The sequence below is a fragment of the Artibeus jamaicensis genome, unplaced genomic scaffold, assembly GCF_021234435.1.
Source record: "Artibeus jamaicensis isolate MK-2021 breed Jamaican fruit bat unplaced genomic scaffold, CSHL_Jam_final contig_1282, whole genome shotgun sequence".
NCBI classification, from domain to species: Eukaryota; Metazoa; Chordata; class Mammalia; order Chiroptera; family Phyllostomidae; genus Artibeus; species Artibeus jamaicensis.
Genome location: NW_026521248.1, coordinates 13,393 through 75,329, shown reverse-complemented (window position 1 = coordinate 75,329; position 61,937 = coordinate 13,393). Strand labels below are relative to the sequence as shown.

General features: G+C 40.3%; 3 protein-coding genes across 3 annotated transcripts; 2 read left to right on the top strand and 1 right to left on the bottom strand.

Annotated features, from left to right (window-relative positions):
- Positions 1-7,606: 7,606 nt before the first annotated feature.
- Positions 7,607-11,669, top strand: PRRG1 (proline rich and Gla domain 1; the record flags this gene model as incomplete). The annotated part of the gene is made up of 1 exon (XM_053666732.1): positions 7,607-11,669. A coding segment is annotated over one exon (486 nt), but the record flags the coding sequence as incomplete, so codon positions are not given.
- Positions 11,670-38,507: 26,838 nt separating this feature from the next.
- LOC128627658 (ferritin heavy chain-like) lies at positions 38,508-39,053 on the top strand. The gene has a single exon (XM_053666720.1). It carries the CDS (start codon positions 38,508-38,510, stop codon positions 39,051-39,053), a length of 546 nt encoding a protein of 181 aa, XP_053522695.1.
- Positions 39,054-55,879: 16,826 nt separating this feature from the next.
- Positions 55,880-56,431, bottom strand: LOC119043839 (ferritin heavy chain-like). The gene has a single exon (XM_053666710.1). It carries the CDS (start codon positions 56,429-56,431, stop codon positions 55,880-55,882), a length of 552 nt encoding a protein of 183 aa, XP_053522685.1.
- Positions 56,432-61,937: the final 5,506 nt, after the last annotated feature.

Below are 61,937 nucleotides of genomic sequence, written 5' to 3'. Positions count from 1 at the left end.
ATTAGGTTATCAGCAGATTTCTCAGCAGAAACTCTATAGGGCAGTAGCAAAGGGGATGGCATATTCAAACTATTGAAAGTTTAAAACCACCAGCTAAGAATACCCATCAAAGTTATCCTTCAGATATGAAGGAGAAATAAAGGCTTTCTATGACAAACAATAGTTGAGAGAGTAGTACACTACTACTAGACCTCCCTCGCAAGAAATGTTGAAAGTACCTCTTGCACCTGAAATGGAAAGTAAAAGTATACAAAACTTTGATTAATGTGATAGGGAGAATCAGAGAACTGCAAAGCTCCTTCTGAATACAATGTTAATCACTGAAGTTTAACATAAAGTTTAAAGGAAAAAACACATTAAAATAATTACAGCTACTTCAGTTTGTTAAAGAACTCACAACAATGTGATAAGAAAAAACATAAAAGGGGTGGAAGAAAAGGACAGAACTGCATAAATGAATATAAGATGCTGTCAGCAGAAAAAGGACTATTTTATCTATTGGACATTTTATATATAACACATGGTAACCCCCAAATAAAGATCTAGAGCAGAGACAAAAAAAAAAAAAAACCATGAGGGGAACAGAAAAAAAAAAACCATAGAAAATCGCCACACTGAAATGGCAGGAAGAAACACAAGGAAAAAAAAAGGAGATATAGAGCAAATGAAACAAAAGATAAAATGGCAGAGTAAGCCCTCATATATCAATAATTACCCTCAAGGCAAGTTGAAAGAATTCACCAATCAAAGTCACAGAGTAGCTAGATGGATTAAAAAATAAGAGCCTACTACATGCTGCCTCAGGAAAATCATCTGAGCTCTAAAGTCAAGCATAGGCTCAAAACAAAGGGATGCGAGGTGATACTCCAGGCAAACAGTAGTCAACAGACTTCAGCCAAAAATGGTAACAAGAGCCAGTGGTGGGCAGTATATAATGATAAAGGGGACAATCCATCAATAGCACCTAATGTTTATCATTATGTATATACCTAACATAGGATCACCAAAATAGGTATTAACATACCTAAAGGAAGAAATTCATAGCAACACAATAATAGTAGGGGGACTTTAAAGCCCCACTTACATCAGTGGGTAGATCATCTTCAGTGGTGTCCAACCTGCAGCCCAACACAAAATCCATAAATCTACTTAAAACATTGAGATTTTTTGTGTGTGATTACATATTGCAATGTGTTTAATGTGTAGCCCAAGACGACTCTTCTTCTTCCAGTGTGGTGCAGAGACGCCAAAAGGTAGGACACCCCTGGTAGACACGAAGTCAACAAAGAAACGGTGGTCTTAAGTGGCAATTAGAACAGAGGTACCTAATAGATATATACAGAATATTCCCCCTAAAAGCAACAGAATACACAGTCTTCTCAAGTCCACACAGAACTTTTTAAAGGATAGACCAGATATCAGGACACAAAACAAGTCTCAACAAATTTAAGAAGATGAAATCATATCAAGCATGTTTTCTGACCATAATAGTGTGTAGCTAGAAATGAACTATGAGAAGAAAACTGGGAAAAAATATGTGGAGATTAAAGAACATGCTACTAAACAGCAGGTCAACAAAAAAATCAAAGAAGAAAATTTAAAAATATACAGAGACAAACAAAAATGAAATTATGAAATACCAATGTATGAGATGGAGGAAAAGCAGTACCAAGAGGGAAGCTAATAATGATACAGGCCTACCTCAAGAAAACAAGAAAAATCTCAAGTAAACAATCTGACCTTAACATCTGAAGAAACTAGAAAAAAGAATAAATGAAGCTCAGTCAGTAGAAGGAAAGAAATAATAAAAATCAGAGTGGAAATAAATGAAATAGATATCAAAAGACCATGGCAAATATAAACGATTCTGAAAAGATAAGGCTGATAAACTTTTAACTAGATTGACTTAAGAAAAAAGAAGGCTCAAGTAACTAAAATCAGGGGAAAAAAGAGAAGTTACAGTATCACAGAGATGGAAAGGATCATAAGAGACTATTACAAACAGATGTACACCAACAAATTATAAATCTAAAGTAAAAGGATAATTTTTTAGAACCCTACAACTTTCCAAAGTTGAAACAGTAATCAAACAACTCCCCAAAAACAACAGTCCAAGACCACATGGCTTCAATGGTGAACTCTATCAGGCATTCAAAGAAGATTTAATACCTATCCTTCTAAAACTCTTCCAAAAAACTGTAGAGGAGGGAATGCTTCCTAATTCATTTCAGGAGAACAACATTACTCTGACACTAAAACCAGACAAGGAAAACACACACACACATGAAATTACAGGCCAATACCCCTGATGAACACATATGTAAAAAATCTCAACAAAATATGATCTTGTGATACTTAGTCCAGGGATGCAAGGATGGTTTAACATCTGCAAATCAATTAATGTGACACTTTAACCTTTGTTAATGTTACCTTTGTAACCTTACCACTTGTAAAGTGGTTAACCTTTGTTAGGGTTACCACTTCAACAAAATGAAGTATAAAAATCATATAATCATCTTGGTAGATGCAGTAAAGGTATTTGAACAATTCAACATCAGTTTAATGATACAAATTCTCAGTAAATGTGTATACAGGAAAGTACCTAAACAAAATAAATGCCCTATATGACAAGCCCACAGCTAGTATCATACTTAACAGTGAAAAACAAAGTTTTTCATCTAATATCAGACACAAAACAAAGATACCCACTCTCACCATTATTACTCAACATAGTACTGGAAGTTCAAAATAGAGCAGTCAGGTAAGAAATAGAAATAAAAAGTATCTAAATTAGAAAGGAAGAAGTAAAGCTGTCACTATTTGCACATGACATCACTTTACTTATAGAAAACCCTAAAGACTCTGCCAAAAACTATTAGAAATAATAAACTAATATGGTAAATCAGTATACAAACATCTGATGTGTTTCTATACACTAAAGTGAATAATCATAAAGACAAATTAAAACAAACCCATTTACAATTGCATCAAAAAAAGTAAAATCCCTAGGAATAATTTTTTTTTAAGATTTTGTTTAGTTTTAGACAGAGGGGAGAGGAGGGAGAGAAACATCAATGTGTGGTTGCCTCTTGCCTGCCCCCTACTGGGGACCTGGCCTGCAACCCAGGCATGTGCCCTGACTGGGAATCAAACCAGCGACCCTTTTGGTTTGCAGGCTGGTGCTCAGTCCACTGAGGCACACCAGCCAGGGCCCTAGGAAGAAATTTAAGCAAGGAGGTGAAAGACCTGTATGTGGCTGATAACCTTTGCCTCCCTGTTCAGGCGCCAGATGGGGTGGACCCTGGCCAGCAGAGTCCGCCTGTTGTGGCTTACAGTGAGAATGAATGCACAAGGGACAACAATCCTGTGGAGAAAAAGGGAACAGGCACGACTACTCTCTCAAGGGGAGAGTTCCTGTAGGTGCCTCAGCCACTCCCTCAAGAGGGGAGCGCCCCGACCCCTTGCCTAGACAGGCTTTTATTGTTTTCCTGGGGTCTTACATCATAGAAACATTTATTATCTATCACATAGAACATTATTGTCTACATTCTAGGTACAATCAAGAAAATGAAAATAACATGCCGAGGGGAATGACGATGAGCTGATTAGCTCTGCCCTTGAGAGAACTCATACAGACTTTGGAAATTACCTTGAAGATAGACAATACATATTTGTTGTTTTAGACCAGGGTGATGGAGTTTTAGCAAGAGCAAGCCATAACAATCTGTATGCATTTTCTAGGCCTGATACCCACGGGAAAACTCGGTTTGAATGTCTGGCTCCTGCCCACCACTTCGCTTCTGTAGGTTTTCCATACGGAGCTGAGTCACATTTGCCAGGCCAAAACAAACCAGTCCCCTACACCTATACACTGAAAACTATAAGAGACTGTTGAAAGAAATTAAGAAAGACACAAAGAAATGGAAAGATGACCAGTGCTCATAGATCGGAAGAATTAATATTGTTAAAATGTCCATAATCCCTATAATCTACAAATTCAATGCAATCCCTATTAAAATCCCAATGGCTTTTTTCACAAAAATACAATTAAAAAATCCTAAAATATTACGGAACTGTAAGAGACCTTGAATACCCAAAGCAATTGACAAATAGAACAATGTCAGAGGTATCACACTCCCTAATTTCAAACTACACTACAAAGCTACAATAACCAAAATAGTATGGTGTTAACAGAAAAACAGACACAGTGATCACAATGGAACAGAATTGAGAGCCCAGAAATAAACCCACGCTTATATGGACAATTTACAATAAAGTAGTCAAGAACATACAATGGAGAAAGGAAAGTTTCTTTAATACAGCTTTTTTAAGTATTTTTTATTGATTATGCTATTAGTTTTCCCAATTTTCCCCTTTATCCTCCCTCTGCCCTGCAACCCCCAACCCTCCAGCATTCCCTCCCCTTAGTTCATGTCCATGGGTTGTACACATAAGTTCTTTGAGTTCTCTGTTTCCTATACCCCTTTTTATCTCTCCCCATCTATTTTATGCCTACTAATTAAGCTTCTTCTTCCCTGTACCTTTTCCCCCAATTCCTCCCCTCCCTGCTATTTTTCCCTTCCCTCTCCCTACTGAAATCCCTCTATGTGATGTCCATTTATTTGATTCTGTTCCTGTTCTAGTTGTTTGCTTAGGTTTTGTTTTCATTGTTTTTCTTTTAGGTTTATTTTTTGATAGTCGTGAGTTTATTGTCATTTTACTGTTCATAATTTTGATCTTCTTTTTCTTAGATAAGTCCCCTTAACATTTTGTATGATAAGGGCTGGGTGATGATGAACTCCTTGAACTTGACCTTATCTGGGAAGCACTTTATCTGCCTTTCCACTCTAAATGATAACTTTGCTGGATAGAGTCATCTTGGATGTAGGTCCTTACCTTTTATGACTTGGAATACCTCTTTCCAGCCCCTTCTTGCCTGCAAAGTTTCTTTTGAGAAATCAGGTGATAGTCTTATGGGAACTCCTTTGTACATAATTCTTTCCTTTCCTCTTGCTGCTTTTAAGATTGTCTCTTTGCCTTTAATCCTGGGTAACTTGATGATTTGCTTTGGTGTGTTCCTCTCTGGGTCCAACTTCCCTGGAACTCTCTGAGCTTCCTGGACTTCCTGGAAGTCTATTTCCCTTACCAGATTGGGGAAGTTTTCCTTCATTATTTGTTCAAATAAGTTTTCAATTTCTTGCTCTTGTTCTCCTTCTGGCACCCCTATAATTCAGGTATTGGAACATTTCAGGTTGTCCCAGAGGTTCGTAAGTCTCTCTTCACGTTTTTTAATTCTTGTTTCTTCATTCTGTTCTGGTTGAATGTTTATTTTTTTCCTTTTGTTCCAAATCATTGCTTTGAGTCCTGGTTTCCTTCCTGTGACTGTTGGTTCCCTGAGTATTTTGCTTTATTTTAGTTTGGGTATCTTTCATTTGTTTTTGTTTGTTTGCTTGTTTGTTTTTTTCATTTTGCAGCCACGCTCAATCAGATATGTGACCATTTTGATCACCAGGGCTTTAAATTCTCCATCTAATAGTTCAGCTATCTCCTCATCGTTTAGCTCTCTTTCTGAAGTTTTGCTCTGTTCTTTAACTTGGTCCCTATTTCTTTGTCTCAGCGCACCTGATAAGTTGTAAGGGGCCAGAGCCTTATGTACTCACCAGGGCAGGGCAACCCTCTTTGCTGTGCTGCAGTGCTGCCTGTGAGGGAGGAGCCAGAGAGGGAACAGTACGGCTCACTTGCTGGCCTCTAGCCCACATTTCAACGAACTCTCATGGGAGACTGGGAGTTTCTCCCACTGCAGCACCAGCTGTAGTCCACAGTCAGTCAGAGTCTCAGTTTTGCCTTCAGCCAGTCCCCCAACCCCCGTGTGGACCACCACCTCATCATGGGTTCTTACAGGCTTGGTTGTTCTGTTTGACTATTTCTTTAATTCCTTGGTTGTCAGAGTTCCATGCAGTTTGATTTTCTGGCACTTCTGGCTGTCTATTGATTTTAGATTGGTTGTTATCCTCCTTTTGGTTGTGCGAGGAAACAAAGGGTTTCTACCTATGCCTCCATCTTGGCTGGAACTTAATGCATAGTGTTGACTTGAACAGAAGACCCAAAACATAAAATACACAGAAGAAAGCATAGCCAATAAGCTTCTTGACATTGGTCTCAGCTATATTTTGGGGGTTTTACTCCTATAGCAAGGGAAACAAAAGCAAAAATAAATGTGACTACATACAACTAAAAAGCTTCTGCACAGCAAAGGAAACCATCAATAAAGTGAAAAGGCAATATAGCAAATCGGAAGAGATAATTTGCAAATCATACATCCATAAGGGGTTAATATTCAAAATAATATTTTAAAAACTCATGCGTTTCCACAACTAAAAAACGAGCAAGAGATCTGAATAGATATATTTACAAAGAAGAAGACATACATATGGCTAACAGGTAAAAAGAATCACTATCACCAGTTTCTAGGAAATGCAGATGAAAAGCACAGTGTGATATCATCACCTCACACCTGTTAGAATGGCTGCCATCAAAATGACAAGAAACAACAAGTGTTGGAGAGGATGTGGAGGAAAGGGAACCCTCATGACACTGACGGTGGGAATATAAATTATTATAGTCACTATGGAAAATAGTATGGGGGATCCTCAATAACTTAAGAATAGAACTACCGTATAGTGTAGCAAATCCACTTCTGGATATTTAGCTGAAGAAATCCAAAACACTAATTTAAAATGACATCTGCACACCTATGTTCATTGCACCATCATTTATAACAGCCAAGATGTGGAAGCATCATAAATATAAATGTCCATTGATGGATGAATGGATAAAGAAGAGCTGGTATACATATACAATGGACTGTTACTCAGCCATTGAAAAAAAGGAGAAAGAAATGTTGCCATTTATGATAGTATGGATGGACCTAGAGGATGTAATGCTAAGTGAAATAAGCCAGAGAAAGACAAATACCACATGATCTCCACTAATATGTGGAGTCTATAAAACAAAAGAAATGAACAAACAAAACAAATACACCCATGGATACAGAAATATTTGATGATTGACAGATGGGAGGGGGTTGGGGGGTAAAAAAGATGAAGAGATTAAAAAGTACAAACTGCCAGTTATTAAAATATTTACAGGTATGTAAAGTACAACATAGGGAGTATCACCAATAATATTATAATAACTATGTATGGTGTCAGATCAGTACTAGACTTATTGGGGTGATTATTTTGTAAGTCATATAATTGTCTAATCACTATGTTGTACACCTGAAACTAATAAAATATTATGTCAACTGTAATTGAAAGATTTTTTAAAATTCTGTAAATGAAAAAATAAAATTTCATAGCTGAAAATACAAATAACTCCAAGTCTTGGAAAAGACTCGTGCTATTTTAGGAAGGATCCAGAGTGAGCACCATGATTTATTTGTAACCTTTTGTCATGAAAAATGTAAGCTGTAGGTCATTTAAACCAATACGTCTGGTTTGGGGTTTCTGTTCGTTATGTTAACAGAACCAACAGATTTTTTCATTTGATATTTCCTATGTTTTTATCATACTGATTTTCAATGTATTTTGTCTTTTATTTTCAGAAAGAGTTTTGGAACACCTATACAAAAGCGCAACAAGGAGAGAGTAACAGAGGAAGTGACTGGTTTCAGTTTTATCTTACCTTTCCATTAATTTTTGGCCTCTTTATTATCCTCCTTGTCATTTTCCTAATCTGGAGATGCTTCCTAAGAAACAAAACTCGCAGGCAGACAGTGACTGAAAGTCACATCCCTTTCCCCCAGCATCTTAATATTATTACTCCATCTCCTCCACCAGATGAAGTGTTTGATAGCAGTGGAATGTCACCAGGCTTTCTGGAATATGTAGTTGGGCGTTCAGATTCTGTCTCTACTCGCCTGTCCAACTGTGATCCTCCACCAACCTATGAAGAAGCCACTGGCCAGGTGAACCTTCAGAGGAGTGGAACAGAACCTCATTTAGACCCACCCGCAGAGTATGAGGACATCATCAACTCCAACTCAGCCAATGCTATTGCTATGGTGCCTGTGGTCACCACTATCAAATGAAACTGCAACCTTCTTTTTACTATAATCATTTTTGGAATACTAATGAAAGAACTTTCTAGCACTTTACCACTACATAAATGTGTATTGAGTATTTTATTGGACTCTGACAGCATACCACTTCACGTTTTCTGATTTGATTTTCATTAGTTTTTGTTTCCAACTACAAAATCCTTATTTGTGCTCATTTTAGCTAGTGGAAATACATGAAGAGGGAAAAACAGTGGAGGTCTTCATGTGATGTGATGAGTTATACATATATATGTGTGTCATGTATATATACATATATACATATGTGTATGCCAGCCCAGTATATGTGCAACTGTTTTAAAAAGCTAATAACTTTTGTCTAAATCGCCTGTAAAAAGAATACTACTCACCAAAATTGGGGGGTCACCAATGTGTGTAATAGATAGCAATATGCTGTTAAATTTTGAAAGTAAGATGAACTCAGCATGTTTTCTAATTCTTACTGGCTTTTATTAACGTTTTTCTTCAACTACCTTAAAAGGAAAAAAAATGCATGTAGTCCATCTTGATTTTCAGAACATCTCAGAAAGACAGAGGGAAGGCACGGTAAGTAATAACTTGCTTATAGTGCATAGCAAGAAAATTATTGGTCATTAGTGGCATTTGGCTAGTTTTGTAGGAGAGATTTTTGTTGTTGACTGTCCCACCCCCAATTAAACAGTGTTTGCTTACTATCTTTGAATGTCTCATGCTATCTGTAATAACATCTTGGTGGAGAGGATTTCCTTCCAACAGCATAATTTCTAAAGTAAGTGTAGGTATAAACGATAGTGAATACATAAAGACTTCTCCTTTGCTCTTTGGTGACACTAATTATTTTCTTCTTGCTGTTTCATTGCATTTTACTCTACTGTCTACTTCCTCTCCTATCACCACAGAATCTTCAAGCACCTAAGAATTTAGTCGAAATTATTGAAATTATTTTCTTAATGTTTTTGTATAGACTGAAGTCTTTGCCTGAAGATGATTGAGGCAATTTCCCATTAAATTAAGAACTGTGATTTTTATATTGCTCTCCAGTTGGTGGAGGAAGATTGCTAAGTGTGTTGTGCCAGGTGCACAATAAATCTCATTCTAATAACTTCATAGAGCTCTCATTGTCTTTGCTATTTCATTTTGTATTTTCATCAGATTTTTTTTTAATCGCAGGATTTTTTACTTTTCCCTTGGAGCAGAGTGAACAGGCTGTGAATGAACTGCCAACACAAACTAGCTCAGAAAGAAAAAATTAAGTCAGTTGTTTTCATTTGAAATTCCACAGTGTATGTACTGGTGGAAAATTCATTATATCAGTCAGGGAGATGTGTCTGCTACTCCCAAAAGCCTCCTCAGTGTTGGGTAAAATGGTGGATGAGGCCACAGAATGCAGGTTTCAAAAGTGTCATATACTGCTGCCTCCATCTCCATCTCCACTGACCCCTCCCTCAGTCTTGCTGTGGAACCAAAGGAAGAGGGAATGCTAAGGAAAATCTTAAACTACCACTGAAATGACATGAATTCTAATCCCTTTTTGCAACATACTTGCCACGGTACTTTGGGAAACACCCATATCTGATCCTCAAATTCCTTAACTCTGAAAATGCAGTAAAATCGTGGGTCCTGCCTTTCTCCAGTGGCTTCAAAGGATCTAATGAAATGGTGTGCATGAAAGTTATTTGTGAGATGTGAAGAGTCATCTAAGTGTAAGACCATAGCATTGTTCTTATTGTGCTTGAGAGAGAATTGTCTCCCTCTCTTTCTCTAAAATTTATCAGAATGTTCACATAGTGAGAAAAAGAGCAGACTGCTGCTCTGTAAATTGCTAACACGTTCCTAATCTGAGTGTAAGGGCTGTTAGTTAAACTCTCATTCTCTAGTCTATACCAAGGCTGTCCCAACTTAAAGACCATAGCCAGCTCAGCACAAACAGGATTAAGCAAATGTTAGGAAGGTATCTAAAATGTGTGTACTTAGTTAATAGGTTTTTTAGCTTTCATGGACTGAAAATGAATTCATCTTGATGTGGTCTCAGCAGAAATGACAATATTGTTTTGAATTTGGTCATGAGTACATGGTGATCTTGGCTTCTAGTGAAAGCCGCAAGTGGAAGTGTTTGCTACAGTGACTTCTGTGTGTATGGATGGATATTTTGGTTTATTTTAAAATGAAAAGCAACGCTCCTTTTGTGTACACTTTTTTAGGTCATTCATATTAGGTCTTAGATTAAACCAGTGGTTTTCCAAAGTGTGGCCCATGAGCTCCTGGGAGTCCTTCAGAGGCTAATTTCAGGGTATCTGCGAGGTCACAACTATTTTCACAATAACACAAACATTATTCGTCTTAATCGCTCTAATGCTCTGTCTCAAAACTGTTGAAAATTAAAACAATGCCCTCTTCCCACAGATCTTTTTTCTACTTTGGAAAATATAGCTATTTTTTTTTTCTTTAAAACGTTACTTATGTTAACATGCAAAGGGCTTTTTAATTTTTTAATGTATAAAGACTTTATCAGTTTTTAGTTTCATTTTCTAATGTGGCAAATATGGATAGATGTCAACTCCATAAACAAAAGCTCTTTGGCATCCAGGTCCCCAATAAATTTTAAGAGTATAGGAGGTCTGGAGACCAAAAGTCTGAGAATTGCAAGATTAGACAAAGGAGCAGAATAGAACCTTACTACGTGTGTATTCTTGCAACTTTACTTTACATTTTCAACTCCTGATAATGGATTTGATTCTGTCTCTTAGAGATACCTGAATTGCAGTATAGCGATGAATGTTGATCCCTGAAGCAAAAACCAAATTCTTAAACTGATCAATGACCATCGCTTTTTAGATGGTTAGTCAAAGAAAGCACTCTACTCCATAGTGATGACTGGCATCAGCCCCAGGTCCCCTGGCAGCATTGGCATCATGATGACAGGATAAACAAAATACCACTTTCTTCAAGAAGCATTCTCTTAGCTTTGTTTGGTTTGGTTTGATTTTGCTTTGGGTTTTACATTTTTAAAAACTCTTTGCTACCCCATCTGGTTTTATAAACTGAATTTCTTAACATTTGTTATAATTAAAGGGGCTTGTCTGGAACAATATATATTTTTATGCTTTTGCCTTTCTTACCTGATTGATATTACATTCACCTTTGGTCATTTTCAATAAAGGTTTATTTTTGCAGATATATTTAGTATCTTTTTTAAGCAGTATCTAAATTGAATCAACCAGTTTGCATTTAAATAAAGAATGGGCTTAATGGTAGATCTTCCAGTGGAATGGTTTCTAAATCTCCACATGCAGTGGTGGTGTCTGGAATCATAGAACTGGCACTATCTTGTCTCCCCATTTTGAATGCCACAGTGAATTGTATCCATTTAAAATAAATCAAATGATTTCTTTTTTTCTACCGAATAGTACAAATACTGATATTGTGTTTGATTCATTGTTAATTATGACTTCAAGATTGATGATCTGGAGGTTGCTTTAACTTGGTTCTGTGTAAATAGCATGTATTTTATTATAATATTTCACATTTTGAAACGCCTGGTTTACATTAAATTATCGTATTTAACTATTTTTATGTTTATACTAGGTAAGGTTTTTCTTATGTTTCTATGTTTTTGGTATGCTAAATAAAGCTATTTTTAAACCCAAGAGATTTCTTCTACCATGTCTTAATTTTATTATGATTAGTTAATAAACATGCTACATAAACTCTTACTAATTATGGTCTTTTTAACAAGGTAAATTATGTTTCCTTTTTTCTTATGAATGTCGGGACTATTTATCAGTAAAGAAATCAGAAATTGTCTGGTGACAACCTCAGGGTGTTATCAATAAGAAGTTACTTTCTGCGCTGCTTTTGAATGATACTAGTATGACACAAAATGGGAACACTTGCTCCAAAGTGATAGACCAAACTCTTTGCAGTAGTGTAGTTTGTCAAGTACTGGGAATAGTTTGTCTGCAGATATCAAGGAGCTGGCTTTTTCCTCCTTAGCAGAACAGCTTGCACTTGACATTTAGAAGATGAGAAAGGAAATCACAAGATGGAAACATTTGTAACCACAGGGAAGCTTCTTAAGTATAGTTTCCTACAAAGCAAAAGCTAATGTGGTATGTCACTAACCAAGGAAATGTAAATATGAGTTGATTTTTATGCTATAAAATTTTTAATTATTATATTCAAGGAGGAATTTTAAGTATAAATTATAAGTCTAAGTATCCATTTTGTAAGCATCACGCCCCAGAGTGTTGTTCAAAATATCATAACAAGGTACTTTTAAAAATTATAGCAATTGCTAAAACTTATATAAATTACATATTTGTTAATACGGCCATGAAACCTAATACCTACATCAAGACATTCCCAGCACCCCAAGAAGGCTCCCTCATTCCCCCTCCTTAGGGATAACACTATTGTCACAAATATTATAATAACTCAGTTTTTACAATTTCACAATTGGCTGTAACCATATGGACTTGCCTCTTTCCCTTTTTGAAGTCTTCAGGTATTTCAGAAAAGTTCAAGATAGAAGATCCAGAGCTGCTCTTCTGTACCTTGGTCCTCCTTGAAATTACCTACTCATTCTCTCTAATGAAGCCCTTTGTACATACCTGAAACTCTTTGAGGGCAAGAATTGTATTTGATCCTTTTAATTCACTTCCCCAAATATATCCAAAACCTAAAAGTGATGGCTTTTTAAAGACCATGAATTGACCAAAACATCAGTAGCATCCTAGTAGCTGGTCTTAATGCTTGTCTTCTGCTATGATTCTTACCACCTGCTATTTCCCTAAGCTTTTTTTCTTTTTTGTACGATGACATTTTTTTAAATTTCATTTTATTTTAATTGTTCAAGTACAGTTTTCTGCCTTTTAGTCCCATCCCAGCTCACCCTCCCAGTGCTCCCCACCACCCTCCCATTTCTACCCCCCTTGTTATTGTTCCTGTGTCCTTTATATTTGTTCCTGTAAACCTTCCCCTTCTCCCCAGAAATTCCCTCCCCTGTCCCCTCTGGTCACTGCCAGCCTGTTCTCAATCTCAATGTCTTTGGTTATATTTTGCGTGCTTATTTTGTGACATTTTGTTCACAGTAATTTTAATCACTTTTAGACTTCAAAACTCATTATAATCTTGTTCCACAGACTTATCTGACCATATTTTCTTCCACAGCTGAGATGTTAGATATTTACAAAGGGCCTACCTTGAGTAAGACACTAAAAGGATTAGAAAGCAAGGGTGCCTACAGCCCTTGCCCCCTGGGATTTTGCAATCAGATTAAGTCTGGGATAACCTTCTAATCTAATTTAGTGTAACCCTTAATTCCATTCCATATCATAGTCATGCATATCAGTCTATGTTGTGATTTTATAAGTTTTTAGTGATGGAAATCAATTTGCAAAAACTTTTCATATATCCCTAATACATATATTAAACAGATGAGACTGCAGTGGTTGACTACAGACATGGGAAGCTTGGAACCTCACCATCCGTGACCTTTCCAGTCACTCCCTCTTAGTCCAAGTCACATCAAACATTAAAATTTGATTAACGTATTTGGAAAACCACTGTAATGTGACATTTATTGATGTCCAAGTTCATAGTCCCTCATCTTCCCACAAAAAAAAAATAAAATAAAATCTACAGAATCTCCTCCACTGATAGAATTCTTCAGGGTAAAAATGCTCTTTTTGGCCCAATTGTTCCTAACTCACAATTACACCATACTGGCCAACAACATACATTATTAAAATTATGTTTGAAGAGAGAACCATGCAATGTTAATGGTTCTGATTCTTTGTGTATATCATTTCCATCATCACCATACTTCTTGCTACATTTTCAATACTCAGCCCTTTTACATTTGTAGAACATGGTTTTAATATACTCATAAATCATATTTTAATACAAGCAGAGTGATGTCAATGAAAATAGTGTGACATAGGGAATTCCAAAAGCATGTTCTTCCACAAAAGCAACAAATAAACTGGCTGTGTTGCAGCTGATCAAGGCCTGACAGGTTCACAGTATTCAGACAGAAGGAAGAAATGCACAGAGCTATGGGGAGGTTTGACATGCCTTTATTTAAGGGTATGTCTGAACTGACATGCTGCAAGCTGCATGCCCCCCTGCATGTCTCTGTGTGGCACACTGCATGTTACCTGTCTCCTCTGCGTGGCACATGTTATGGCCCTTGCTCCCCAGTGTGATACCCAGCAGGGAGCCCCTGCTGCCTTAAGTACTAGAGGCAAACAAAGCCAGTTTCAAGCCAGAAAATTATATAACAGCATAATTCTACACATGCGAACCCACTTAATGTTATGGGAACGGCTTATCGGACCCAGTCTCAAGGCTACGAGAACACTACTTATCAGGCTCATTTAAGGCTATGGGAAACTGCTTCCCTTAGTTACCCAGACACCTGGGTGAGGAAGCCAGACTGACTCCACTACCCTACGATGGCCAAATGAACAAAAAAATATATCAGAATCAACTTAATCAGAACTCTAAAAACTGAAGTTAACAGCAACCAGACAAGAAAAAAAAAAAACAGAAAACTTACCCCGGCCTTATCCCATTTTCTTTTTAGTAACATCTTGGAAAACAGCCCACATTACAGGTATTGGTTTCTATTACTAGAGGGAGCAAAATGGACTTTATTCCAAGAATTGAGGTTGGTGGCTTAGTCCTATATTTTAGCTTTCTGAAGTATCAGCTCAAAGGGCTCGCCTTTATTAATTTGCCCTACTTGGAATTTTTCCAAGTTGGAGGCAACTGCTTGGGGAGTGCTTTCAAAAATACTTAAATCATTAATAACAATTGAGGTAAATAATAGACAAATTGAAAAGCTTACGAAGAAATGCTGGGGGATACAGAGAATAAGAACCTTGAAAAGCTCCCACATGGTCTTAGGAATTGAGAAGGCCAAGCACATATCCAGAGCTGGGTGCATGCTCTAAAAAAAAAAAATCGAAGAAGACTCTGAACATCCACATTTTGTCTGACTTTCATGTTCCCCATTGGGGTAGAGTTGCATATTTTCTGGTTAGAAGTTCAAAGTTTTCCCCAACACACAGAAACCATCTGCAAAAGCCAGGATGCCATTTGGGGGAGGGGGTGGTTTTCACTTTTAGGAACTCTGATCACTAGCTGATCACTACAATAATAGAAACACTTTAGTAGCCACACATAACAAAGAATATAAGCTACAAAATGAGTTTAAAAGTCACTAAAACAAACAATTAGAATAAGTAGCAAAAACAAAGCCTGAGAAGGGAGAGTCTGATTTCCAGAGTTGTAATTCTATAATATTAATAAATAATCCCACCTACTGTTTAGTACCCAGTCCTGACTATAATATAGGAAGGCTGACCGCAGAACCCAGGCAACCATGAAGCCCATCCTACAGCTTTCACATAGGCAGAGAACTGTGCCAACAGTCTTATTCAACTGTATTCAGTCAGTGGCACACACCTCCCAACCTCACAGCTCAGGCAGCGGACTCACCCCAAAACAGACCCTGACAGCAAGCCCAACTGCCCAAAGACATTACCAGCAGACGCATCCAGAAATCCAAACTGAGCTGCCTGGTGAAGAACTTTCTCTACCAAATCGAACCTGTAAAATCTGGAAGAGGATACCATTCACTCAAATGCACAGACATTAACATAAGGAGTAAAAGATCATGAAAAATCAGATAAATATGACACCACCAAAGGACACTCATAAAGCTGTGATAACTGACCCTAAAGAAATGGAGATCCACAAACTGTCAAAGAATTCAAAATAATCATTTTATTATTTTTTTATTGATTATAGAGAGAGGAAGGGGGGAGAGAGACAGAAACATCAATTTGTTATTCTACTTATTTATATATTCGTTGGTTGTTTCTTATATGTATCCTAACCAGTGTGTGAACGCCCAACCTTGGTGCATCAGGACAACACTCTAACCAACTGAGCTATCAACCCAGGGCCTAGAATAATCCTTTTAAAGATTAGTGAACTATACACACACACAACAAATTTAGGAAAATAATACATAGACAAATGAGAAGTTAAAGAAAATGGAAACAATTTTTAAAAACAGAAATCATAGAGCTAAAAAAAAAATACAGTAACTTAACTGAGTAATTCCATACACAGCTTCAAAAGGAGACTGAATATGCCAAAGAAAGAATCAGTGACTTAGAAGACAGGATATTTGAAATCACCCAGTCAGAAGGAAAAAGTGAATAAAGCCTACAGGACATATGGGACACAATCATAAGAAACAATATTTTCTACCATATGATCTCACCGTTAACAGGAAGCTAAATAACAAAACAAACAAGCGAGCAAAATAAAAACAACGACACTGAAATCGAGAACAGGGGGACAGCGACCGGAGGGTAGAGAGGAGGGAATTTCAGGGGGAAAAAAGGAAGGATTTACAGGAACTAGCATAAAGGACACATGGACAACAACTAAGGGGGGTGGAAAGGGGAGGTAGGTGGGGGGTACCGGGGGGTGGGCTGGGAAGGTTGTAAAAGAAAGAATACTATAGTTGAAAAATAATTTTAAAAATTAATTAATTAATTAAAGAAAAAAGAAACAATATTTTTGCCGTGGTAATTCCAGAAGGAGACAAGAACAACAAAGGGCCAGAAAGTATATTTCTAGCATTATGGCTGTAAAAGGCTCAAACTAGGGGAGAAAAATAGATAGCTATCCAGACCCATGAGTTCTCAAAAATCCCAAACAGGTTGAATCTGAATAGGGTTCAACCTGTTCGCTGAGACATGTTATAATTAAATTGTCAAATGTCAAAGAAAAAAGAATTTTGAAAGCACAAAGAGAAGAGAAAAGTTATATACAAGGGAATCTCCATAAGATCGTGGGCAGATGTCTGTGTTTCAAGCCAGGCATGAATGGGATGGTGTATTCAAAATGTTGAAAGAAAAATAACCTGGCCAAGAAATCTATACACAGCAGAGCTCTTCTTCAGAAATGAAGGAAGGATAAAAACTTTCCTGAACAAATACAAGATGACAGAGTTCATCAACACTAGATCTGTCTTATAAGAAATGCTAAAAAGTGTTCTTTGAGTGGAAGTAAAAGGATGCTAATATCATTTAAAAAGTAAGAGAGTACTGTAAAACTTAGTGGTAATGATAAACACAGGGTCTGACACAAATAACACCCCTCTTTATTATAAAAATATTTTATTACAAAATCATAAGCATGTCATTCTGTAACATAACAATATCACACTAAAGCACACCATAGGACATTTTAGGTGAAATGTTCAAATTAAAACTGCAAGTTAAGACACCTATATTATTACCCTACCAACCACACTCAACCCAGGTGCCATTTCTGCCGGATCCTGTATATAGTCAGAGTTAGATCCTATAATATAGTATGGTGGTATGTAATTCACTTACAACTCTAGTGTAAAATTTAATAAACAAATATAGTAATAATAACCAGAATTACAATAATCTGTTACTAGTTATCCAATATAAGAATATATAAACTGTAATTTCAATAACCTAAAAAGTGAGGGGGAGAAATAAAAGTATAAAATTTAGAAATCCTGTTGAATGTAAGTTGTTACTAGGTTAAAATAGGGTATTATCATTTTTTAAGATATTTTATTTTATTTTTAGAGAGAGGGGAAGGGAGGGAGAAAGAGAGGGAGAGAAACATGGATGTGTGAGAGAAAAACATCTCACACATTGGTTGCCTCTCACACACCCCCAAATGGGGACCTGGCCTGCAATCCAAGCATGTGCCCTGACCAGGAATCGAACCAGCAACCTCTCTGCTTACAAGCTGGTGGTCAGTCCCATCAGCCACACCAGCCAGGGAAGGGTGTTTCTATTTTAACTTATGTTACATAAGCCTCATGGTAACCACAAGGGGGAAAACCTGTAGTCATTACACAAAAGGACATAATTTTAAAAGGTCAAATCACACTGCTACCAAAAGACATAAAAACATACAAAAAAGACAGCAGGTTATAAATAAAGGAACAATGGATCTACACAACAGCCAGAAAACAATTAAGAACATGTGAATAGTGTGTCCTTGCCTATCAATAATTACTTTAAATGTATGTAAATTAAGTTGTACAATCAAAACACATAAAATGGCTGAGTGTATTAAAAAACAAGATTCAACAATAGGCTGCTTAAAAAAAACCTCACTTTATGTTGTGGACCGCTCTGCCTGGTTCTAGGAATTGTATCTCTAACCCCTGTGGCTAAGGATGAGTGAGTCAGTGACCTCTGGAATGCGAGCCACAGGAGACAAAGCTTGTCTCTGGTAGCAAACGCTGCCTCAGTTTCCTCTCCCTGCCCCCAAAGCTTGGTCGGAAGTCAATGACAGGTAAGATCCCTTGCAGCGGGGGGCAACCTAAGCCAGACATGAACACTTGGGAGGCCTTCATGGAAGGACTCTGGGGGCTGCAACAAAGAGCAATGGACTCTCGCCCCCAAGCTTTGAGATAGCCCGAGTCCCCATGTACTCTGGGAGAAGCGCTTTCTGGCTCTAATGCCCTTAAGCCTGAATGCTTGATGGGGAGAGGTGCAGCTCCTTGCCTTGCTAGAGAGTGTCCTGGGGAAAAATCTGGCATCACAAAGACTTCCTGATAAACCTGTGAAATCTGCTCTGCTAAGAGTGCTTTCATTCATATGATAAGGGTCTGAGAGGAAAGGAGTATGTCTCCCAAAGTTTCTGCAACTCTCTTCCTGACAGACACTGACTCAGACTCTGAAGCCCTCAGATGTCTTTGAAATGTTATGTACTGTTTGATCCTTGACGCCCTGTATTCCTGTGTATTACAACCCAATAAAAGTCCTTGGAGGAAGGGGCTCAATGCCTTTTTCCCCTGAGAAACTGGCCACTGCTCACGGCCTTTTTCCTCTGGGAAACTGGCCACCTCTCCTCCCCAAGCAGATCACATTATGTCTCAGTCATGTTTACTCTCATCTGTGGCACATGGGGGGACTTGTGAGGAAAGTCACCCCCACAACTTTAGCTTAAAGATACATATAGACTGAGAGTAAAGGGATGGAAAAAGATATTTCAAGCAAATGGTATACAAGAAAACAGGCAGAAGTATATATATATATATATATATATATATATATATATATGCATGCAAGTAAATAGACTTTAAAGTAAAAATGGTAAAAAGAGACAAAAAGTTCATTCTATAATGATAAAGGTGTCAATCCATCAAGAAGATACGACAACTAAATATGCACCCAACACTGGAGCACGCAACTATTTAAAGCAAAAACTAGTAGACCTAAAAGGAGAAATAAACAGCAATATAATAATAGCTGGGAACTTTAATACCCAACTCTCAACAACAATATATCATCCGGACAGAATTAATAAGGAAACAATAGGTTCGAACAGCCCTACAAACCAAATGAAGCTAACACATATCGAGAACATTCTATGCAAGAACAGCAGAGTGAACATTCTTCTCAAGTATGCATAAAACATTTTGTAGGATACACCATATGGTTGGCCACAAAACCTTAGCCAAAAAGTATTAGCAAATTTAAGAAGACTGAGATTGTACCAAGTATTTTCTCTGACCACAAACGGTATATAACTACAAATTAATAACATGAGGCAAACTGGAAAATTTGAATACATGGAAATAAACACTCTCCTCAATAACCAATGGACTGAAGACAAAATTACAAGGGAGATAGGTATTTTGAAACAGAAGAAAGTGGAAATACAACATACCAAAACTTAAGGAATGCAGGAAAACAGTCCTAAGAGGGAAGTTCTAGCAAAACAAAACAAAACAAAACAAAAACAAAAACAAAAAAACCTGCCTTAAGAAACCAGAAAGATCTCAAATAAACAACCTACTCTACATTAAAGAACTAGAAAAAGAAAAAAACTGAGCCTAAAGTTAGGAAGAGGAAGGAAATAAAAAAGATTGTAGCAGAAGTAAATGAAATTAAGCGACAAGAAAACAATAAAAAAAATTAACTAAACTAAGAGTTGTTTCTTTGAAAAGAAAAACAAAATTGACAAACCTTTAGCTAGACTGACCAAAGAAAAAAGAGAGAGGACCTAAATCAAGAATATTATAAACAAAAACAGAGATATTACAGCTGACACCTCAAAAATATAAAGGATCATAAGAGGCTACCATCAATAACTTTATGCCAACAAGCTGGATAACCTGAAAGAAATGGAAACATTCTTGAAAGCATACAGCCTATCATGACTGAATCAGGAAGAAAAGCAAATCTGAACAGACCAATTACTAGTAAAAATATTGAATCACTAATCAAAAATCTCCTGAAGAAGAAAAGCCCAGAACCATATGGCTTCACAGTTGAATTTTATCAAATATTTAAGGCAAAATTATCACCAATATTTCCCAAACTTCTCCAAACAATTGAAGAGCCGCAAACACTCCCAGACTCATTGTAACAAGGCCAACATTACCCTGATAGCAGCAAATCAGCAGCTCACTAGCAGAAAAGAAAATTACAGGCCAATATCAATGAAAAATTGTGAAATGCTCAATAAAATACTGGCAAATAGTATTCAGCAGCAAATCAAAAAGGTCATTCACCATGACCAAGTGGGATTAATTCATCCCTGGGGTGCAAGAATGGTTCAACACATACAAACCACTCAATATGCTACGTCATATTAATAGAATGAAAAAAAATCATGTCGACAGGCACAGAAATGCATTTGACAAAGTCACAATGTTCATGATAAAAACTCTTGACAAATTTGGTATAGAGAAATTGTACCTCAATATAATAAAGGCCATATATGACAAGCCCACAGCTAACATCATACTCAATGGTGAAAGGTCGAAATCTTTCCTCTAAGATCAGGAACAAGACCAGGGTGCCCACTCTCACCACTTCTATTCAACATAGTGCTGGAAGTCCTAGTAGTGTACTCAGACAAAAAATTATAATAAAAGTCATCAGAATTGGAAAAGAAGAAATAATATTGTCCCTGTTTGTAAATGAGATGATTCTGTATCTGGAAAAATCCTAAGGACTCCACCCCAAAACAGTTCTATCTAATAAAAAATTGTAGTAAAGTTGGAGGATGCAAAACTAACATACAAAAGTACAGTAGTATTTCTATACACTAACAATGAATTACCCGAAAATGAAATAAAGAAAATGATTCCATTTACAATCACATCAAAAAGAATAAAATAGAAATAAATTTAACCAAACAAGTAAAAGATTTCTAAACTGAAAATTATAAGGTATTGATGAAAGAAATTGAAGAAACAAACAAGTAAAAAGGTTTCCTGTGTTTATGGGCTGGAAAACCATTAAAATGTCCATACTACCCCAAGCCATCTACAGATTCAATGCAATCTCTAGCAGGATTCCAGTAGCAGTTTTTTACAGAACTGGAAAAAAACAATCCTAAAATATGGATGGAAAGACCCCAAATAGCCAAAACAATCCTGAGAAAGAACAAAGCAGGAGACATCACACTTTCTGATTTCAAGTTATAGTAATCCAAACAGTATGGTACTACCATAGAAACAGACTTATAGATCAATGGAACAGAATCAAGAAGTCCATAAATAAACTCAAATATATATGGTTAACTAATATTTGACAAGGAGTCAAGAATACTCAATGAAAAAAAGAGTTTCTTCAGTACTTGGTCCTGGAAAAATTAGATATTCACATGCAAAAGAATGAACTTAGAACCCTATTTTACATCACTCACAAAATTAATTAGAAATGGATTAAAGACTGAAATAAAAACCTGTAAACCATGAACCTACTACAATAACAACCTAAAAAATTACCCTGGCTGGTGCAGCTCAGTGATTGAGTGTGGGCCTGAGAACCAAAAGGTTGCTGGTTTGATTCCTAGTCGGCATCAGCACACAGGCCTGGGCTGCAGGCCAGGCCCCCAATAAGGAGAGTGCTAGAGGCAACCACACATTGATGTTTCTCTACCTCTTTCTCCTTCCCTTTCCCTCTCTAAAAACAAATAAATAACATATTTTTAAAATAAAAAAATAAAACAATTTTTTTCATAGTAAAAAAACTCCTTAATAAGGGCCTTGGCAATAATTTTTTTTCACTATGACACCTGAAGCACAGGTGACTAAATAAATAAATAAATAAATAAATGACTGGGATTATATCCAACTAAAAAGATTCTTAACATCCATAGAAACAATGAAAACAAACAGCCTATGGAATGGGGAATGATATTTGCAAATCACATGTCCTGATAAGGTGTTAACATTCAAAACATATACTGAACTCACACAACACAATCGCAAAAACCAAATGATTCAGGTTATATGAGGTCTATCCATAAAAAGTCAGGCCATTGTTAATATGGTGAGAATGGTTTGTGCAACATGGATGTAACCTGGCAGCCAAGGAGAGGGGACTGGAATCCACATGTGTGAACAATGATGACTTCACTGTACTAGTCAGTGGGAGCAGTAGACACCTTTGAGTGAGCATGTGGACTGTGTGGCCCTTACATTCAAAATGACTGAATGAGTAGAGCAACGAATCTGCATCAAATTTTGCATTAAGTTTGAACATTCCTCCACAGAAACTATTGGGATGATGCAGAAGGCAGAGCTATGAGCAACTGGTGATTGGCAACTTCATCGCAACAATGCATCCACTCATGCATCACGTCTCGTGGAGTTTTTTGTGAAACGTTAAATCACTCAGGTCACTCAGCCCTCCTACAGCCCAGATTTGGTGCCCCGTGACTTCCGGCTTTTCCCAAAATGAAAATCACCCTTTGAAAGGGAAGAGATTTCAGACCATCGGTGAGATTCAGGAAAATATAATGGGGCAGCTGATGGCAATTGAGAGAACTATGTGAGGTCCTGAGGTGCCTACTTTGAAGGGCAATGAGGCACCGTTGTCCTATGTACAATGTTTCTTGTACCTTGTACCTTCTTCGATAAATGTCTCTAGTTTTCATACGACATGGCTGGATACCTTCTGGCCAGACCTCGTAAATTAACAAAGAACCTGAATACACATCTTCAAAAAATTCTAAGAATGGCCAACAGGTACATGAAAAGATGCTCAACATCACTAATCATTAGGGAAATGCAAATAAAAACCACCATGACATACTCACCCCTGTTAGAATGGTTCTCATCAAAAAGACAGGAGATAACAAACACTGAGGATGTAGAGAAAGGGAGATCCTCATACATTGTTGGTGGAATTGTAAATTGGTACAGCCAGTATAGAAAATAGTATGGAAGTTCCTCAAAAATTTAAAAATAGAACTACCATATGACCCAGCAATTCTACTTCTGGGAATGTAATGGAAAGAAATGAAAATAATGTGCTGAAGAGATATCTGCACCCCTATGTTCACAGCAGCATTATTTCCAATAGTCAAAGCATGGAGACAACCTAAGTTTCCATCAACAGATGAATGGATAAATAAGTTATAGTGTATGTATACAATGGAACATTATTCAGTCATAAAAAGGAGGAAACCCTGTCATGCTTGTGACAACATGCATGGATCTGGAAAACGATGCTAACAGAAATAAGTCAGACACAGGAAGACACATACCATATGATCTTTCTTATATGTGGAATCTAAAAATCAAACCATTTGTATGGTCACAAGAGGTGGTTTGTAGGGGAAGCAGGAATTGGGTGGAGGTTGTTAAAAGGTACAAACTCCCAGGTATGAGATAAATAAGTAGCAGGGATGTAATGTACAAGTGATGGCTAGAGTTAACATTGTTGTATGGTATATATGAAAGTTGTTAAGGGAATAAACCCTAAGAGTTCTCATCACAAGGAAAAAATATTTTCTCTTTTTTTTGTATCTATAAGAAAGGTTGCATGTTAACTAAACTCATTGTGGTGATCATTTCACAATATAAGTAAGTCAAATGATGATACTGTATACCTTAAACTTACACACTGCCATAAGATAATTTTATCTCACTAAAACAGAAAAAAAAATCACACAGCACAGCTATGCATTCGAAGGACACCCTTTGTTTCCTCAACCATTTTTGTGACAATCTCTCTCTTAGAGGATATAGGGGCATTTTTATGTAGATGTAGTATAAGTACCCGACAATTGGTTTCCTATTGTAATGCGAGTGTCTGACATTTACCTCACATGGACACATTGCCAGCTGCCTGACTAGACACAGCACCAGGCTGCCTCATCCCCAGAGTTTCCTTTGTTTTAGAGACATGCAGTGGACTTAGATAACTGACTGTTTGCCCACTTGATTTTTCCCTTTCTGAGCTTTAAGTCCCACATTTATCTTTTAAATTCACCAATAAAGAGCGAATTATAGTCAATAATATTGTAATAACTATGTATGGTGCTGGGAGGGACCACTTTGTAAATTATATAAATGTCTGATTATGATGCTGTACACATGAAGCTAATAGAAAATAATATTGAACGTCAACTGTAATGTCAATGATTTTTACATTTGCAAAGCCCTAGGCACCCCACCTTAGACCCCAATAAACATAAGGCAGAAACACAGCCTCTGCTTCACCCTCTTCCCCCTTTCTCCATCTCCATCTGTGTGTGTGGTCCCAGCATACCACATATCCTTCAGGGTTTGTAAGTAATAAACCTTGTTTCTTTCCCCCAAAGGTCCCTGATGCACCTGCTGTTGAGGTGCATCTTGTAATCGTAAGAATCACAAGAGCTGATCCAGTCACATTGGCTCTGAAAGGGAAAATGTCTGTGGGTTTGCTCCAGGCCCAGGTGAGTGTCCCCAGGCATTTCTATCCAATAGCTTCCCTATCAGTAGGCTGAGCCTGGCATAGTTGGCAGGATCCAGTGATTGCCCTTGCAGTTAACTGAGGGGAATGCCTTTTAGCTGCCACTGGCTTACTAATAGATTAACCAGAAATGGGTAACCCACTTCTGGCCAAGATGGAGTCGTAGGTAGACATACTGTGCCTCCTCGCACAACCAAAAGAAGGTCAACAACACACTTAAAAACAAAAAACAATCAGAACTGCCAGAAAATCAAACTGTATGGAAGTCAAACAACCAAGGAGTTAAAGAAGAAACATTCATCCAGACTGGTAGGAGGGGTGGAGATGGGGAGCCAGGTGGAGAGGACTTGTGTCAAGGCAGTAGCTGATGGACCAGGCAAGGCTGCAGCTCGCAGACTGGGCAGTCCGAATTTGCATGCAGATAAACTGGGAGAAACAACTGGGGAGCAAGACAGACCGTGCAACCCAGGGTTACACGGTCTGTCTGGGAAACCCAGGGTTACACGGTCTGTCTGGGAACTAAAGCCTCAAACCTCTGACTGAAAGCACCTGTTGGGGTCGAGGCAGCAGTGGGAGAAACTCCCAGTCTCCCAATCTCTCATTGGAGAGATCCGCAGGGTCCTAGAACATACACAAACCCATCCACCCAGGAAAAAGCACCAGAAGGGCCCAATTTGATTGTGGGTGTGGGGGAAGTGACTGAAAACTGGCAGAGAGCAGAGCGAGTGGCACTTTTACCTCGCTGACACCTCCCCCACCTACAGCGCCACAACATAGGGACCTGGATTGCCCAGCCCTGGTGAGCACCTAAGGCTCCACCCCTTACTATGTACAGTCATGGCCAGACCCCCCCCCCCCCCAAAAAAAAAATGGCCCAAGTAAAAAAACAGATTAAAGCTCCAGAAAAAATACAACTAAATGATGAAAAGATAGCCAACCTATCAGATGCACAATTCAAAACACTAGTAATCAGGATGCTTACAGAATTGGTTGAATATGGTTGCAAAATAGAGGAAAAAGTGATGGCAATGAAAAGAGAAATGAAAACAAATGTACAAGGAACCAACAGTGATGGGAAGGAAACTGGGATTCAAATCAATGGAGTGGACCAGAAGGAAGAAAGAAACATTCAACCAGAACAGAATGAAGAAACGAGGATTAAAAAAACAAACAACAACAACAAAAAAAACGAGGAGAGACTTAGGAGCCTTTGGGACAATTTTTAACATTCCAACAATCTGAATTATTAACGGGTGCCAGAAGGAGAAGAGGAAGACCAAGAAATTGAAAACTTATTTGAACAAATAATGAAGGAAAACTCCCCCAATCTGGCAAAGGAAATAGACTCTCAGGAAGTCCAGGAAGCTCAGAGAGTCCCACAGAAGTTGGGCCCAAGGAGGAACACACCAAGGCACACCATAATTATATTACCCAAGATTAAAGATAAGGAGAGAATCTTAAAAGCAGCAAGAGATAAGAGGACAGTCGCCTACAAAGGAGTCCCCATCAGACAGTCAGCCGATTTCTCAGAGACTTTGCAGGCAAGAAGGGGCTGGAAAGAAGTATTCCAAGTCATGAAATCCAAAGACCTACATCCAAGATTGCTCTATCCTGCAAAGCTTTCATTTAGAATGGAAGGGCAGATAAAGTGCTTCTCAGATAGTTCAAGGAGTTCGTCATCACCAAGCCCTTATTATATGAAATGTTAAAGGGACTTATCTAAGAAAAAGGAGGTAAGAAATATGAGCAGTAAAATGACAACAAACTCACAGCTATTAACAACCGAACCTAAAAACAAAAACAAAACAAACAAACAAACAAAACCCTAAGCAAACAACTAGAACAGGAACAGGATCACAGAAATGGAGAACACATGGAGGGTTATCAGTGGGGGAGTGGGAAGGGGAGAGAAGGAGAAAAGGTACAGACAATAAGTAGCATAAATGATAGGTAGAAAATAGACAGGGGGAGGTTAAGTATAGTATAGGAAATGTAGAAGCCAAAGAACTTATATGTATGACCCATGGACGTGAACTAAAGTGTGTGGGGAATACAGATGGGAGGGGGTATGCCGGGCAGAGGGGAATAAAGGGGGGAAATGGGACAACTGTAATAGCATAAACAATAAAATACATTTTAAAAAAGAAATGGGTAACCCCATCTGGGAAGGGAACACCACTTGCCAGCGGTTTTTCATGCTACTGTGTGCTTTCACACATTGCCTCTGTTGTGTTTTGCCTGAGGTACCCAGCCCAAAATGTCACTGCTGTCACAATAATTCAATGATCTGCCCAGAGCAGCATGATCAAGACCATATGGTCTAACAAAATGTTTATACCACTGATTATATAAGCCTTATTTGACTCTTAATGTATGTGAGGGTCCTCACTACCTCAAGGCCAAGGAAAGCTAAGGACAGAAGACTGGATCTCAAGGCCGTTGTCACCGCTCAAAGAGAGGCTCTGGGTTAAAGGCAGAATGGAAGGATATTCCCATAGGTAAAGAGGACAAGAGACCTTTGCCTACAAGCGCTGAGACAGTGGGTCATGCCTGGACTACATGTCTTAACCCCGCTGAGGAAATAACCTTGCAAAAGAAAATCAAAGGTACCATGAAAGGGGAAATGCAGTAGAGGCCTATGGTCTCTCAACCACTTCACTCACTGCTGTCATTACTCATCCACGGACCCAGTGGAATACCATGGGTCCGATCTCTGATGGAAATGTTGCTAAAAGTACTAACAGACAAATATCATTAAAGTCCTGAACATCTGGTACCAGTGCCTCCTAAGAATCTGGAGGAGGTATACCAGTGCCCTGGTAGGTGCAATAGCCCATGGAAGCTTCCTGGGCATTTCTCAGTGCCACAGCATATCCATATGCCAATACTCCAGTATTATGCTCCTGAGGTATAGGAGCTTGCCCCAATGTCCTTGTGTGTATCACACCAGTAGAGGGAGACCCCAATCCCAAAGAGATTGATTGGGACAGCCCAGAAAGGTTAAGCAACCACCTAAGAAGAGGGCTCACAGTGACATCATCCACAAAATTTTCCAGTATAACAACACCTAAAAGATTAAGGTAATAGGAGTAAAATGAGAAAGTAGAAACAGATCAGAAACTATACCTTAACTGAAATTCAAACCTTTCTTAATAATTGAACAGGAAGGAGAAAGTAGAGCTAATTAGCTATTGTGGGTTTTTTAAGACAGGCTCTGAATTGTTACTCGCTCCTGTCAAAATGTTTTGACTGGCCAGTATCTCTATCTAAACACCCTAAAATCTATAACCTTCCTAAAGATCTATGAAAGCTATCTGCCCATTTGCTCTGAGATACCACAGATCCTGAGCCCCCTCAGCCTCCCTTTGAATGGGGCAGGACCCAAAAATGCACCTCACAAGGCATACCTGCCACCAAGGGAAAAGCTGACAGGGTTACTGAGGCCTCTACTGAGAAGGAAGAGGGAGAAGGGATAGCCAAGGTTCCTCAATACACCAATACTCATAATCAAGGCCCTCCTCCTCCTGTGGGTATTTATTGTCCAATGTTGTGCTCATCCTTCTATCACACTGATCCCTGCTAAGGCTCACGGTGATTGGAAAACACTAATACAAGGCCCATCTCTTGCTGTGCAAAATAGGCATGGTACAATAGGTCTGCTACTTCTATGCCCATAGTTCCAAATGACTCCATTTCATTGCCAACCCTGAAGATGCCCCATTTGGCCCTAAGTCCAGAGAATTCCTTTTATATAGCATTGCCCGTAATTTCAGGACTACATTTTATCGGGACTGCCAAAACCACCCAAAAGACACCAGAAGTCATCAACACGGTTGCTTGACATGGAGGAAATTCCTACCTAGACACCCAGTACTTTAGACTCATGCTCTTCCCACTTCTGCTGTGTCAGAAAGGTCTCCCTAAAATAAATTTTTCTCAACAGAAACAGTTTTTGACCCACTCCATACTAACCCACCCCCATCTAATTTTGCTCCTTATGGGAATATACAGACAAACTCTACAGAGAGTTATGAAATCTCAGGGTTCTTGATCACTTAATCTCTGGAAAGCCAGTCTCTAAAGTCCAGGCCCTGAAACTAGCATTCTCCCAGCTACAGCCTTCTTCTGCAGTGCATATTCTTTCCCAATAGCCATCTTGTAACCCCTCCTGCCGAAGCCAGTCCCCACTCCTCCCTCTGTCCCCTTCTCTAACTTCCTGGACTGGTGGCCGACTAAGCCCCTACCATAGGAAACTGGCAGTTACCCAGAGATTCTCCCACCTGCCAAGGACAATCATGCCTATACCAGTCTAGTGGTCCACTGGGACAACACAAATGCTCAGCCTTTCTGACTCCACTATACATCAGGTCCATACCATCATCATTCCAGTCAATCCTTCTAAATACCTGAAAGGGGAGTCCTTCTCCCTAAAGGGCATTGCCAGTAAAACAGTCAGAGGTGTGCAAACCCACGCAGATGTAACTGTTGGACCTTGCACCTCAAACATCGTTCTCTAGTTCTGGTGTCTCTGGCTCTTTCTTTCCCTGTTATAGTAATGGATGCAATGACACAATGCCATGCCACATGGAACAAGCCCAAATTCTTGGCCTTCTGGTGGAACACTCGTAACAAATGGATGCTCGTGACTTCTCCTCCCCTGGTCAAGAAAATAAACATTCCCTAATACAAACTTGAACAGGGCGCTGAAAGCATAGCCCCTGTCACTGAAGATATGCTTGAAACTAGAGTCATAAAGACCACAATCTCCCCTTTCAGTACCCCAGTTTGGCTGGTAAGTGAGCCAACCACCAATGAATGGTGCTTCACCACTGACTATTGAAACCTCAATGTTCAGGTTTCCCCAAATAGGGCTCCAATTACCAATATTAGGACTGACTGAGGAGATACAATGGGCCCAAGGATTGTCCTTCACAGTCATTGGCCTATTCTGTTACATCGTTCTGTTCCCATTGTGAAAGAACCCCAGGTCCAATTTGCTTTCCCTTTGGAAGGGGCTCAGTATACACACATTGGGATATTTAAACAGCCCTTCAGCTTCGCATAAACTCTGCCACGAGGATTTTAATAGCTTATAATTGGAAATGTGCTATTTGGGGCATTATATTGATATACTAAACTGCCCCTCTGAGGAAACAGTATGGGCATCTTTGCACACCCTGAAAAACTACTTATACCACTGCAGCTGGGCAACTGCCCTCCATAAGATCCAAGACCCTGACTCATCTGTCAAGTTTTGGGGCATCATGTGGTCTTCTGAGGGCCAAGAAATATCCCAACAGTCACATATCAATTAATCACCATTAAACCACTCAATACACTCAGACAGACAAAACACACAATATATCTGTTATGTTCTCAAGTCAACACATCACTCGTTTCTCACCGATTCTTTACCACATACATATAGCCATACCACATGTGCCATGCTTGAGAAGCTTCCCAGCAGGCAGTCTAACAAGCCTTACCTTTAGTCCCCACAGCTCCACATTCTCAGTCTAGTCCTTGGCCACACATGATTATGGTTCCTGGAGTCCCTGGATCAAACATAAGTATCTGACTCCCTAAGGCATTTTGGACTAAGTACCAACCCCCCAGAGAAGGTCCAATATCCTCCCCTCAAGCAAAAACTTTTTAAAAAGGCTTTATTTATTTATTTTAGAGAGATGGGGAAGGGAGGAAGAAAGAAAGGGAGTGAAACATCAATGTATAGTTGCCTCTAGCACAACCCATACTGGGGATATGGCCTGCAACCCAGGCACGTGCCCTGACTGGGAATCAAACCGGCAATGCTTTGGCTCACAGGCCTGCACTCAATCCACTGAGCTACACCAGCCAGGGCTCAAGCAAAAACTTTTGACATGCTATTCAGCTCTTTAGAAACTGAGGTCTTCACCAGCACCCACCCCGTACTATTCTGTACACAAGTTCCTATAGCGCCCTGGGTTAGATATGCCTTCCCAAAAGAAGTTTAGCATGGCTACTAATGCCTCCTTGATAAAATGGAAATGGTAGCTTCGAGAGAGAGCTAAACCTGACATCAACAGCCTTTCTATACTCAGTCCCTGGTCCAAGAGCCTTTTGGAATTGATAGTGGTGTCCCTACTTTCCTCTCCTCTGGCTACATGAAGAATCTCTTGGGACCAACTGTCTGAGATGGAGAGGGAGTTCATGTTCTTCACCAATGGCAGTGGATGCAGTGCTGCTCACTGGAAGGCCACAGTGTTCCACTCAGCACTGGCATATTTGTAGTCAAGGGAGGCACTCTTGGCGCAATCCAACTGGTAGAACTTGCAGCTGTTTACAGCCTAGCCCTTAAAGAGGCCACGAGACAGGGTCTATCACAGACCCACATTTTCACAGATTCCCGGGCTATTGCTAATGGCCCTGTGGTTTGGTCTGGTCAATGGCTAAGGGTCAATTTACTCATACAAGGCAAGCACAGCTGGGGCACTCAGATGTGGAAAGAATTAGCAGAACCCCCAATTCCTATCATCATTACATTTCCACTCGCACTAACCATTCTACACCAGAAGCCATTTTCTTTCTTTGGGGGCGGGGTAGTATACATAAATCTCTATTTATTTTCCTAAAATGCACATTAAATAGTCAACTTAGACAAATTAGGTTTGTGTGTGCATGGAACAGAGTGACAGTTGTCATAGGGAGGGAAGTTGGAGGCTGGATGAAAAATGGATGGGATTAAGAACAAAAAGTCATTTGCAGCAATATTGTACATTCCCTCACTAAGCCCTCCACACTCTACCCAGTACAGACCTTTCGAGATACCAAACTTTTCTACTAGCTCACAAAATGGGCCTCCACAACCTCAGGTCGCTGGGGAACTCATGCCTTCATAACTTGGGCTGAAGAGAGGAGACATTCCCTGGGAGACCCACTATACTCTCACTGGCAGACAGATTTTTACCAGCTCACTGATCCCTTCTGCTGGGGCTTCCAGACTGCTGTCACAATTATCGAATTTACACAGGACTCCTCTCGGTGATTCCCATCCAGAATTCCTGCTCAAAGCAGGTAATCACTTTCCTTACTAAGATTGCCAGACATTACTGACTCTGACTTACCTCTCAGGAGACTCAACAATGGGCGCTCAAACATAATACACTAGTCCCCCATATCCTCAGGTGGATACATTCCAAGATTCTCATGGATGCCTGAAACCACAGAAACTCTGTATATACTATGTTTTTTCCTATACCTAGATACCTGTGACCAAGTTTAATTTGTATGTTAGGCATAATAAGAGACTAACAAAAATAGCTAATCATAAAATAGAACAACTGTAACATATACTGTAAGAAAAGGTATGTGAATATGGCAGTATTAAGTAAAGTAAGGTTTACTTGAACACAAGCCCTGTGATATCACAACAGTCAATCTGACAAGGTCTGATAACCAAGAGAGCTCCTAAGTGACTAACAGGTGGGGAGTGTATATAGTGTAGATATGCAGGACAAATGGATGATTCATGTCCAAGGGGGCAGAGCTGGACAGTGCAAGATTTCATCACATTACTCAGAGTGGCATGCAATTTATAAGTTATTAGGCATTTATTTCTGGAATTTTCCATGTAATAGATTCAAGTCTCAGTTGACCATAGGTAACAAACCTCAGGAAGCAAAACTGCAGATAAGGGGAACTACTGTATTTTTGGGACCTTCCAGCTAGGCTACTGCCCCCAGGTGGCTGGCCTCACTGAGCATCGTAACAGCCTTCTTAAAGAGACACTATTTTCAATCCCCCAAGTGGGTATAACTCTTGCTCCAGTCCCTCATCTTGCTTAATTCTCGCTCCCCCATGGGCTTTCATAACAATCATGAGACACCACCCCAAAATTCCACTTTTGGTCATCTCTGGCAATCCTCAAGCTTTTATCCTTCAAGATCATATCCTTTTTATTTTGTCCTCTGCCTCCATGATTTTTCAACCATCTCACCATCTGCTTCAGACCGGTGACCTGATCAAGGGCAGAGAGTCCAATATGCTTCCCTCATCATTGAGTGGCCCTCAGGCCAAAGAGCTCACCAAGTTAGTGTAAGATCATTTCTTTGGAAAGCCTGGCAATGGTGAGGACTCTTCAAAAGGAGCAACCTTCATGCTGGCTGCCCTCCTTTAGTATAGTGGCTACAAGGGCTGACTAATAAAACTAAATTCCCCTCCTAATTTACAGGGAGTAGAAATTATCATCCCAAGACAAGCCAGTGGCGCAGTTTGGGTATCTGAAAGAGGGAAACAACTCTGCACTCATTAGACACAAAACATATTTGGAGATGCAAGTATGGTGAGAAACTACAATTCATGGCCTTACCCTAGGCTGGATGAAGTAACCTCTTCTCTACTACTTTGTTGAGGAGAGCAACCCCATTCGGCCATTAATCAATATACAAATAACTCATCCAGAAGCAACCTGACCTAAGCTCATTCAAATGGCAATGTTCTATATGGTTATGGCTATTCTTACTGCTTTGAACAGCCTGGGTTACTGGTAGACCCCTTGGGTGTAGCCATCACACAGATACAATGCTGGGACAATACTGCTCCAGCCTGCAATTGCACCACAGCATGGAAAAGTGGGGAATGTTGGAGAGCTCTGTAAGAAGTGCTTAGGTCAGCATGCCACCAAGTCTGGAGGGTAAAGGAATTAAATCCCTTTATAGTCAATGGGCACTCTGGAAGTGATGTCTGAGTGACACGTGACACCCAATTTCTGTACATGAAATATTACTACAATCTACCTGGACCTATGATTGCTCATACATAAAACTTGTATGTTACAGGGACTGTACTTCCACGATTTGCCCATTGTTCTCACCAGTCAGTCCCAGGAATGCCTAAGTAGCATCCATAAGTGCTCCCTTAGCCTGGGATACAAATGAGTCCAGAATCTTTATGTACTTGGATGAACTCCTTGGAGAATGAAAGGTAATTTCCCTGTTCTGTCGATAAATACGCCCCTTGATGACTCCAGAGAGCACTTAATAATTCCACTACCAGCAGTCATCCCATATGCAGCTCAGTCCTCAGGGAAGACTTCAAGCTATGTCAGGCTGGCCTTCAGCCAGCCAGTGAGCAACACCACAACTGAATAGCAACATGGGAGGGTAACCTTCCCCCTGGATATCCACCACTCCAGAGGACCTCATCCCTAAGTCACGTGGACCTATAGCTGAGGAAGATACCATCTCAGACAACATTTTCTCAGTGTAACATTTTGCCACTGGAGAGATGCCTACACCTCCTACACCAGAGATGATACCCCAGGGACATATCACCACGTCAAAGACCTTAGCACTCACTTATACAGCCTCACTCCCCACTTGACAGCAAACTTAGCAGAATGCCACAGTGGGAACTAATACTTTCTGGGAAAAGTGGACTAAATATACTACCCTGATGGAATATTATATTGCAGAATTTGCCAGATGCTTGCTGGCTAACCCTTATCCTATATTAAGAGGCCTGTCAGACTGTGACCCTGTCCCCTGCCAACTACAGGACGGCATTGTGTCACATTTCCCCATTGCAGCAGACCAAAATGTGTACCTGAGAACTCCACAGCTCCCCTGCCTACAAATACTACAGGCTGTTAATGTTCTCACCATTAGCATCACAGGGTTGATTGTACTGTAAGCATATGATTTTTTTTTTTTACTATAGTACAAGTGTCTGATATTAAGCTTTTGATTGCCAAGGAATCTACTTCAAAGAGAGCTATCTTGAATAAACATACTACCAGCTACAAAATTAGATCAAGAGCCAGGCTTCCCCACACCTGAAGTTTCCTTTGTTTTCAAGATCTCCAATTAACTTAGATAACTGACCATTTGACGACTTATGTTTCCCTTCCTGCATTTTAATTCCCATCCTTATGTTTTAAATTCACCAATAAAGAGCGAATCCATGAAATTCCAGGAACCCCACCCTAGACCCCACTAAGGGCAGAACCCCGGGCACATGTGCACACACTCTTGCTTGTTTTCTCTCTCCCCTCCCACCCACAATCTTGCTGTGTGTCCTTAAGCATGCCACACACCCTCCAGGAACTGAGAGTAATAAACTGTTTTTTTCTCAAAGTCCCATAATGGCCATTGCTGAGGTCCATCTTGCTATCATAACAAGAACCACAGGGGACAGTCCAGACACAACAATGGCCCTGAAAGGGACAGTGTCTCTGCGGGCTCACCACAAGTAGTAATAGCCCGGATGAGTGCCCCAAGAATTTCTAGGCAATAGCATCACTATCAATAGGCTGAAACCCACAGAAAACAGTAGAGCAGCCCACACCAAGAATTCTGCTGTTCGCCTGCCCCCTGTAACAGACCTCCCACACTCGTCCTTGGGTGAAACTGGTTATCTGATAAGCAGAAGTGGTCTCTGAAGCCACTGCTAGACTAGAAGTCTCCACAAGAGAGTCACAATCTCTGGCCACATGTGACAGAGGAATTGTTTGAACTCCTTCTAGAATAAAAAGTACACCTGAGGTACTGGAGTTTTAAACCCCACATCTTCAATCATAAAATAACCATCAGGAGAACATTGAAGACCAGTGGTGATCTGCATTTCTTTGTGTATGAGTACAACAAATAGGCGTGAGTCTATTGCTGACCACTCACTGCAGACCATGAACCCTGGAAGTTATCTGACATTCCACCCCACTCCTCACCCCCAAATCAAAAGTCTAGTGCAAAGAGTTAGGGTCCGCATTTGAGAACTGTTGTTTTAGTTAAGACAAAGAAGTCTATATAATAAGCAAGCACTTATTTAGGACTTCTGTGAACCAAAATGTTCACAGATAGAACGGGGAGCTAATCTTTACAAGACCTCACAGAATACAATTTGGTTGGAAATAAGCATAAAGAAATATCAGTAGTTATCTGGAGAACTGACCCAGCAACGATTGGGAGAGAGAGAAGTGCTGAATAACTTTCTGGAAAACTTATTTTAATCCTATGAAAAAAGGCAATCCAAGTACCTCTTCTATTGGTTACCCACATTGATAAAAAAACGAGAGACCACAACCTCATTGGGAAATGTCGCCCATAAAAAGACAGCAAAATGTAAATCAAAAACAACTCAAAGGAGGGAGGGGTGCAGTAGCCAGCCCATCTGAAGAGTGACGCAGCACCTACACTCCCTCATCTCAGTCACACTCAAAGAGGCTTGGCAGCCCACTCAGGAGAAGTTTTGTTCAATTTCAAATGGTGGCCCTTTGTGATTTTCAAAAATTTACTCAACTCATTTCTGAGTAGACACTGAGGAAGGACAGATTGTTGTGTGTCGTTGAGTAGGAGGAACTTAGCCTTGAAGTTGAGCACTGTGCCAGGAAAGCTGGGGAGGTGGGTACCGTGCTGCTGCAGAGTCCTCACAGCTATTTGCTGTTGTGTCTGCACCTCTGGTTCTCACAGAACTTAAAAGCTGGGAGAGGCCTCAAGGAATTATGTGACCCAGTGTCCTATTTGTACCCCATTTCATCAAAGAGGAGATTGAGGTCACTAGGGGTGTAGTTGAGAGTCAGACCTGACTTTAATCCACCTTCCCACCTTGGGCAAGTAATTTATTTTCTCCACTTCAGTTTCCTCAAATGACAGGTGATTAAAACAACAGCTATCTCGCAGAATTAGGAGGGTTAGTGACATACAGAAATCACCCAGTCTGGTAAGGACTCGTTAAGTCTTTCATTTATTATCTGGTAGCAGAACTAGGACTGGCTCCCTGGTCAACTTTACCACTTGTGGCTCACTGTGGCTGGGCTCCTGAGCCCTGGGCTTCACAGAGAGCTTTGCCAGACAACTCTGCCTAATGGTATTTGGCATCTTGTATTTGGGAACTGAAGCTGTTTCCCATTCCCCACAGATGTCACAAATAGGCCGTCCCTCTGCTTCTGGGGCTCACCTGTGTTGCTCCTTCCCACCTATACTCTTTCCCAAAGGTGAAGAACTGCTCAGAGAATTATGTGCTCAGTGTCTGGCATGCTGTATGATGAGGGAGACAGAAACAGATGTGGGATTCACTCTAAGTGTATGGACCTTACAGTCCAATATGGAAGACTAAATAGCACTATGCCCTGTACCATGTTCTTAACCCTGGTACTGATTCTGGAATAGCATCCTTATTTTGGGGGGAACTACCCCAAACAACGCATACTCCAATTTTGTGTGTCCAGTGGATGCCCCCCGGTTCTTACATGACCCACATCTCCTTCACAAATCTGGACTGGCTCAGGGGACAGCCAGTAATGCTTCCTGACCCTCATGCCTTCTGTTGTTGGTTTAAGCTCAGGCACTTCATGACCAGCCTGATTTTGTTCTCCAGGAGTGAGGAAAGCAGAAAAACTTATTCCTCACTCTCCATATGTCTTTCAGGGATTTTTTATTCCATTCTCCATGAAGGAAAAAAAAAGGGAGCAAAAGAAATACAGCATAATTATTTGGTTATAATTTTCTTCTTTGGTATCTGCATTTCTACCAAGAGAAAATAATAAGGGGTCGGGAAGGGGTTAACCTGTACTGGTCCAGAACTTCCTTTCACGGGGTAAATAGTCAGGGTAGGCTAACTACTGTAACAAACATGTGAGTCTTACTGATTTAACACATTAATTTTTTTCTTTTTGTTCTTACCGAGCTCTACTACACACTGGCGGTACAGGTAATGGTGGATTATTGTCCTTATACCATCGAAAGATTCCAGAAAGGAAACCATATTAGAAACAGAACACAACAGAAGGGAAGTGAAGCAGATGGAGACATCTTCCTGGAAGAGAGATACAAAGAAGTCTTTCAATATCAGAAAAATGCCAATTTTTTTGGAATTTGGGATGATGCAGACCTTATCTGCAAATTCCATGCCATGGGTATCAAAGACAAAATACTGCTCCCTAATTGATATGCTGTGCCCTCCCAGAAGATAAGTCTGTGAGTGAACTGGACATCACAATTGTAGCTCAGATACAAACTAATCACGTAGGCTAATCAAATGTGCCCCTTATTCCTAAATGGGAATGCGCAAAGTATTAAGTATTATGCGAAAGTTAAAGAGAAGATCATGATGAACAAACAAATAAAGATATATATCCCAATAATCCAAATTAATATTCTCCAATTTTAAGGAAGAAGCTAGGTTTATAAGATGAGAACATGGTGCTATTAAAGGAAGTAACTAGAAAACAATAAAAAGTACTCGAAAATAGAAATATTGCCAAATTAAAAACTTATAGGCGGTCAGCACAAAGTCACTAGGCCTCAGCAGGCTCTGATGGAACCTGGAACACCAGGCTTCCGCCCCTCCATCCTCATCCTCGCCCCTCCCCCCAGGAAACGGCCTCCATCCCTACCCCCCTCCCCGCACCGAGTAACAGATCCCATTTCCGGTGCCTTCTCAGATCCGGTCCAGCAGACGTCCCTCTCTCAGATTCCAGGAGGGGACTCTCGGACGTCTCATTGCGTCCGCCATAGATTGCGACTCCTGCCGCCCAGGTCACCCACCGCGGGGACACTCCGAGGGCCCACAGCCTCCACCATCGACCCCACTGCTGCTCCACTGCCGCTCCTGCTTCCGCGCCGCCTCAGTCTTGCTGCCCTGTGCCTGCACCTCCAGACATGGCGACCCCGCCTGCGGCCTCCTTTGTGCGTCAGAACTACCACCCTGAGTGTGAGGCCTACGTCAACACCCACATCACCCTGCAGCTCTACGCCTCCTACGTGTACACGTCCATGGCGTCCTATTTCGATGGCACGTCGTGCAAGCACTTGGTTGAGTTCCTCCTGCAGCAGTCAAGTAAGGAGAGGGCGCTTGCGGAGAGGCTGATGCAGCTGCAGAACCAGCGCGGGGGCCAAATCCACCTGCGGGACATCAGCAGGCCTGACCGCAACAACTGGGAGAGTGGCCTGAGGGCCCTGGAGTGTGCCTTGCACCTGTCCATCGTGGTAAACCAGAGCCTGCTTGATCTGCACCAGCTGGCCACCCAGAAGGGGGACGGCCACCTGGGCGATTTCCTGGAGAGTCACTACCTGCACCAACAGGTGATGTTCATCAAAGAGTTGGGGGACCATGTCACTCAGCTGCGCAAGATGGGAGCTCCGGAATCCGGCCTGGCAGAGTACCTCTTTGACAAGCTCACCCTGGGTGGCAGCAAGAAGAACTGACCCTGGACTGCCTTCCCGATTGCCTCGGGGTGACCTCCCCTGATCACCGTGCTGAGTGTGCCTATTGCCATATTGCCCTTCAAAACGTTCGTTTCAGCTTTTATGTTCCAGTTTTACCGTTTCTTCCAATAAAGTTATTGTTGCAAAACCTTCGCCTTTTAAGTATTTTTTAAAAGATTTTATTTATTTATTTTTAGAGGGGGAGGGGAAGGGAAGGAGAGAGGGAGAGAAACATTGATGTGTGGTTGCCTCTTACGCATCCCCTGCTGGGAACTGGCCTGCAACCCAGGCGTGTGCGTTGACTGGGAATCGAACTGCGGTTGTTTGGTTCTCAGGCTTGCACTCAATCCACTGAGCTACACCAGCCAGAATCGCCTTTTAAGTTTTAAAACAGGTATGCAGGATTCTCTCCAGCAGGATTCGCTCCGCCCCCCCCCCCACACACACACACTTCAATGCCTCAATCAAGTGCAACTCGGTATCTCCAAGGATGGAGGGAAGAGGTATTTTCTGGACCCTGGATGGAAGGAGGGGGTTTTCCATGGACCCTGGATAGAAGGAGGAGATATTCTGTGGACCCTGGATGGAGGGATGAGGTATTCTGTGGGACCCTGGAAAATGCAGAATTAATCTTCCTATTATAAACAATGTGGTATATGGGGGTAGGTGAGGCAGGGTCCTGGTGAAGGTGAGTACCTGTGCATGGTAAAAGTATAAAAGTCAACAGTAAAAATAAAATACATAAGTAAGTGGAGTGGAAAAATGGGAGGAAGTATGCATAGAATCACGGCCTGAAAATCAGGGTTGCAGTTGCCTCTGGAGAAGAATTGAAGGGAACTGAACTGGGCAGAGATTGACATGAAAGGGCTCTTTCCTTTGTTGCAATGTTGATGGTTCATTCCAGTAGCTAGTTGGGGGCCTTGGACAAGCTCACCCTGGGCCACTGTGATAATGCCTCTGAATGCTGGGCTGGCTTTCCTGTAGACATGGGGTGAGTTCCTATAGTCACCCATGCTGGGCAAGCAGGCTGCCCTTACAGTACAGGCAGGTGTGATTTCTCTTGCTTAAAGCAACATGGTACCCGGAAATTTCCCTCTGTGCGAGGCCTGAAAAGTATAAAATCATGACTGGAGGTCAATTTCTGATATTAAATATTCAACAGAATAGATGCCACCGAGTGTTAGGTCGGTGACTGCTTGTTTTTGAAGAGTGTACAGGGCAGGCAGGGGAGAGTTGAAGCTGGGAGGCCAGCTGGGACACACTGCAGCTTGTTCTGGTGAGAGACAAGTGGGCTTGGACTAAAGAGGAGGTTAAAGAAAGGAAGACACGGGCAAATTCTACTGGATTTGGATGAATCAAGATTTACTTATGGACCAGAAGCAAGTAATGACAAGTGACAACAATAATGTAGTCTCTAGTGTTTGAAGTCAATTGCCTGGGTTGAAGGTGTTGCTATCTATTAATCGGGGGCACACCTGCAGGGAGACACAAGGGGTGGGGAAGGCCTGTTACGCTGAATCTGAGATGCCCATCAGACGTCCCAATGGAAATGTCATGCAAGTAAATGAATAGAGCTCAGGTTGGAGGTCAGGGTTGGAAATACACACAGGGAGACATCAGTTGTAGATGCCTTTGAGGCCATGGGACTGGATAAGCTCAATACATAGTATAGAGAGAGAGTATGGCCCAGCCAGCCCCAAGTGCAGGACAGCTAACACTAGGGATTGGGTTGAAGTATTGGAACGGCCAGGCAGCTCCTGGTCCCACTGGGACCATGACGTCCTTCCAGACTGTGGCCACTTGTGTCTCCTCAGAGTCTATCTCAGAATCAGCCTGTTCCTAACCTCAACGTGGCCTCTGCTTTCTTCCTGCATGATGGAGAGAGGAGTTAGTCTGTTACCTTGACTTCACGGCTGTGGGTGGGTAGGAAGAAATTATTCCCCAGTTAAAAACAAAAGATTTTGCAAAGAAATGATAGATGTTTGTTTCTCATGTTCCCTTTTAAAAACTCCGCCTCCCTCTCAGTACACTGTCTGTGACCATATGAAATCTGTACCCACGTTAAACCCTAAGGTTGTCCCTGCCTGCAAAAAAATTAAAATAAAAAATAAATAAATAAATAAAAATAAAAAATAAAACACGTTTCTTCTGTGCCTGGTGTGGTTACAAAGATAAAAGTTTAAAATTGCAGATTTGCATACCTCATCAATATCACATGGCTAGCTTGAGTCTTTTTAAAGTTTGCTGATTGCTTTGAACAGTTACTAATCTATACACGAGCTCACCTACACAGTAATTGCCTTTCTTGACCTTTATTGCCTGGGTTCAAATCCCAGTTTGGCCACTTTCTAAATTGTTAAATATAACTATAAAATTTGGTTGCCGAGAGGTTAAATGAGTCAATGCTAGACAGTGCTTACCATAGTGCCTAGCACATAGAGCAGACAGATGATTCGTAAGCTTCCCTTTACCACCATCATCATGGTCATCATCATCATCTCCTCACTTTGAGTTCCTTTGTGCTGTTCATGCTTTGGGGAGAGTTCATGTCTACACTTTGCCACTGGAGGTCTCCCTTGCATTTCAACCCACCATCACCCTGCATCTGGGGAAGGAAAATTCCTTCGTACTTGTCAGGTGCTGCCAGGACTCAGGAGGGTGGATGGCTGGCTGTTTCTGCTACCCCAAACTCAGGCCCAAGTCTAGAGGTGAGTTCCCTGTAGCAACTGTCTGTGTAATCCCCCATTTGTCTCTACCAGCCTTCCCTTTAAATCACTCCCTGGAACACTTTTTGCTTGTTTTCTGCCCACACCCAGGTGCCCGAGCCTCATCTTTCCATCCTGAATGACATTCCACTCCTCAGAGGTGGGAAGGAGTGAAAAGACGAAATACTAATCCTGACCCCACCATCACCTGGATGTTTGGACCTGAAAAGGAGAGGAATGGGTGGACTGAAAGCAGAGAATGAGCAAAAGGGCTACTGATAACATACAAATTGATAAATTGCCATGCACTTTCCAACAGATGTTCTCAAGCTTTGCTGTACATTAGTGCACCCTAGAAAGCTTTTAGAAGTCTCGATTCCTAGGCCACAATATCCCCGGAATTGAAAAGCCATGCAAAGCAAGTGCCTTGCTACCCAAAATGTGTTCTGTGGAGCAGCACTGGCAGTGTTATCTGAGAACTTGTTAGCAATGCAAAATCTCAAGCCTTATCCCAGACCTACTCAATCAGTGTCTATGTTTAAGAAGACTGAAGGTGGCGAATATGATGAACTGAGAAGTACTCTTTATTGCTGGGTGTGTGCTATAATGATAGTTAGTAGGTGAGACAGAGTTCATATGCCCCCCAAAGCCTAAAATATCTATTATTTTATCTTTTTCTGAAATGTTTGCTGCCACTTGTCTATTGTAACATGCCCTTAAATTTACCTAAACTGCCAAATAGCTTTAACATTTCAATTGTTTTCACATGTTCAATATGCTTGTTGTAGTTTTACTGTCCACTTCCCTACCACCACAATGCTTTGACAGAAAGGAAGGCAATTCCTTTAATTAATTTAGGCTAAGATACTAATGGCTTAATTCATTTTCTCAGCAAAAATAAGTATGGCTGACTATCGAGCACTAATCCCACAGTCATCTTACCCCCCGTTACTTACTAAGAGAACACTACATTTCTTGGAGTGACAATCTGTTCAGTTCCTTGGCACAAAACAGAATTAGTCTGAATCAATCATGAAAGATTTTCTCAAACAATGTATTCAGGATGTTTGTTTTGGTAGTTTCTCCTGCTGATAGGGTTGATGATATGACTGGGTTTTGAGTTAAGTTGTAAATAAAAATACCCTGGATTTCTGATAAAATTTTACTTGCCTGACAAAGTAATGAGCTTTGTGAAGAGAAATCATTTTGTTCCTATTCTTGTCATTCTGGTTGCGATTTTGGTGTGAGGGCGTGATGCCAGGTACAAGGGCAGCCACTATATAACCGTGAGGACAGGGCCAAGAGAATTGAAGGACCCAGTGTAGAGACCTGTTGTAATTGCACCAGAAGCATGAACTATGAGGTTTCTTCCCCATCCCACTTCCAGCTTCTTGATAAATAAATATAGTGAAACTAATTGCTTAAGTGTCTTTGTGGACATTCAGTTGGTTATGGTTCTTATATGTAACAGATGTAAGAAGACTATAAGGAGATTTTTAAAACAATTTTATTTATTTATCTTTAGAGGGGAAGGGAAGGAGAGAGGGAGGGAAATATCAATGTGCAGTTGCCTCTTCTGTGTCCCCTGCTGTGAACTGGCCTTCAACCCAGGCATGTGCCCTGACTGGGAAATGAACCGCGGCTGTTTGGTTCACAGGCCCGCACTCAGTCCATTGAACTACACCCGCCAGGGATGGTAGGTAGAAAATAGATAGGGGGAGGGCAAGAATAATATGGGAAATACAGAATCTAAAGAACTTGAGACACGTGGTCATAAACTAAAGGGGAGAATGGTGGGGGAGGGGGGTGCAGGGTGGAGGGGAATGAAGGGGGGAGAGAACAACTGTAATGGCATAATCAATAAAATTAAAAAAAAAAGAAGACTATAAGGAGAAGGCATTTTTCAACACCATACTGGAAATATCAGTAGGAACACTTTGCAAAATATAGGATTGTCTAACCACCATGGTGTACACCTGAAACTAATATAAAATTCTATTGACTGTAAACTGTAATTGAAAAATGTTTAATTAAAAGCAGTAAATTTATCCATTCCCCCAGCTTTTTAAATACCCAGTATTTGCCAAATGCATGCATATGTGAGGAATGGTTTCTGGTGCTTTCCAGACATTTTGTGTGGGTCACTCTAACAACAATACACACATCCCCTGTGAAATACACACATCCCCTATTTTACTTCTAAGAAAACGGTTTCAGAGTAGTGTCACTGTCTGGAACTACACAGCCAGTAAGTGATGGAGTCAGAATCATTTGGTTTCAGAGGAAGTGATGTCTTTGTGTGGTTTCTACTCTTCTGTCATCTCATTCTGGGGGACTATATGATCCATACCACATAGGCGATTAGATTTAAGCAACAGACTGTGAGATGGGTCCCTTCATTTCAGTTTTACAAATAATTGGCAGTTAGGTTTGTAGGTGGTGTTTGCATGTTCCTTCCTGGTGTTCAGGCCCAGAGTGTGGGCTCTCCGTGTTGTGTTCAGTCCCACATGACCTATTTCCCCTTTGATGTTCACTAAGTACGCAGGTCCCTAAATCTCACCTCTATCTCACCTTTAGGCTCCTCCCTCTCTCTTTAATCCATAGTCTGGCTTCTGAAAGAATGAATTCATTGTTTTAAGTTTTGAAATTACAAATAACATCCACAAAGTTCAGAAAACAAAACCTATATAACAATTTACAATGAAGCTTTTTTCTAACATTGTTCCCCAGTTTTCCAGTTTTCTCCACTTTCTAAAAGGTAATGTTCTTAGAAGTTTTCTGCATATTCTCACAAACACCCACTTAGTGTATATAAAAGCATATACAGATATATAGCATCCTTACCTAAAATATAGCATAATGCATAGGACCTATATTTTTCTTTTTTCCTCCTTAGCAACATGAAATAACGAATTTTTAACAGTCGATTTTACATACTGGTCATGGGGGATACTTTGGGACTTGAGATTCTTCCTGATGCCTCTTATGCCACAACAGCTACCAACTCTTCCCTCCTTGGTTGGTTTCATTCAAATGTTCTGAATAGAACTCTTAACACTTTTCCAAAAAATTGCATGTCAATTAAAGAGGTTATACTTTATATAAGCTGTGTGCCACCTTGCAAAAAAAAAATAGTGTCTGAGGTAACAATATGTAACCCAACTTTGTCTGTTTCTTCTTCCTCTGGCTATAACATCTTGAAGTGGTAGGAAAATAAATTAAATTGGCACTGGTAATGCACAGCATAAATATTGTTGCTCAGCAAAGTGTCCACCCCCTAGTGACAGTTTTCAATGTAATGCCTTACTTCTCATATAGGTCTTTCCAGTTTGCATGTGTTCTATATTTTTATTTTCTCTAGAAGTCTGAGCCTCTTATTCCTACTTTATAGATGAATAAATGCTTTTATTTTTATTGAGTTTATTGGGGTGACATTAGTTAATGACATTACATAGATAAAGAAATTAAAGATGTTAAGTGACTTATATGTTAGTGCAGCCATTTTGCTTAGAATATCTAAGTGGATGATAAGAAATCTTATCAATTGCGAACAACTTCCAGATATACAACTACCTCTCTGTTGAGTGCCCCAACTTGCAGGTATGCTCTGAACAAGGCAGCTTTTGGAGTTTAGAATGTGGTTTTTATCTCTTGCCCAATAGCCTTTCCTTCCCTTTCCTGTGCTACTTGCTCAAGGAAAGGAGAAGCCATGTGAGCACTGGATAGAAATGCTGCTGGGCCCTCCTCAGCAACACAAGTGGGAACATTACCCACTTCCAAACTCCACAGGGTAGGTTCTGAGCTAGTTCATCAAAGACTGTAAAGCATTCTCAGCTCTGCTCTGCATTATCAGTATTCCTTTAAGCCTTGAAACACTCAACCTCTATTCGCAAATTGTGTCAAGAAGATCTGAAACAGAAAATCCAACATTTTATAAGAGGGCAATGAACATATGTTTTAAATTTTTTATTTGGTTATTTTCAAGTACAGTTTTCTGTTTATTTCTCCCATCCCAGCCCACCCCTCCCCCATGCACCCCACCTCCCTCCCATTTCCACCCTGTCCCTGCGTCCTTTATACTTGTTCCTCTAAATCCCTCCCATTTTTTCCCCTTAAATTCCCTCCCCCTAAGCCAGGGGTTGAAAGACAAATAACATATGATCTCACCTTTAACAGGAAGCTAAACAACAAAACAGACAAGCAAGCAAAATAAAAACAAACACACTGAAATAGAGAACGGGGGGACAGCAATGAATATTTTTGATAAATTCATGCACATACTGAATTTTGATCTAAAACTTGCCTACTATGTGAAACATGTGGCCCTCAGGACTCCCCTCTGAAATGGTTGTCAGACCTCTCTGGTAGCTTCAGGTTATGTTTAGCACTTGTGTAATTTTAGTGTGATGGAAAATGACTGAGACCTGTTTATGATTCTTTTTTCATTAAACAAAGCTTTTACATTGCATTATGCTTAAGATTCTTGTAAAATGTGATTTAATTCTTATAGAAATACCTGATCAGGCAGATAGAAATTTGTGCGAGTGCGAGCATGATTGTCAACCACTAATTTTCATCCCCTAAACACTGGTCTACCAAGCCTTGGAGTCATTGCTTTTTTTGGCTGCTTTTTCAGTAAGATAAAGGACTACTTACATGGCTTACAGTGGCATACACTGGGTTTACTCGTTTGAATGATAATTATAATGTTAGTCTGAATTTCAAGTGAATTTTCATTTGATCTGCTAACATCTAGGGGGAAAAGAAGTCTCTTTCCCAAAGAACTAAATCTGTCATTCTCTTATTATTCAGATCATTGTTACTTTAATTGAAAATATTTAATCTGTACAATGAGCTCAGCTCACTTTGGACTGCACCTTTAACATGATGGGAAAATTGAATGTTCTAGGGAAGTACCCAGACAGGTTCAAATGTCTTATACATTGAAGCAGATTGCTTCTTGACTTGCTCTGATGCCAGGCCTCTTGGGTTAAGTCCCAGCACCAACATTTACATGTTAAATGTCCTTGTGTTTATTGTCAGGTAACCTCTCTGGGCCTCCATTTCCTCATCTGCAAGTGGAGATAGTAATTAATATCTTCATTACTGGGTGTGAATTAATTGAGCTAGTTGTGAATTATTTGGGTTACTATACATAGAGTAAAAACTTGGCTTTGTGATTCCATTTTTTGGTCTCAGCTTTGTTTTTAAACCTTCAAAATAAAAGTCTGTTTAATATTTTTTGCAAAGAAAATACGGTGTTTGTCAGTAGCTTTTGATTTCCCAGCATGCCAAAACCTCCACTTATAACCAAAGACAATGCATTAGTAGAGTAAGAGTATAACTTTAAAATAAGTATATTCAGTATCCCCAGACAGTAAAAATGTATTGCATCCATAAAATAATAAATTAGAGATCATGGAAATTAAAACATCGATTGTTGATTATTGAAATAAAATATTCAATAACTGGACTGAATAACTGAGTGAGCATTGCTAAAGAGAAAATTAGTAAGGTGCAAAGTTAAGCAAAGTAATTCTCCCAAAATATAATAAAATAGGGCCAACAGATTACAGAAATTGCAACCTTCTAATAAGTTTTGAAAAAAAATAGAGGAGAGATGTCAGGGGAACACTCTGTAAAGTGCATGATTGTCTAACTATTATGCTGTACACCTGAAATTAATACAAAATACTGTTGAATGTAAACTGTAATTGAAAAAAATTAAAATTACTATATAGGAGACAAAATTATCAAAGAAATAACGTGTAAAAAATATATGAGAAGATAGAAATATTATACAATAAAGAATAAATAGATGGGGCAATTCTCAGAACTGATCAATACATGAGTCTTACCTTCCATCCTTAAAAAACAGTGCCTGAGGATCAGTTTAAATGTTGTTAAAGTGCTGATTTAGTTAGAAGGTCTGAGCCCAAAGCAATGATGGTGGCAAAAAGTAGACTATCAGGCAGGGAAAGATGTAAAGAAATGTGACTGCATGTGTTGTTGTGCTGGCTACTACTTCACAATGAACCACAAAGATTGGGCGGGCACAATGGACTTGTCCGTTGGAAGACAAAAGTATGCCTCAGATCAGCTGACGGTGTGAAAGAAGGTGGCAGTGGTATTTATCTTCCAGGTTCCCTCCTGCCTCGCATTTCTCATCGGTCAACATTCACTCCCTGGAAGCTTCTCCCACACTTCAGAGAAGCATCGTTTAGTCCCTTATCACCTCCTGAGGAAACTAGATACTACTCTCTATACTGCAACCATTTCACCTGAGTCAGGAAGTAGAGTTGAAAAGCAGCAGTGAAAGGCATGGAGTGAGGCTTTTCTGGGTTGTATCCCAGCAGTTGATTGTAGTGCATCCTCAATGCTGGTTACTCCACCAGGCAGAAAGAAGGAGATGGTCAAGGATGTCATGAAGTTACCCACTGTCCAGTGCAGTCCACAAATGGGAAAGACCTGCTGAGAACTAAGCAGGATAATTTTTAAAAAGTGTTTCACTCACAGAGTGTAATACGTATTCCAGATAACCAGGATTTAGCAAAAATAACCAAAAACCTTCAGCGAGAAAAAAACAACACTTATAAATGGTTAAGAATGTAACACCAAAATTTTTACTGGCATCATTAGGTAAAGGAGACATGGAGTAGTATCTTCTAAGTACTGACAGAAAATAACATTGCCCTCAGATTTCCAATACTCTATTCAGCTATCACTCAAGTGTGAGGGCAAAGGAAAGATAGTATCAGGCGGAAATGATTCAGAACATCTCAAGCATTAAAACCCTTCATCAAATACTCTCTGACATATTAATCAGAAGAAAATAAATCTAAGTGGAATTGAGATACAAGAAGCAATGGTGAGTCAAAAAGATGACTAAAAGTTAGATTTGAGACAAGTGAGTGTTGACTGTTAAAAGACAATGTCGGATAGCAACCTAGATCTGAATTTCCAGAAGATATTGACATCATAGCTGGAGTTGAACAGGGAAGAAAGTGGGGAAAAAATTAAAGGCTTGCTAAGTTTTTAGACTTGCTGAGAAGGAAGCCTACAAACTGCAACTAATCCTGGAGAGTTTAAGAAAATCTTAAGTGATGACTTGATTAAATTAGATGTGATTCTGATCAAAATCCCAGGTGGAATTTTCACAGAACTTGGTAAGCTCATTTTAAGCATCTACATTAAATAGTGTAGTGGCAGCTTTTGCTCTACCGGTCATCAAAATATATTACAAAGTCATTGGAAATAAAACAGTGTGATAAGGACACAAGCAGAGACAAATATAGTGGTGGAAAAATAGAGTCCAGAAAGGGCCTTATTATATATGGGAATTGAGTGTATGATAACAGTGAAATTGTAAATTAAGTAAGGATACATCACTCCATAAATGATTTTGAAACATATGACTATCCCTTTGGAGAAAAAAAAATAACATAATCTTACATCAAACTAAGAGATGGATTTAACTGTGAAGCAAATGAAGCTTAAACCTGAGGGTCACTGTTAATAACATGAAACATCTATACATCCAAAGACCTTGGAGGGCTCCTAGGAATGTACTTAGTATAGGAATGTGGATTTAGTCAGCAAAGTGTTTTATGTGGTTGACAGTAATTTCTGTGTATAATTAGGATATTGTGACTTATTCTAGTATGTAGGAATGGCTTCTAAGAATATCTCTGTTGCCTACAGAACAAATGCACCTGGAATATAATGTTACAGAATATTGGTAATAGCAAAATATTAATGTGTCCCATGACACCTGCACTGGAAGACCATGATAGTGGAGGAGAAACAAAGTGTCAGAAATGTAAGCTCTCTCCTGTCAGGAGAAAACTTGGTAATGCAGTTTATACAATTATAAACATATGCGTCTTTTTTTTTCTAGGAAGACTGTAAAATAGAATGTATTGGAATGCCTGAGTCCATTGGACATAAACCTGTTGCAGTACTACAAATAGGAAAAGCAGCTGAATGTGAGGTAGACCAATATTTTATGCACACCAACTATCAGGAGTAAGCAATTCCAATGCAGCATTCTCGAAGGAAGTGTAAGAATATTCAAAGCTCTTTTGGCAGAGTAAAACTCCCTCTTGATTAGAAAACAGGAACACCTGAAGTACTTTGCCACTACCTGCATTTCCTTCTGCTTTTGCTTTGACACAAGAAAGGACAAAATATAAGACAGATATCCAGAGTCCTACTTTCTGCTAGATGTCACAAGGCAGGCTGATGGTGCCATTCTTCTAATATTAATCTAGGTGCTAAGAAAATACAGTCATTACTGTATCTACCTCTTCCTAGATAAAAAACTAAATGGTGCTAGTGCTTTTGATGCAAAGTTGCCTAAGAGTCCAGGAGCCAAAGCCAGTCACCCAGAGAGTAAGCAGCCAATAAATATTGAGTTAATTTTACTCTACTTAAGCAAGGGGAGTGTGAGGAAGATATTAGATCAGGCCATGATTGAAAATAATCAAAAATTAATGAGAGAAACATCTATCTCATTTCTCTCAGTGTTAGCGACTATATCCCTTCCTCTATAGTATATATCCTTTTTCCATACCACATATACTTTATTGTTATGTTAGTTCTTTAAATAAAGAGCTCAGGGGTTATAGAAGAAGCATAATTGAAAGTGAAATTCAGCTACATTCTTTTCAATTTAGGACATTCCTTTGGTGGGAACATGATGACATAAACCAGGCACCAACACCAACTAGTGGCACCAACATATACTCCATAACCCTGGTACCAGGTGGCAGCACTCCTGTGGATTTCTCAGCACACCACTTCTTTCAGTCAGGGTACTTAATTGCAAACATCAAAAACTGACTTTAACTCCATCAAAACAAGATTTATTGCAAAGGTATACAATGCCTGAAAGAATTGACGGGAAGGCTGGAGAACCAGGAGTGAAAAACAGGAAAGAACAGAGGGAAGCTGGGGCATCAGAAAGCCAAGTGATACCAAAGAAAACCAAGTGGGTAAGGGCTATCTGCCACCAACACTGGCAGCTGAATAAATTCTAAATTCTCCCAATTCTTCCCATCACTACCTCCAGATACAAAGTCCTGAGAGCATCTCATTTTGCTTTCTTCTCCAGCTGTCAAGGATCAAAGAAAATATTTCGTTTTTCATCTTCTGATACAATGGTAAACTTATTAAACAAAAGTGTCTTTGAAGGCTAAGGATTAACTGATTTTCATTATACCCTCAATGAAGAAAAAGTTTTGCTAGACTTTTGGTCACATTTGAGTACATACGCCTTCTCCAGTAAAGAGGCAGACTACAGAAATGGTGCTGTAGAAATCCCTGCATTTATGGGACAGATGGATAGGAAATCAAAAGCTAGAGATTCTACCACTTTTATCTGCCTCCTCTCAGTCCCCCAGCCTTACAGGCAGTGTGTCTGTCCCTCTGACAGAGATTGTTAGGAGAATGAGTTTTGCCAATAAAATATGCTGTCCTAACGAATATTTAACAACCAAATCTCTGTAGGTGGGGAAGGAAATCTGATTTGTAGTTTGACAATTCCTGTGGTGTAAATACTTCTACCATAGATGATTTCAAAGACATTTGTGTTTAATATTTGGCTTACAAAAATTCCTGAAAATGGAACAGTTAGCTTTGACCGACCAGTACAAGGTGACTCCAGCATACCACTGAGTAGATGTGAGTGAGATAAAGAACAGGGTATAAGGTGAAAATGAAAACTGCCAAAACATATTTGTAAAAATAATTTGAAAAGAGAAAAGGGGATAGGTAAGAAATCAGAAAGAAGGAAATTAGAGTCAGAGTTTCAAGGACAATTAACTGAAAAGTTCTGGGAGATGACCAAGAGAAAAGTGGACTTAGGCTAAGTGAAGTAAAGAATGCTATGAAAAAACAAGCAGGAGAAGCTATCGCTCTCGATTTTGGTGGGAAGAACTAATTTTAAAGATGATTTTCAGAAAACAGCAGGAGGAAGGAACTTAAGGGCCACATACATTTACTGTCTTTTGCTACAAAAATGCTCCATAACTACTTTAAAACACAATGGTTTAAAATAATAACCATTTATTATTGCCCTTAAGTCTATGGCTTGACTAGGCTCATGTGTTGCAGTTGGTTAAGGCCTAGCAGGTTCACTTTAGATTCCTGGAGATGGAAGAAAGTGCACGGAGCCATGGGGATGTTTGACATACCTTTATTCACCGGTGGGCGGGCCATGCATGCTGTAAGCTGTGTCCCTTTGTATCTTTTTTGTATGTTCTTTGCTCCTTTTGTATGGCGCCCAGCGGGGAGTTTTTATTTTGTTAGCTTTTAGAGACAAACAAAGCCAGCAGGATGCCAACAGAGTTATGAAACAGAGCTTCCTACTAGGCATGCGAGCCCACTCAAGGCTATGGGAACAGTTTATTGGGCCCAGTCTCAAGGCTATGAGAACACTGCACATCAGGCCCGTTCTCCAGATTATGGGAAACTGCTCTCCTGATTTGCCTAGACACCTGGGTGAAGAAGCCAGACTGCCTTTGTTTACCCTACAACCTACCCCTTCTGGGCACCTCACCGTATAACCCGAGGATGTATTCCACAGGGTTCTCTAGACAAGGAGGGCAGAGCCCTACACCCATAAACCACGACAGCAGTATAGGCTACAGCACAGGTGGCAAATACAAGGCCTACAGACTGAATCCAGCTCTCCACCTTGTTTTATCTGGCTTGGCACCTTGTTTCTACCCAGCAGCAGCGCCGAGCTCTCGCTCAACTGTTAAGGAGTAGTTACATTAATACAGTTCCAAAATTACACTCAGCCCTTTGAAGGCAACCACGAGGCTGATGTGGTCCCTGGTGAAAATGAGTTTGACATCTCTTGCTACAGCAATAAGTAATTAAAACAAGCGCTGCTGCTGCAGCAGTACAAGCTGCAATAGCACACAGCCAAAACAGAGGCAATTAGGCTACCCCTAGGTACAATGCCTAGTCCAATTTTCATACAACTAAGGCCACCCATGTGGGCCACCCATCCAGAGGAAACCAGTGGGAACTGCACCATTCCGGACCTTCCCAGCAGTGACCAAGAATATGGGTCTGACAGAGACCTGTCAGAGTCCATCTCACCTGGGCTTGTCCTTTGGGGTTCTCAATGCAAAGGGGAGCTGGTACAGCCAGCTCCATGGCCTCAGCTGTGAGCCACCCCAAGCCATCCCATATGGAGTAGCTGCTTAACTGCCAGGGCCTGTCATACCACTGCCTTGCCCTGGCATCAACGTCAGTCCAGGTAGCTTTCCTCAAGGGCTGTGCACGGTTCCACTGGTTCTGAAGCCACATCCAATTTGAGACAGAAGCAGGAGAGATGTGCCATGGGAGGCCAGCCAGCATGCTCAGGAGGATTTCAGTGAAGATCCACCATGCTGATTGTTCAGCCACTGAGGCATAGGTATTACCCAGTTTATTAAAGTGTTTTTCTGTATTTGTATTCTCTATCTGCATTTGTTCTTGTGTTTACATCTAAATGAAACACAACAGTGTGGTGATGGCCAGAGGGAAAGGGGTGGAGGCCGGGTGGAGGTTGGCAAAGGGGGGAAGAAGAGGAAAATCTGTGATAATGTCAACACTAAAAATGAAGTTTGAAGAAGAAAGCCAAAGAAAAACTATTGGAGGCACTTCCCAGGATTCTCTCAATCTCTCTATCGGTCTCCACAGCCACACAGATACAGTGTGCACAATTGCACGTGTTTTGAATCATGCCGAGTGTGATTGCTGCTGACTGGTCTGTCCAAGTGTAAAAAGGACAATTGTCCCATGTCCATGCGTATAGTCACAATGACTGATGTCAGCAGCTTCAAAAACGAAAATTTCCTTTTAAAGTGATGACTGGGAAATGAAAAATATTTTAATAGAATGAAACTTCAGCACCTTCAGTTTACTGAGGTCAGTGAGACCTTTAATGGCGGTTCATGAAACCAGAATAACTACATCAGAATAAACGATCACTTTCCTTTTCACAAGTTAATAAAAAAGGACAGATAATATTTAAATAATGTTTTCCACTACCTGAAAGAAAATTTATTTTATGAATGATCCAGAGAACTAAAGTGTGCCAACTGTTTCCTAAAGAAGAGTGGTCCGGACCTGAGATGGTCCACACATATCAGGGAATGAAGGCATGGCACTCGACAGAGAACTTGAATCTCAGCATACAGAGAAGAGGCAGCAAATGTATTGTCACTCAGAAGCGATTATGTTTAAGAGGAAAAGCATAATCTGAAGTGCAACTGAACCTTCTTAATTTTAATGTTATAGTTTTATTTGCATATCTCTGTAAATTGTTAGTTTTACAGCTGTAAAGGCATACCTTTAAGCATAGAGATTTTTATACCTAGCTTTATGTCTGTGCATATTAAAGTAAAATGATAAGAATAATTTGTCACCTTTGGGTGTCTTTGATTTTTTTCCTTCTAAAGGAGTCCCAGTTTAAACACCTTCAACATCCACTCCCACTCACTTGCTTTAATTTGGAGAAATAATGAGACATGATGAGAAATGAAAAAATAAAGCTTTTAATGAGGCCTTCAACATTTTAACTAGTGTCCCTGAGCCCCTACTCTGTGAAATTCAGTATCAAAGCAGTTAAACAGTCTTTGCCCTGAAGGAGCTCATGGTGCAGCCAAACTTACCAAACTGCCCAGAGAGGAATCCAGATCAGAGTGTCACTGGCTGCTAATGACAAGATGTGTGCTTGCTGGAGCATGTTGCTGACTCTCAAATTCACAGCTTCTCGATCTGTAAAATATGGCCGGTGGTGGCAAAAAGTTAACGGACAGAGTATCTGTAACAACGAGGTAATAGAGTGTCAACCGCCCAGAGACAGATGATACTAAGGATTGATAAGATAATACTGATTTTGGATTGCTATCACTTTTCACTGCTGCTTTATTAAATGAGCTCTATACATATGCAAACACATGCAGAGTAAGTCACCAACTGCTGCTACTTATGATCTCCTTCCTTATATATATGTCATCAAGCCTACTGCGTGTATTAATTTTTAAAGAAAAGATTATACAGAACACTGACTAACACTTAGCTGCAAAACATGCATATGTGAGGAGTTTGTGGGACAGGTTTTTATATTAGAACCTATAAAAATACCTGGCATATAATAGGTACTCAATAGAAATATGTTGAATGAATGAATGAATGAATGAATGAATGAATGAAAGCTTATCACTGACACTGGTCAGAACTTATTATGTAATATCAGTTATGTAGCTATTAGTCCCATAACATTTTCATATTTTAGTAAACTAAAGAATTTCAGGTAAAATGAATTCTTGCCCAATTTCACTCTCTTTATTGTTTCTCCAGTGCCAAACACAGCAATAATTTTAAGGCCAGGCTTTATAGTTTCAGCATGAGCATGCACCTATATTCACCAGGGCCCCAGACCATCCATCTCACCACTCCGGGCCATATACCACATGTTTTATAAGGGGAAGATTAATCCCGTATTTTCCATGGTCCCAAGGAATACCTACTCCCTCCATCCAGGGTCCCACTAAATAGCCCCACCCTCCTCTAGGGTTCAGGAGAATACCCAGTTCCTCTACCCAGGGTTTGGAGAATACTCCCTGCCCCCTTCCAGGGTACAGGGAATACTTCCTCCCTCCATTCAAAATCCAGGGAATAACCCCTCTCCCTATCCAGGATACAGGGAATATACCCTCCCTCCATCCAGGGTTCAGGGGATACCTCCTCTACCCTGGGTCCCAAGAAATACCTGTTCTCTCCTTCCAGGCTCCCAAAGCATATTTGCTCCCTCCATCCATGGTCCCCAGGAATATCCCCTCCCCCCTATGGAGGTCCTCTCCTGATTGGAAAGTGATGGGGCATGGTTGGTAAGAGAGACTCCTACATACCCGTTTTACTACCTAGAAGGACTGGGTTTTACACACACGAATCAATGACACACCTTTATTTATTTAGCAACCAATAACTTTATTGGAAGAAACAGTAAAACTGGAACATAAAAACTTAAGTGAACGTTTTGAAGGGCAATATGGCAATAGGCGTGCTCAGCACAGTGACCAGGGGAGGTCACCCCGAGGCTATCAGGAAGGCAGTCCAGGGTCAGTTCTTCTTGCTGCCACCCAGGGTGAGCTTGTCAAAGAGGTACTCTGCCAGGCCGGATTCCGGGGCTCCCACCTTGCGCAGCTTGATGACATGGTCCCCCAACTCTTTGATGAACATCACCTGTTGGTGCAGGTAGTGACTCTCCAGGAAATGGCACAGGTGGCCGTCCCCCTTCTCAGTGGCCAGCTGGTGCAGACTCAGCAGGCTCTGGTTCACTTTCTTCGCCAGGTGCAAGGCACAATGCATGGCCCTCAGGCCACTCTCCCATTCATCCCAGGGAGGACTGCTGATGTCTCGCAGGCGGATTCGGCCCCCCCGCTGGTTCTGCAGCTGCATCAGCCTCTCCGCGTGCTCCTTCTCCTTGTTTGACCTCTGCAGGAAGAACTGGCTGAAGTGCTTCAGGGCCACGTCTTCACGGTCGAAGTAGAAGGCCAGGGAGGAGTACACGTAGGAGGCGTGGAAGCCTACGTTGATTTGGTTGTTGACGGCGGCCTCACACTCAGGGTGGTAGTTCTGATGCACAAACGAGGGCCCTGGCACCATCTCCATATCTTCAGGCGCAGACGCGGGGCTGCAAGACTGTGGTGGTGCACAATCCCAGGCTGCTGGGTGGGCTGTGGCAGGGGCAACTGTGGAGGCTGCGGGGCCCCAGCGTGTCTCTGCAATGGATGGATGCCTGTGGAGGCTGCGGGGCACCGGTGTGTCTCTGCGGTGGCGCGAAACACTGGGTCGCTCACGTGTCTGGCGTCAGGCCCTGCAGTTGGCTCTGAGGTGGGACCCGAATAACCCACCCACTCAATAGTGTTGAGGGAGGCGGGAGGCAGGATCTGGTACCAGGGCGGGACTTGGGGGTCGGGGTCAGGACTCGGCCATTTTGTTGGGGGTGCTTTAGGGGGCACTAAGGGGGCCAGCGGCATTGACACTTTCCAAGTTCCGTGCCAGTCTGGCTGACAGGGCCTCTCGGGGCTGAGCATCTGGCAGGTATGACATTTTAAAATGTTCAGGAATACAAGTGCTACTGTTTTGAGTTAATCACCTGCATGATTTCTTAGAGCAACTTATATGAACATTGCCCTAAAGTGACTGTTTCATTAAACATAGCCCTTTTGTGGTGTCACTGGTTACATTTAATATCACAAAGCTTTGTTTGAATGACTTCGCATGGACATGAGGACAGTTCCGACAGCCCCACTGACTTCCTAGACCTTGTTCCTCCAGTGATCTCTGCTTTCTGCTCCCACTCATGATCAGTTTCACATTTCGCTGGTGGCAGAGCAGGGCCTCCCGCAACTCAGGGACTCGGGCACCTCTCCATCTTTCACCCTTGGAATTTGTCCTTTAATCGCTTTATTCTCTCTCCTGTCTTAATCTTTCAGGGCAGTCCTGGAGACACTTTCCTCCTGCCCTGTCTGCACCCCAATGTGGAGTGTCGGTGACCTCTTCACTGAACCCCCAGAGGCCTTCACCCATTTCTCCTGGCTTGCCAGTCTCTGTCCTCTTAGGTAAGCACAGACTTCAGTTCCTTCTGGCAGGAAACAGAAGATTTAGGTACATCCTCAGAGAAAGTACTTAACCATGTGGATGTATTCATCCCCTCCAAACTCCTTTGTAGTTTCACTGCCTTTCAGCAAGCCTTAAAAAAAGAAAAAGAAAAAAAAGCTTTCTGTTAAGTTCTAAGGAACAAGCCACAGTAGTTGAGAATACCACTGATCTCAAATTACCATTCATTCATTCAACAAACACTTATTATCTAAAAAGGCCCCAGCACTAGTCTAAGGTTTGGGCAAATACTAGTAACAAAGAGAGACTTCATCTGTTCCCATGGGATTTGTATTCTAGTGCAGAAGCAGATCAAAACACAAACAAACAGAAAACTGCCATCTTTCTCCCCTTTCTGACCCAAGTAAATCCATCTAAGATATTACACATATATGGAATTAGAAAGAGAAAATATGTTCTTTTTTTTAAGATTTTATTTGTTTATCTTTAGAGAGGAAGGGAAAGAGAGAAGAGAAGGAGAGAAATATCAGTGTATGGTTGCCTCTTGTGAGTCCCCTGCTGGGAACTGGCCTGCAACCCAGGCATGTGCCCTGACTGGGAATCAAACCACGATCATGTGGTTCGCAGGCCCGCACTCAATCTACTGACCTACACCAGCCAGGGCCAGAAAATAATGTTCTTATAATTCAGGGATATTACAGTGGAAGATGTAAGACCAACCTAGGTATTTATAATTAATTCGTTTAAGATTAATTCAACCACCAAACATATGCTCCAAATATGTGTTGGACACTGTGATTCTGGAGATACACGGAAGAATTAAACATGGCTCTGCTCTCAAGACACAGCACAGAGTGACAGAATATTATGAGTGCTCTCGCATGGTCTGATCATTATGAATAAAATGCCTGCTCTCACTTAAAGTTTTATTCCCATGGTTTTGATTACTGTACCTTTTTTGAGTTGTCTATTTCTCTTTGGAAGCTTGTGCTACTTAACTTTTATTAAATATTTTATTGCTATGCTCTTACAGTTGTTCCACTTTTCCCCCTCTGCCATCCTCCACCCCACCCACACCCAACCAGTGTTTATGAAGAAAAAGATCAAATATCACAATGTAAAACTGGTTACCTAACCAGTTTTAGAGGCATTTAATTATTGATTACATAAAAATAGAATAATAACCGTGTCTATTTGATGTGTTGATTGTAATGACAAAATCATACATTAGACATGGAAAAGAACTTCATGATCAGTTGCTCAATGAGGTAAAATTTTAATCTATATTTCCTTACATCAGTGTTTAGTCTTAATATAATTGTAGACTTTTCAAATTTCTTTTGGAGATTTCATTGTAGACCTCACTATAAGAATCTATTTAAATAGAAGAAACCTCGGTTTTGTAGAATGTTCCACTTTCTCATTAAAGTGGACTTTCATTAACAAACAAATAGTTTTCCATTGTCCAGAAAAGTTGCAGTATTATGTAATAATTCATCCTTATAATTTTACCTTACCTAAGGTTGAAAAACTATCTTTTCAAAGGGAAATCAATGAATAAGTATGGGCTGGGAACCTCAAAATTCCATGAGGGAAATACGCATATGTATAAGCAAAAGTATTCCTTCCACTTTTTCTTTAATGAGGAGTAGAAAACTAAATACAAACACATAATGTAAGAGCAGATCATATTTTTTAAAACAATATGAAATAAGACTATAAAATAAGGTTTCTTTGAAATGCTGGTGGTCAGTGTTTATACTGTACTAGTATAAGTCAGGGTTCTCCAGAGAAACAGAACCGATAGAGTATTATCTATCTGTCTGTCTATAAACTAAAGAATTGTCTCGTGTGGTTATGAAGGCTCAAAATTCCCCAAATCTGCATTTGGCAAGCCTGAGACCCAGGAGAACTGATGTTGCAGGTCCAGTCCAAAGGCCAATAGGTTCGAGACCAAAGAAGTGAAGTTGAAGGCAGGGGAAAGAAACAGTGTTCCCCACTCAAAGGCAGTTGAGAATGAGGAGTTCCTTCTTACTCAGAGTTGGGTCAGCATTTTTGTTCTAGCCAGCCCTTCAACTGATTAGATGAGGCCCACCCACAGTAGGGAAGACCATCTGCTTTACTCAGTGGACTGTTTTAAATATTAATCTCATAGAAAAACACCCTGACAGGCGCACCCAGAATAAGGTTTGATTAAATATCTGGGTATCCCCTGGCCCAGTCAAGTTGACATATAAAATTATCTATCACAGTATTATTCATAATGAATGCAGAGTCAACAAATAAAAATTCTAGTGCCACAATTTGTGAAGACTCTGTTTTGACTTTTGGTTCCCTTCATCATTTAAAAGTGCTACAAAAATAATAGTTATGCAATGGTGATATTAGACAATGAGTTCTGATCAGTGTCAGTGATGAGCTTTCATTCATTCATTCATTCAACATATTTCTATTGAGTACCTATTATATGCCAGGTATTTTTATAGGTTCTAATATAAAAGCCTGTCCCACAAACTCCTCACATATGCATGTTTTGCAGCTAAGTGTTAGTCAGTGTTCTGTATAATCTTTCCTTTAAAAATTAATACACGCAGTAGGCTTGATGACATATATATAAGGAAGGAGATCATAAGTAGCAGCAGTTGGTGACTTACTCTGCATGTGTTTGCATATGTATAGAGCTCATTTAATAAAGCAGCAGTGAAAAGTGATAGCAATCCAAAATCAGTATTATCTTATCAATCCTTAATATCATCTGTCTCTGGGCGGTTGACACTCTATTACCTCGTTGTTACAGATACTCTGTCCGTTAACTTTTTGCCACCACCGGCCATATTTTACAGATCGAGAAGCTGTGAATTTGAGAGTCAGCAACATGCTCCAGCAAGCACACATCTTGTCATTAGCAGCCAGTGACACTCTGATCTGGATTCCTCTCTGGGCAGTTTGGTAAGTTTGGCTGCACCATGAGCTCCTTCAGGGCAAAGACTGTTTAACTGCTTTGATACTGAATTTCACAGAGTAGGGGCTCAGGGACACTAGTTAAAATGTTGAAGGCCTCATTAAAAGCTTTATTTTTTCATTTCTCATCATGTCTCATTATTTCTCCAAATTAAAGCAAGTGAGTGGGAGTGGATGTTGAAGGTGTTTAAACTGGGACTCCTTTAGAAGGAAAAAAATCAAAGACACCCAAAGGTGACAAATTATTCTTATCATTTTACTTTAATATGCACAGACATAAAGCTAGGTATAAAAATCTCTATGCTTAAAGGTATGCCTTTATAGCTGTAAAACTAACAATTTACAGAGATATGCAAATAAAACTATAACATTAAAATTAAGAAGGTTCAGTTGCACTTCAGATTATGCTTTTTCTCTTAAACATAATCGCTTCTGAGTGACAATACATTTGCTGCCTCTTCTCTGTATGCTGAGATTCAAGTTCTCTGTCGAGTGCCATGCCTTCATTCCCTGATATGTGTGGACCATCTCAGGTCCGGACCACTCTTCTTTAGGAAACAGTTGGCACACTTTAGTTCTCTGGATCATTCATAAAATAAATTTTCTTTCAGGTAGTGGAAAACATTATTTAAATATTATCTGTCCTTTTTTATTAACTTGTGAAAAGGAAAGTGATCGTTTATTCTGATGTAGTTATTCTGGTTTCATGAACCGCCATTAAAGGTCTCACTGACCTCAGTAAACTGAAGGTGCTGAAGTTTCATTCTATTAAAATATTTTTCATTTCCCAGTCATCACTTTAAAAGGAAATTTTCGTTTTTGAAGCTGCTGACATCAGTCATTGTGACTATACGCATGGACATGGGACAATTGTCCTTTTTACACTTGGACAGACCAGTCAGCAGCAATCACACTCGGCATGATTCAAAACACGTGCAATTGTGCACACTGTATCTGTGTGGCTGTGGAGACCGATAGAGAGATTGAGAGAACCCTGGGAAGTGCCTCCAATAGTTTTTCTTTGGCTTTCTTCTTCAAACTTCATTTTTAGTGTTGACATTATCACAGATTTTCCTCTTCTTCCCCCCTTTGCCAACCTCCACCCGGCCTCCACCCCTTTCCCTCTGGCCATCACCACACTGTTGTATTTCATTTAGATGTAAACACAAGAACAAATACAGATAAAGAACAGGGAGTTAGAAGGACACAAACATACCACATATCTAATCGGTACCTATTTAACACCTAATGTAAGTCCAACCTGGTGCTGAGTGAATGCAAGTGGCAGTGACTTTGATCTCCTGGGCTCAAGAGTCTGTTTCAGTTCCCTTTGTTCACCCCCATTATGTATATATACATGCAATATAAAATTAGTTCCTGATGAGTTGATAATAAGAATGTGCTGTAATATATTTACTTTGAGGTGTTCACATGTATTCAATAATGTTTTATTTATTTTTTCCTTCTATTGTCAATAATACAGAAGATGCTACAGCAGTGTTCATCCCTTTTCCTTCATAACAATTATGTCTAGGGAAAATATATTTGGTACAATTATGTAAGTTAGCCTGCAGATCCAGAACATCTTGAAGCT

What these genes read in the sequence shown, in the direction of transcription:
- LOC119043839 (XM_053666710.1), bottom strand. Translation starts at nt 56,431, where the DNA reads ATGGAGATGGTGCCAGGGCCCTCGTTTGTGCATCAGAACTACCACCCT.
- LOC128627658 (XM_053666720.1), top strand. Translation starts at nt 38,508, where the DNA reads ATGGCGACCCCGCCTGCGGCCTCCTTTGTGCGTCAGAACTACCACCCT.